Genomic DNA, 72,089 nt, shown 5'->3' with positions numbered 1-72,089 from the left:
TAATGATATGGCAAGGATATCAATTTAATCATACGTTATTTCGCTATTTAGGTTATCAGGGTTCTACAATCTACAGTACCAGGTCGTTTGGATAACACTAACTATATCATATTGATATCGTAAACATCAGACAGAGAACAAGCAAATACTCATATCATGTCAACTCATAAACAGTATTTTTTAATTTACGAGAGATGTGATAGACTGTGAAAAATTTAAACAAAGTAAAGAACAGGTCTAGAATGAGCAAACGTAAAAGAAGACGAGAGATAAAGAAAATGAATGTTGTGTTGAAGTGAGGATTTAGTGTGTAGGATAAAAGAAATACAAATGTATCAAAGTAGAAGTGTAGTGGTCGAAAGTTAGTCTGACAAGGACATGACCGTGATGGATGTGTGTTGTAGAAGAGGATTAATGCATCGGCGAGTGGAAGAAACTGCGCGTAGTGTCATTGTACCCTGCACTAATGCGTTATGATTGGAAGAATGATGGCGTCTGTGATGTTTTGTATGTCATAAATATCTTAAAAAAACAAATGCTGAGGTAATATTTTTAATAAAAGAACAAACTAATGGCAAGTTATGCATGGTTATTATTTACAGTCCCATGAGGTTTAATCCATTCAAATAGTGACATGCAGCATTTAGCTCACCTAGGCCTGTAAATGTATGCGGCGTCCGTTAACTGTCCGTCCATCCGTCAAAATTTACTTTTAAATAGTCATAGAGCTCTACATGGATTATAACCACAATTCACCATAAACATCCTTGGGGAAAGACAACAGAGATAGTATAAATTGTGGATCTGACCTCGAGTCGGCGCTCAATAGGGAAATTAAAGGTAAAAAAAAAAAATGGACCTGTATTCAGAAACTTACTTTGCATTACAAGCCAGATGACCTGGGGTTTTTGTTTGTTTTGTTTTTGCACTTGTTACCTGAATAATACAATCAAGATGACCCGTTTTGTGTCAGAGCTTTTAAAACTTGCGAAGTTTCCGACGGGTAGAATGGAGTTGGAAACTATCTGCCATATAATGCATATTAGCTATTCAACTTCAAAATTATTTCGTTCCCTCTAACATTTACGTTGCCATCTTCCTTTTAAGCGCATTCGCATTTACACATTTTCATATACGGGGAAAATGAAATAACATTAACATACGCCACACTCACTACTTGAATGACATTTCAGGCCAGATCTCGACAACTGATATAATTATGGGGATCACTTTTGTACAGTTTTGTACGAATGTTTCCCTGAAATACCGAGCATTTCATGTTTTTCTCCTTCCTCTAAATGGAAAATAAAGAATATATTTGCCATAAGATTCACACTGACAAAATTTCATGTGTTATTCAAAATCATAAATATCAACATTTAGATTTTTTTATGATGTATAGGTTTTGTTTTTACAAAATCAAATAAGAGACCTAAATAATAAATACACCCATGATGAAGCCAGGCAGTTGTCAACAACTTCGTTTCATATTTTATGTTGGTACAAGTAAGTGTAAAGTGACCTCATATCAATGACCCGTTTTAATATGCATGAAGTATAATATATTTCTTTATTTGGTTTTTTTAGACCCCATTATCAGTCAGTAATTTTAATCTGCAAAGGTGTTGAATTACAATTCCAAACATACGCAGCCAACCTGGATATTTGATAAATGGCAATACTTTGAAAAATATGAAATATACGGTAGTTCAACACCGATCATCTGAAGACGGTTGGACAAACACAATTAGGAAGTAGAAAAATTCTGACTTTTCACATACAAAATGTAGTTGAGTTACGAATTACACTCTTTCAAAAGGATACCGTGTAGCTGGTTCTCTTCACGGGTCAAAATTCGCGCGATTTTAGGTAAAAAACGGGAAAATTAAACTTTAGCTGCTTTCTTGATTTGTCTAAGATAAAAGAATATATTATTCACTAATGTCTCATTATTTCATAGATAAAGAAAATTCATAAATACACATTTTTATAAATAATCTGTTTAAGGGATTACACATAATTCAATGTCCGAGCGGTCATCCCATATCTGAGTAGCATGTTGTCTAGTCTATCTGTCGTGATGCCGAGGATGATTAACGTACAACGAACCTGGCTTTCAGTCACAGGGAGACTTGTCACACCACTTTCTGGTTGGATGAAAATATAACGATTTACTAGATAAGAAATTAACCCGTGATCTTCAAATGGTAATCGCACAGTATCAGGTAAATAAGAAAATCGAATCCATTTAATAATACAATAATAAAATCTTAATGAGAGTATGATAAATCTGTAAATCCGGTAGTTATTCCCAAAATGTTTCATTTAATTACCCAAATTACAAATTTACAGAGAAGTTCCATTAGAAATACTATAGGAAATACATCAGATATGTAATGTCTTATCAATTAAAGTAGCTGATAATTGTTTTATATTGACTGCCAATGTGTCAAATGAAATAAAATGAGAAAATATTTTTCCGAACAGTTTTCATCAACATTTGTGGTTTACATCGGTAGATTTGGAGTTGTCATAACTTGTTCGTTGCCTCCGTTGCATGGACTTAGTAAACGAAAACTTGAGCAGATGATTTCAATCAGGATGGGTGCATTTTTGAGGGATGGTTGTGATATTCCTTTAGGATAAAAATCCGCACGAAGTACAAACGAGGAGATTCCAGCTCATGGGTTCCTTTTCTCTAAGGCAGGGTTTGAGAACTGCGCTCTAATGCAACTCAAAAGCAGGTTCAGAGGGAGATTACACGACAACGACGGTGGGAACAGTCCCTATGATCAAACGTCTGCTAGGTGAATACCGTATTTAATCTTCTCAATAAACAACTGACAGTGATTTGCAGCTAATAGATATTTAGATAAAGATTATAAAAAGTACCTACCACGAACCTATTTGTTGGCATGTTCACATTCACAAAATTGCTAGTTGTTAGACAATGATGAATGTTTGTAGTCATCCGAAAATAATAAAGAAACTTAAATAATAAAGCAACTTCAAATAACTTTGCATACCAGGACAAAAATCAGGAACATGGAATGTACATAAATAAATACGAGGTGGCATATTAAATGTTATTATTCCTAGTATTCTAGTGAATTTAATGGCTTCTATCACAAAAATGGATTTGCTATCTCTCAAATTCCAGCTACAACTACCATATTTATGCTAAATATAACCACAACAATTATACCAACCACACATTTGCCAACGACATCTGCAATGTCATCAAGAACAACACTACAACTATTCCTCCTACAGCCATTAATAAGTATCTTTTTTTCAATATGAAAATGAAATAATAAAATAAATGTATTTTTCGTATTATTACAGAACAAAAATTAAGTTGATTGTTTTCATTTTGTTCTTGGTTGTTGACGTGTAGGAGCCTACACTGCACCTCCTCAGAGCAAATTCTGTTGATATGTTCTCAAGTTATCATCTGGAAACTAATATTTTGTGAAACAATCTATATCTAGTCGCAGTGACTTTTGTAGTTCTTTTCACCCCAAATTTAATTCCCAGCTATGTCACCCCATATGCTATCATTGTATGAAGTTTGAACAAATTCTGATGATGTGTACTCAAGTCATCGTCTGGAAACTCAAATTTGTGAAACAATCTATTTTTAGTAACAGTGACCTTTGTAGTTGACATTTTGACCCCAAATTCAATCCCAAGCTGTATCTGATCATAATTCGTCAATTCGTTCTCTGGAAACCAAATCTGGACAGACAGACAGACAGATGGGAACAAACACTACTATAGTTCCCTCCGGTTTCACCAACAGGGGACCAATATTCTTCCTTATATTAACAATAGTAATATTACCCCCTCCCCAGGGAAAAATCCTTGACCTAAGGACCATGAAATTCACCTTTTTTGTAAATGGCATAAGACCTTTTTGGCAATAGTTTTAAAATACTATTCCACACTAAAAATCGAATAAATTAACATATATTTCATATTAAATGAAACAAACTATGTTCCAAAATATGTTTCCCTATGTAAACTGTTGAAAATTTGACTCCCTCCTCAGGTCAAAATCTGAAACCTCAGGGCCATGAAATTCACAAGATTTTGTAGAGACGTTTCAAAATATGAAGAGTATATTTGATTCGACCACATCTGCGATTTGAGAATATTTTTGAGAATTTTTGGTCCCTCTCAAAGACCCCCATATAACATAGTGGGGTCATATGTTTGTGCAAAAATGTCATTGAAATTGCTTCAGTCGTTTTAGAGAAGTCAAGTTCCGTTTTATCATTGATTCTTATAGCTTTCCAGTTTCTTGGTTTGGTATGATGAATCCTGGATCATAATATTCTATAAATTTGACATTTATATTGTATTTATGACTAAATTTTCAAGGGGCATAAATTGATAATTTTCCAGTATGTTGGAAATAAAATACAAGTTAAAGTATTTTTTCTCAACAGCTTGTTAGTGGTATAATAACTAAGTTAACAACGAAAGCCAAAAATGAACAGACAGTGAGTATCAAGAGTTACATCTCTTACTACCTTGGTTGTAGACTGACAGAATTTCGATAATTCTATCAGTCTTCTTCATAAGTTTCAAACTTGGAGAGATAATTCACCTGATTTATTAGTATTGTGTTATATAGATTTGTGTTAATTTTAGCAAGCAATATTTTTTTTTAAATAAAGATAGAAAGGCTGAACTTAATAATGATGAATAGATAGAGGTATATACAACAGTGACAATGTAATGAATATCTGGCAATGGGAGGAGTTAAATACAATATATACCAGTAAACCATTTATATACACTGATAAAACAGTGGTCAGGGATTTATAAAATGTAAAGTTTGGGGTTTGGTTTCTTCACAGGAAATGAAGCGGTTTGGCTTGTTTCCCTCCCCAGAAGCTGAAAATAATGTCCTGCTGGAAAGTGATTTCATTCCTCTTCCGGATAGATATCCAGCAAATATAAACTTAATGGCAGTTTTATCCTCAAGGTTTGTAGTAACTGTGAATTTGTATGTAGCGGATTGCCAGAATCTTTAAAAACTAATGGAAAAGCTGAGTTTTTTCATACTGGCTAAGAGTAAATTAGACCTCTATAAGAAAAACAGGAAACGGTAACGTTGGTGCTCCATCTATCATCGTGCATTAATGTTTATAAGGCACCATACATTTATTTGTCTGTCCATATGAATAATTTCCGCATCTTAAGTAATCATAATGATGTTTCTATTACTGAAGAAAGATAACATGTCATAAATTTCCTATAAGTTTTGGTATAATTGGTTGCTTGACCATTTTGAAGATCATCAATCTTCCGAATACCATACACCTTCCGGTAGAGACTGAGACTGCAGAAGATTCAGTGATATAACCATGCTCCACGTCTATCGTACCGCCGTCGTAACTGTCGGGCTATAGCTCTACTGATTACCTGTTATTTGTGTTGTTTTTTACATAGGCCTCCGACAAAATAAGATGATTAACCATTGTAGACCGATAAATGGAGAAAACAATGCTAACTCACTTTCCTGTCAGTGGGCATCTTTGTAGAATTCAGAATGAGGTTTTAGACACATATATAATGAGTATTTACTATCCTATTTTACGGTTCAAGTTAACATCATATTAAACAAATTCGACTGTCATATTCAATTTATAGCATGCATGATTATATTTTCTTTACAAAAGGGACACGATTAATGTATGTTACTTTTTTTTAATTCACGGGTCAATTGTGTGAATTTTTATTTCCACTTTACATATCTCAGTGGCCAAATGACAGTTAACTATGGCAGGCCATCATAATATTTATTCAAGGTGCAATGCCTATCCTAAACTCCAATGCATTTACATAAGATATTTCATACAGTATAAGAGATATCTTATATAATGTATTAAGATTTATCTTATTATATGTAATATATCTTATATACTATATGAAATATCATATTTAATTTATTGATATAAGATATCTTATATGATAAAATTAAAATCGCTCTTGTTGTTATATAACATATCTTTAATAAGAACGAAATTTCATCAAAAGGCTAAAAGGTGTAAAATTCAACGAAATCTCATTCTATGTAAGACATCTAATATAAAAACGAAATTACAATTACACTTATGTATATAAGAAATCTTGTAGGATATCTTGCATACTATATAAGATATCACGTCACGCTATTGATTGTTATTGATTTGTTCTTTAAAAAAATAAACATTTGAAGAGCCATCAAGAAATGGTGAAAGTACTATGGGAAGATCGTCGAGTTTTATTTTTTATAAGATATTTTATATAGTTATATAGATATAAGATATATCATTTAGAAATAAGATATCTTCATTTTATATGAGATATCTTATATAATAAATCAAAAATATAAGATTTCTTATATATTTCGATTAAGTACGGGATAGACCTTGCTCCTTTAATAAATGTTAAATTGGCTTGCCATAGTTAACCATGATATATGTTCTTACGCCACAGATTCAGTAGACTATCTAGCTGACATAGTACTAATTTAAAGATGCTCCACCGCCAACAGAGCATAAATGATATTAATCATTTGAACAATAATTGGTGTTTAATCGTGTATATATATGTCCAATTAACACAAAAAATGATATAAAATAACTTATTTTGCCTTTTGTGCATGCGCAATCAGTACTTCATTCCATATAGGATATAGTGCAACGGAATATTTTCGGGATGCAATTAATTATTTTCGATATTTTAAACTTGAAGTAAAATTAGATGTTCAAACTTTTCAACGATTGTAATGGTGTTAAGTAAGCAACTTTTGTAACTGAAGAAAAATATTAAATCGTCTGGTGCTGTTTTTGATAGTGAAAAATACCGTTTGTCAGCGGTGGAGCATATTTAAACAAACGCCACAGCAAAAAAGCAAGGGATATGTAACACTTGTTTCCAGACCGAGTTGTAACTGTGATTGTTACAACATAGTTTTCAAACTAGTGAGAAATCATGTAGCACTGGTATTGAGCTGAGGCTGAGAAAGTAATATAATAAAAATAGGTCAGCCTGTTAATAAGGTCAATAATAAACAATAGCAATGCCTGCTGATTAATTGACCCGAATTAACGATAATGACCTCGGTCTTAACTGTACAGTATCAGTGCTCATCTCCCCTGGTTGTTGATATTTGCATTAGGTAAATATATCAGTATAGCATGTTATCTTCAATGTGCCAGTCATCTGATCATTGTGTTTGTTTACACTCTGTATCTGTATTATCCTCTTCCAGCTCATCCGGGTTGTAGAGAAATAATCGAATTTTACGGCGAATAATTAAAGTTTATATACATATTATGGTTATTGTGCTTTGTTCTATAGCTGTACAGTGAGAAATCTTATTTGAAAGCTACCTTCTATGACCTCATAATTTTATATTGCTATTTCACCTTGGACACCTCATAATGTTTTCTTTCTTAAGTATACTATTGAATATATTTTATGGACTATAGTGTATTGGACAGGGAACAATCTAAATGGGTTTTTTTAAAACGAGCGTTCTGCAGAGAACAACCAATTAAGATATTGCTAAAACATAACATGTAGTGCGCATGTCAAATATTTCAATGAATTGATGAAATGCATTGTAATTCGTATATTTAGATTCAGGGCATCTGTATGGATACTGACGAGCAAATTAATAGTAAATACTATCTCCGTGATATCCTTCTATATTTTCAATTTGAGATCATAGCGAAGCTAAGGTTTGATCAGGTTAAGAGACGCTTAAGATTTAGAAACACCTGCTCTTTATGATATACATACAGCCATTTTCTACTAAAGTTTGATGTTCATGGTTTTTATTTTGGCAGGTTTTATATTGGAATCATTTTAGATCGTCTGACCCGAATACCTGCTATTTGGCCTGCTGAGATCAACTTTTTAAAAGTTTGCAAAATAAATAAAACAAGAATGATCTTGATCATCATTGAAGGTCACATGAATCAAATAGGCTAAAATATCTTAAACCACTTTTTGACAATAACTAAGAGGTCTAGGGACAGTATATTGCATGCTGGGATGAAGGGTAACTAGGTTTGTAATTTATCCAATTCTTGTTTTTCGTTGTTGTGTACTTCTACTATATGTTATATTGTATTAATAGTACTAACAGCCAGATGACTGTTAACGCCCATTGGGCCTCTTGTTTATAATATCGTTTGGCTTAAACGACTTGAATTGGCGACGCGCTGTTAAACAAAGTTACAATAACAAATACCTACTGTGTAAAATTACATAGGTATCTCAGTGAATGGAGGATTACTTATCAAGATTAAGTCAAGCACAATTGATAATGTGATATATATCCATATACAGTATACAGTTTGTGGTGCAGTTAATTTTATTATTTAGTTTTAGTTCATTTTTCTTTAGCCTCAGAAGCAGGTATGAAGCAGGTATCTCCTGCCGAGGTTAACTGATTTTAAGGTCATCCAGTTGATGACCCCCAAACATTGACTTCTAAATTGAGATAAAATTTCCTATTTACATAAGTAACGTTAGATAAAAAGTACGAAACGTGAGTTAACCGTCACATCGATAACTGAAAGGAACGATACATAAATACATCAATGAAAACTAATATTAATACTCATGATAAAACACACGATTGAAACTGAGATATTACGTTCTGATAAGATGTAGATACTCCATCTAGTGTTTTTGCTACTACATATAATGTTGTTGTTACTCAGCTAGTGTTTTGTCACACTACAGCTAGTGTTTTGTCACACTACAGCTATGTTTTTGTCACACTACAGCTAGTGTTTTTGACACTACAGTATGTGTTTGTTACAGCTAGTGTTTGTCACTACAGTATTTTTGTCACTACAGTACAGTTAGTGTTTTTGTCACTACACTAATAGTTTTGCACTACAGCTAGTGTTTTTTCACTACAGTAAGTGTGTTTGTCACACTACAGTTAGTGTTTTGTCACTACAGTTAGTGTTTTGTCACTACAGTATAGTTGTGTTTTGTCACACTACAGCTAGTGTTTTTGTCACACTACAGTTAGTGTTTTGTCACACTACAGCTGTGTTTGTCATAAGTAGTGTTTTTGTCACACTACAGTGTGTTTTGTCACACTACAGCTAGTGTTTTTGTCACACTACAGCTAGTGTTTTTGTCACACTACAGCTAGTGTTTTGTCACTACAGTAGTGTTTTGTCACACTACAGTAGTGTTTTTGTCACACTACAGATTGTGTTTTTGTCACACTACAGCTAGTGTTTTTGTCACACTACAGTTAGTGTTTTTGTCACACTACAGTTTTTTTGTCACACTACAGCTAGTGTTTTTGTCACTACAGCTAGTGTTTTTGTCACACTACAGCTAGTGTGTTTGTCACACTACAGTTAGTGTTTTTGACACTACGTTAGTTTGTTTGTCACATCTACAGCTAGTGTTTTTGTCACACTACAGCTAGTGTGTTTTGTCACACTACAGCTAGTGTTTTTGTCACACTACAGCTAGTGTTTTTGTCACACTACAGCTAGTGTGTTTGTCACACTACAGCTAGTGTTTTTGTCACTACAGTAGTTTTTGTCACACAGCTAGTGTTTTTGTCACACTACAGTTGTTACACTACAGTCTAGTGTTTTTGTCACACTACAGTTAGTGTTTTGTCACACTAAGCAGTGTACAGTGAGTGTTTTTGTCACACTACAGTTAGTGTTTTTGTCACTACAGTTAGTGTTTTTGTCACACTACAGTAGTGTTTTTGTTTTTTGTCACACTACAGTTAGTGTTGTCACACTACAGTAGTGTTTTGTCACTACAGTAGTGTTTTTGTCACACTACAGTTAGTGTTTTGTGTCACTACAGCTAGTGTGTTTGTCACTACAGCTAGTGTGTTTTGTCACACTACAGTTAGTGTTTTTGTCACTACAGTTAGTGTTTTGTCACTACGTACAGTTAGTGTTTTGTCACTACAGTAAGTGTTTTTGTCACTACAGTTAGTTTTTTGTCACTACAGTTAGTGTTTTTTGTCACTACACAGCTAGTGTTTTTATCACCACAGCTAGTGTTTTTTGATACTACAGTAAGTGTGTTTTGTCACTACAGTTAGTGTTTTGATACTACAGTGTGTTTTGTCACTACAGTTAGTGTTTTGTCACTACAGTTAGTTTTTTGTCACTACAGTTAGTGTTTTTGTCACTACAGCTAGTGTTTTTGTCACCACAACTAGTGTTTTTGATACTACAGTAAGTGTGTTTTGTCACTACAGTTAGTGTTTTGATACTACAGTAAGTGTGTTTTGTCACTACAGTTAGTGTTTTGTCACTACAGTTAGTGTTTTTTCACTACAGCTAGTGTTTTTGTCACCACAGCTAGTGTTTTTTATACTACATTTTTCGTTGTTGTTATAACGGGTAGTGTTTTTGTTACTACAGTTAGTGTTTTTGTTGTTACATTTTTTGTTTTTGCTTCTAAATATATTCCATTTCAACTTGCATTTAACCTCGATTTGTATAGGAGATGTCGTAATGGAAACGGGATACGCTTATTTATTCCAAAACATTCAATTCCACTTCCATATTTGCGATCATCGCCTCCTTTTTGTGTCGCCTGCAACGCAAGTGCGACACATAGGTATCACTATGTCGGTGTTGTCGGCGTCGGCGTCGATGTCGGCGTTGTCGGCGTTGTCGGCGTCGGCGTTCGGAAAACGGTTTCCGTGCGATTGCCCGATTTCAACCACACTTAGTATATAGGAATCGTCAAAACATATAAATCCTTCGTTTTCGCTCGATAACTTTAATATTATTTGTCTGATTTCAATTAAATTTGGTACATTTCTTGATAACAACGAGATCTAGGATGTGTTTGATACTGGTCAAAATCGGTCAATATTTGCAATTATCAGAACAGACAATTTCTTGGTTACTGCTCATTAACTTTTGTATAAATTTATGATGCGATTTCAACCAAATTATTTATGTTGCTTTACATAAAAAAAATCTCAGATGGGTTTGATACTGGTCTAAATCCGTCAACATTTGCAAGAGTAACGGGACTTGATAACTTCACTTAGTTATTAACAATATTTTTGACTGTAAATAGCTATTTTTTGTGATGTTTAAACTACTGTGCAGGCGACACATCCACTTTCGTTGAATTCTTGTTGATATTTAATATTTATGATTCCGTTTCATTTGCAGTATTTTCTTTGCTGTGTGGATTTTCTTTGTAACGAGTTTTACTTTATTTTTAGTTCTTCCGTTGTCAATCTTTTGGGATAAATTACGCATTACGGTTACTGAAATAAAGATAACGTGTGAATTTCGTACTTGTCACAAAGCGACATGAAATTCATGAATAGATATACACACCAAGTATTATATAAACTTTTATGTAGAATGCAAAATCAATACCACAATAATGCGATATATATCGGCCAGTGATACAAATATGAAATCGATATTGAAATGAGTAGATATCACTTTATCTTGTATATACATGTCTATCTTTTGTTGATATAGACCTAACCTTCCTTGAATACTTACAAGTCCGATTAAATATGTATTACCAGTCACAGAAAAGATAACATATCAACGATGTCGTTACAAGTTCATGGCAAGTTTTGCTTAAGTTCACGAAGGTTATTTTCGTCAAAACCGCTAGTAAACACATATGATTGGTTGGTATTTCAATCGATGCAATCTGATTGGTCGAATTGCTCATACGAGAAAGAAGATCAAAGAGCGTAAACGAACGACTTATAGAGACTTCATAACACTTTACTAAATAAATGACAACATTCAAGTGAAGCAGGCACTACTATCTACAATATGATCATATATAGCTTAGTATTCATCGGCTTTTTTGGCATTGTATTTTGTAAGTATTTTTATTTATTTGAAATAAGCAGAGTATTTGTAATATACATGTATGTTAATATAATCAATACATTGTTGTTGTTTTTGTTTTTTGTTATCATCATTGGTATCAAAAGGTTTCTGGAATTAATGCATATAATTGTCAAAGTAATATAATATCAGAAACCTCGTCGATAAAAGTTTATAATAATAGTGACATTGTCTTCACTTCGGAGACAGACTAGATGCCGCTGGTGGTAACATTGGTATAATTATTGTTGGAAAATGATTTTTTAACTGTTGTTTTCTCTCTCTTATATCTCATAGTTTTCGTATCAAAGGAATTTAAATATTAGCAATGTATTTCTTCCATAGTTCATTTTCCTTTGATATGTTCTACACCACTGCATTTAAGTTGTTTTATACCAAATATTCTATACTGAATGTTCACAGGTCAAAGCAGCACCGATGTAAGCCATTGCCCAGCCTCAGTACCCCGGAACACCTATCTGAAGGTTTACGGCGGGAAATGTCTACAGTTCGTGCTAACTGAGCGTGGTTGGACCAACGCAAGGTCGGACTGTCAGAGGAGGGGAGGGGACCTGATGATGATTAAGGACTCTGCGAAGCAGTCTTACGTTTATACCACCCTGCACAGTCTTCACTGGCCGCATAAGGGTCTTTGGCTTGGAGGATCAGACAGACAAAAAGAGGGCACCTGGCTATGGGTTGATGGTAAGTCTTCAGTTACAGTCATACACAAATTTATGGAAGCCATTGGTTTCGCATGTAACGGAAGAAAACAATCCATTTGCCCAACCACATTTGCAGTCTTTGTCTTTTATTTAAAGGAAACATGTATTGAGGCCATTTGCTGCTATATGTGTCTTTTCATGTTAATTTACCTAGGTTCCCGGATGTCGTATGGTAACTGGGCTCGAGGACAAGGTCCTTCCACGCACCACGGGTTCTTCTTCTCCACATCCAGTTTTGAGGACTGTGCCTTACTGCGACTCAATGACAGAGGTAGATGGCACGACTATCCTTGCGGAGGACTACGATACTCCTACTCTTACGTCTGTGAATATGGTACGGATGGTTGTAACAGAACAACGCCTTAGTTATTATTTGATTTCCTGTTATTTTCATATCATAGCGGTTTAGAGTACTCCTCTTACATACAGCGCTTATTATCATATCATCAACACAAAAGGTTGCATCATACTTGTACCTTGAGTAACAATAACATTATGGTAGCATATGCGCTGAACTAATGTAACGAGTCCAACTGTAAACTTGAAAAGAGTTGTAGAGTAACTCTCGATATCATTCAAAAGGAAGAGAACCACGTGGTATGGAAGAGAAAGACTTCACATCCATACATAACAAATCTACATCCAATCCGTTCCCAGTTAAATTCTCGAATTAAAATGAGGTCACAAAAATGAGGCTCTTGGAAATTTCTTTTACCTTTTTTTTACATGTGGACTTTTCATTTCTAATTTGAAAACCTCTATAAGGTACTCAAATCTTAGATGTGTTTTTTTTTATACATTTGTAGTTCTGATGTTGTATGCTGCTAAACGATAAAAACTAGTAATCGGTATACACTTATGTGCTAAAACAAGCATTCTTTATCAAATAAATGGCTATCATGAAGTGACATCTATGCACTGAAAATATTCATTTGTGTTCATGTTATAAAGAATACGTTGACTTTTCCACCAATAGCTCTATCAGCTACTGTCCAAACAACACCAGCTCCCACCCACAGAACACCACAACCTGCTGTGAAGACAACACCTCGTCCTCGAACAACTCAACCCCCGACAGCAACTCCTAGACCACAGACGACGCCACGCCCACAGACCACCAACAGACCACAAACAACAGCTAGACCTAAAGCAAGCGTCACTCCCAGACCGACAGTTAAACGCCAGACTTCATCGCCAGCAACGGCCAGACCATCCAGTTCCAGACCCGTCATTAATCAAAAGTCCACTGCTCGTCCAGTCATGACACCAAGACAGACACCGAAACCCAGACCACAAACAACAAACAGACCCCGTTCTACACAGACGCCATATGTTTCTCCTTCAAAGCTGTCTCCCGTATATGTACGACCATCTGGTGTAAAGAGTACGTATCATAAGTTAAAAAGATGATTATGATGAAATCATTACGTTAATCAGAAGAAACCCAATGAATATGTTCTGGTACAACCTTACATTATTGAACTGCTTTTAGAATGGAAACCATTAAAATGAGTTAATGTTACTGTCAAATGTTCACATATGCAATAGTACATAATTGATCATTTTTTGAAAATCACAATATTGTTGTTTTCACCTTATTAATGCATGTATTCCTAACTTACTTTCAATTAATTTTTGAAGGAAATTCAATGCAATCTGCACAACAAGGAACTCAAACGACGAATACGACAAATGGAACAGGTAAAGTTATTCCTGGCAGTAAAATTATGGTTTTAGAGGAAAAGTATGTGTCCATGTGGAGTTAATAAATATATAGAAACAATAACTAGACAACAAACTTTAGGAGACAGCGAAATGATTTTGAAGTTTTTTTTCATGATATTCAGTATAAGGTAGCCACCAGTATCTACATGTTACACACTGAACGTTCTTTATTTTTACACAGGAGTTATTGTCGGTGTTAGTGTCGTCGGGTGTGTAATGGTCGCATTATTGGCAGTCATATTTGGTGTCCTTCTTCGCAGGTAATTCAATTTAGATTTAGAAATTTTTTTACATTTTTGTATAGATAAAGATATATGATCGTCCGAATTTGTTTGTAATTAAAAACTTTCAAATATATGATGGACATTGTATAGATGTTCTTAAATGTCGTTGTATCCTAATCAGTAATCCGTTTGTAAATCCTCTAATTAATATCCATTATACATATATAATTCAATTTTGCTTGAAAGGAGCGTTTTCATTGGCTTAAGCATTTACTTTATCCACCCATAAAGGAAAAAATGGCGTTGCCGTTTGTAACGTCGCTTCTGATTGGCTGAGATAAGGTTGTATTCAACTTAATTCTGAAAAATGATAGATCTTGTTTATCTATTGTGCAACTTATCTTTTATCTTAATTTTTCACCTATTTATTAAATGAATTTCTTTCTTCAGGAAACGTGCTGCTGCCGCAAACGCCATGATGTCTATAGACAATAAAGCTTATGGACTACCACAGGGCCCGACAGATCGTTATTGAAGGTCTTCAACAAAACACTTATAGTCTACCAGAACAGCTACTATCAGTGTATCATTAGCGTTTATGTACAAGAATTGTCATTGGCAAAAATATGCTATCGTCCCGTGACATTAGACAACGATGTATGCAACACGGTATTTGATTGCATTACAAGACCGCACAATTGGATTTTAGAAAACAGATATAATAATGCTCAATAAATTGTAAGTACAATAACGATACAGATACAGGCGGATTTTAAAACGGTTATGGAATCACAATACAAAAAATATATTTTCAATTAATAATGCCCACTTTTTACATTTCTCAATTAAAGTTAATCCTTAGCGATATGAAAATCTAAAAGAAAGGTAAACGTTTTGAGAAAATCTACAAGGCCATACTCTACAATTACCACTTATCACATGTACTCTGTCATTGTACACAACATACGGCTATAATGTATATATTGATAGACGAGGTAAATGAATGCCTGTGACTCTACAGGTTTTGTGGTAATATGATCTTCTCATAGTTATATCATGCCGTTAATAGAATGACTATACATTCAGGAAATGTGCAATATTGACAAGAAGTACAAATTACTCTAGGATTTGTTTTATAGATTTGATACTTTTAAAATACAAGTATATCTATAGTAAAGTTGAAAACCTTATACTGCAGTCTATTCAAATAATCGTTTTGTACTAACCACATTTTAATCTTGTCATTAGATAGGGTACTTTTAAAATAGTACAGTATGGTAATACGTACGCCAATACCTGCATTGATATAGGTATATGGAACGTATTTACCCATGTCAAGGTAAGATAACGTTCAGATATAAGTTGTATATATATGTATCACTTGTTACATTATGGACAGCTGATTTTACTGTCAAAACTTCCTGAATTTTCACCTCAATGTAGAAATTTACGGAAAGAAAACGATGACATTTCGAGTAAAATTATTTCACGGCATTTGTGGCAATGTCGATATCTCGAGAGTTCTCGAAATTATCATTAATTAAATATATGTATTAACATATCCATTTTCGGCCAAAATAACAAAGAAATAAAAATCCAAATATGTTTTACCGTGACGCATTTTATTTTCTCCGTTAAAAAGGTGTGGTGATTCAATAGTGCAAACACTTCAATTAGTCTTTCCTAAATTTTTATTTATTTTTTATTTCAACATTCCTTTTGGCTGTGTTGTCTACTACTGTCATCAAAACTTTTCGCTCTTTTTAAAGACAAACATCTATATATATCTAGTGCCGATTTCAATTTTGTCATAGTGTATTGAATTGTGTTGTATCAATACAATCTAACGAAATACATAATATAGTATAATATAGGATGGTTTGTGTCGTGGTTAAGAGCTTGCATTTGGTCGACAAATACAAACATTGGTCAAAATGGTCAGATTTTTCCTCCTTGATTCAATACAATTACGAATATAGTAGAAATATTTACTCAATGAACATTTTATGTAATACTGTACATCATTTCACAAGAAGCATATATTAGGTATATGTTTCTGATTTTACGTATAGACGGCATATTTATTTATGTTTCCACATTCTTATGTAAATACACTAATGGTAACGTGAGAATGAATGGCAGGGGCGGAGGAAAGTTTGAGTGTCAATCGTCATATTTTGTTTTTGTGTTTCACAAATATATTGTTTTACCTTGTTGTTCGTTTATGTAGTTTTCTAACGAAATGTCGCACATTGCATTTTGTTTGTCCTAAATAGCATAATACAATCATGTATATGAATAAAACCAATTGGTGTATTTAAAATAATGTATATTTTGTTTTGTTTGTGTCACTCTAGTTAACGTGCGGCCTATTAAAATGTTGAAACTGCAAACCCCAATGTTCGACATCCACATTGATAATTATTAATTGTATTTTATTTTTATTTAACCTAATACGATACAATTTCGTGATAACATGTAAGAACTTGTATCCAGTGGCGAGATAGTGTAATCGTTATCAGCTTATTCACAAAACGATATATTGTTTACATACAGTATTTATATACACATACATGTGTATTACATAAGATAATTTTATTTCTTATCTATAAAATAGAAACTTGCATTAAATCTTTTTTTATCTTCTGTGGTTCATTTGGATTTAATACTTTCATGTCGATGCGTTACAATCAGAGAATTCGAAAATAATAATACATAATACTGATATAATATGACCAGGTCGACTGTAAACTCGAAATCTATTCAAACAAATTATATTGGTAATATTTTTAACATTTCGATGATATGTCCGATGTGTACACTGTCATCTTCATCAGACACTTTCCTAATCATTTTTCTAATGAAATTGACAGTGTGCACATTGTACTAATCATCGAAAGGTCACGCATAAAATGGTCACTGTTTGTGCTGGCGATTCTTTTTTATTTTAAAGCTATTTACATTTAAGGAAATGGAAAAATATCAATGTAAGCCAGAGTATCCGTAGATAACCCGTCTGCCTACAATGAACATACATTAACTGGCAACGCAATTAAGTGAACAAGGTCAGTGGCTAAATATAAGATGTCAGAGATCCTATTACCTTTTTTGGAAACGAAGCTTCAGACTTGCTTATACGCAGTCCTTGGTAAAAACGTGTACATTTTTATCTAATACTTAGAAATATAACCAATATATAAATTAAAAATAAAACAAAATTCAAAATAAATAATAAACCTGTATCGAAGAATAGTTTATTGAACATGTAACACAAAATATACACATATTCAACTCGACTCTCGCAGTACAAAATCAAAATATTTAATAAACTTAAGAACCTTATATATAATATCGTTGTTTATAAATAAAGTGTTATAATTTCACATACATCAAAATTCTGTTTTAAATGTCTACAATCAATACGCTGTTCTCGCTTATTTAAGAAATATTAGAACTACATAATTGACTTTGTGTTATTCACTGTAGCACCAAAGGGGCATAACTATTACGCTGTGATATCAGATAAACGCAATATGAATTAGTTTTACATAACAAATACTAGCAGATATTGTTTAGCGAGGATAGAAATTTAAAGAAAAGAAAAAAATGTGTAATACATAGGAAGTTCTAAACAACATGTAATTAAAACTAAATGGAATAAATTTGTTCCCACTAACAAGCGCAAAGATTGATAAGAAACACGATGGCATGACATTTTGGTGGATGTTAATGTAAAACGAAGTGAAATAAAATTTGATATACAACAAAGGAGTTTGGTCTACTAGAGTAAGATATGTGCAAGTCGTGTATCTCTATTGTGAGCACTTCCGATGCTTGAATAACTATAGATCACTTAGTATTTATATTCTTTCAGCTTAATTAACAAAAACAATTATAACGTGATCAATATAACTACAACACTTTGATCAGTTATGGTCATTGCTAAGTCATTTTAGTGTTTACACTTATAATTAAAATCATCAACATTATCATTTTTACAAAACTTTTAACAGAAAAGTAAGCATTTTAGAGTAAAATTGTGTTTACTGGTGACAAAGGTGCTAATTACATTTTACGAAAATAATATTTAAAACAAAATACATTTTCAGTACATCAAGCAGTACAAAATTCAATTGTGCGCTAAACTTGAATGCGCCACAAATATATTTGTTGATGGTATGTGAGTTTGCTTTAAATCATCTTCATATTTCGACAAGACTTATTACACATTCACACTTTCTCACTTAGTACTTCCATAGACATCATATTAACATTGGAACATGCCAATATGGCATGGTTGTGACTTTCCCGGCCAAACGCATTCTTCTTATGTCACTAGCCAGTCAATCTCGAAACTGCAACAAAGGCGATGAAAATTAAACATAATAATTAATACACGTATAAAAATGATTGTTGGTTTGACTTAGACAAGTAGTATTACAAGGACGCTTACACTTGTAGAGTGTCAGGTCTCTGTCCTCTTCATAGACCAAAACTAGTGAAATATTCTGAACATAGAATACCAGCTTATTTTATACTTTATTTTGTTTAATTTAGCATCCCTTGTCCTCTATTTACAAAGTCATGCAGTGACTTTTATTATTAGTTTGGTCGAATAAGACACAAATATAGAGTACCAGTTTAATTAACTGTATCTGGTTTAGCGTCCTAACATCAATTGCATTGTACATGTATATGCATTGTCATTTTAGGTCCTCGCTGTAAGCGTTTTGTTTGTTTGTGAAATTTATAAATGATTAAAGAAAATACGGGATGACAGCTGGAATCATTATAAAGGACTAGATATGGTAATGGCTCTTTTTGGCCCCTAAATCTACCAAATTTCAAATTAAGTTTTTAGAAATTAATTTGCTGCGTTTGGAATATTGAATATGCCCCTGATAAAAACTTAATGATATTTTTTGTTGACAGAAAGTATGTTTTTGCTATATAACCATGGTAACTTTGCATAAATTATGCAAATTTGAAAATTTGGTCAATTTTGGCATATTTTTGATAGCTTTTCCTTTAAAATCAATAGAGCGCAACCTAGAACACACTTTATATTTTAAGTGAATTAGCAGACACGAAGAATACATCATTTTGAGATATATAAAGTTTGTTCTAGAATGCGCTCTATTTTAACTAGATGAAAAACTGCATAAAAAGGTCAATTTTGATGAAATTTTCACATTTTGCTTAATTTATGTACAATAAAAATGGTTGCCATGGCAACTAGAACTGCTATATTACCTAATAGCACTATCAAATATGTCAGGCATGTAGTTAATATTTGAAATGCAAGATTAACATTTTAAATAACAAATTTTGAAAAATAGCGGATTTGGGGGCCACATAATACCCTTACCATACCTAGTCCTTTGATATAGTATTACCATGGTATGATATAATCATAGTATTTAGTGTCTCGTCCGATCACAGAATAGTTGATTATATACCATGGTAATGATAGCATTAAGTCTCCGCCCAAAGAACTTTGTATATTGATCGATATTTTTGGCTACGACCAAATGTTATTAATGAATTTTTGATTTCTACTTGCATAAAAACACTGAAGAAATTGTGTACTTTTATTAGAATAATTAACAATATCATTTGTTCTCCTTAACTCATATTATTCATATAAACAACTACTGTATACTTTTTTCGAATACTAATGATTGTATATAATATTGTAAATATGTTTTCTCTGTGCATTCATAATGAAAAAGAGAAATAAAATGAATTTGAAATTTGATCACAGAATAGCTTATTTGTATACCATGGTATAGCATAATCATAGTATAATTTATAGTGTCTCGTCCAATCACAGAATAGCTGATATACAATTATCGACCTATTTTCAGGTGGATACGGTGAGTTATCAACCCGAGTAAGTGATATATCCCGAGGCCGAGGGTTATATAATTTACGAGGATGTTACGCTTTTTACTGAATACTGACCGCGTCTACCAGTCTTGTTCAGGTTAAAGAAACCAAATAATCCGCATAATACGGACTAATGCTTATATTTTGCTTTTAATTTGACGTAACAAGGTAAAAAAATTATCCTCGGAAATAAATTTTATAATTTACAAATGAACAAAATCATATTTTCTTACATCATTAGATTTCTCAGAAGAATTACCAACTTGTGGTACTTTGGAGTAGATCTGAACGCAATCGCATATACGGTGATCATATAGAAATAAAAGAAAAAACGTAATTACCAAATACACCTATCATCCTTGTTGAGGATACACAAGGCGCGCCTGGAAATGGCTTACATGAAAAGGCGACAAGAAACTCCGTTGTTTTAAAATAATAAAAGATGAAATGAAAATATACGTACAAAATGTTCAGGTATCACTTGAGGCGGAGAAACTCTAGCAAACAGCCATCCTCTAATGCGTCGTCAAACTGCTCAAAACACTGGAAAATAATAATTGTTATTTAAAACATTTCGTTTATTTACGTAGTACCTTATCAAATTGTCATCACGATTCTCCCCAAATTTTACAACCGCAAAAAGAAACGTTATATTTACGATTTTTATTATCATAAATAAAGGTTTTCCAAACCAAATCAAAAAAAGGTAACATGTAGCATTGTTGAAATGAGCAGTGTGCATAATTCGTTATAACTCATTTCTAAAAAAATAAATAAAAGTAGTATTCAATATGATATTGGGTTTAAGATTAATGTGTCACAATTCAGGAGACGCCTGGTGTACTCAAACCACGCTGAACTCACGAAACTCAGATAAGATATACTGTATAATGAAAAGTTATGGTACAAAGCATATAAAATGTTTTCTCTTATCATGTCAAGGATCAACATTTCTCAACGAATAAATAAAGGTTTGCTTTGACATAACACCCAATTTGTTTGTTCCATATTGGAAAAGATAGGTATATATATAACATTTGTAGTGAAGGATCCAATGAGATGGGTGGAGTATTTTGTAGTATTTAACTATTTTTTGTTCACTCCAAATCACTGTTAATTAACAATTAAAGGATTGCTAGATTGCATTTATTGGAGATATAGTTACATTTTGCCACAGTGACTCCCATTACTCTAATGATAATCGTGATCTGCATAATGAGCCAATAAATGCAGTCTAGACTTGGTGTAGTAATATCTACATAAATGGATGCGAGTCTTGTTTACTGACACCACGTTAGTCCGCGCGGGAAAATTGACATTGTAGCTGAATGAACCAGTTTGGTAATGGAACTTATAAAAAATAATTAAAATGTCTGGATAATAATTGAAAGTTAACTAATAGCTATTGAAAAACATTGAAATTTTGTTATCTTTTCAATTTTTATAGGGAATACTTTTTATCACATTGAACTTGTTTGTTGAGGTTAAATGGCTGAAGCGGGAAATTCAAATGTTCACTTGCAATTAAATTATGTTTTACTTTGAACTAGAAAGTAAAATGTAAATATAGTTATATAAAACCAAAACTTACTCCACAGTATGTATCTCCATTAAAAAGTTGAGGAGGTAAAATTTCTGGATTTCCACTTTTCTCCACCATTTCGTTTCGACAGTCTGGATTCTTGTACAAATCTATTTCCTCAAATGGAATCTTCTTACTGCCAAGGACTTGCTTAATTCTGTTTGTGTTCTGTGAAATCTGTGTAAAACAAATGTCAGCATTTTGACTTTTTCTATATTTTCTCGTCTAGATGGGTCAAATATTTATCAACGTCCGTCACTTAGAGTAAATTTTTATAACCGTACAACTCATCCTCGATACTCCAGGGGTTCCGATCATTACGATCTCTACACCCCTGGACTATCTCATAGCAAAACTGGAGGCAAAAGAACAGAACAGGTAATTTAGTCCTTTGATGTACATCAAAAGAGCCGTATAACGGTACACTGTGGTTGACTGTGTGTCTTTGAAGTTGGACGTCGCTCTCTCTGTAGTCTTCAAAGGAAATCTTTGCTAGTCTGTGATTGGTCAAATGTTTTCTGCTGAACTGCCTTCAAATTCACTATGAGATAGTCCAGGGGTGTAGAGTTCGAAAGTGATCGGAACCCCTAGAGTATCGAGGATGCGTACAACTAGGATTCATAACTTTTTATCTAATTAATGCTGAATTGGTAATAATATATGTCGTCTAATGTGTTGAGCAATTCACATTTACGTAACCGTTGACTTTGGGGTCAATGTGTGTCATGTAAATGTAACCACTACAAATCGTTGCAAGTATACTGCAAATTTCGTCAAGATATCGTCAGTGCTTAAAGCCATAATTAAAAACGAGACACTTACTGGACCAAAATGTTGTATTTCTGTTCTTATGATTACTTCATAGTGCAAAGTAGAGGACCAATAATACATGTATATCAATGTTAAATAATTTGAAAATTGTGTTCAGCAGGGCGTCGTTTTGAGCCCTATCTTGTATGTTGATCGTGATACGAGTAACACAAAAAACGCCAGTCAGAGTATCAGATGAGATGATATTTTACTTTAGCTTTCGTGTTGTTAGATAACTCAAAACTGGCCTCCAGGAAACTTTAACGCAATCCTCACTTGTCTAATTGGAATTGCGATACACTTCAAGGAGCTGTGCCGATGGCATCCTCGATACTCCAGGGGTTCCGATCACTTACGATCTCTACACCCCTGGACTATCTCATAGCAAAACTGGAGGCAAAAGAACAGAACAGGTAATTTAGTCCTTTGATGTACATCAAAAGAGCCGTATAACGGTACATTATGGTTGACTGTGTGTCTTTGAAGTTGGACGTCGCTCTCTCTGTAGTCTTCAAGGAAATCTTTGCTGGTCTGTGATTGGTCAAATGTTTTCTGCTGAACTGCCTTCAATTTCACTATGAGATAGTCCAGGGGTGTAGAGTTCGAAAGTGATCGGAACCCCTGGAGTATCGAGGATGTTCCGATGGATGTGCATACACAAACAATTAGTTCAAATAAAAGTACAAAATGTCTATGGATATGCATAGTGATCGAATCCATAGATATTTGTCTTTCAAATGTAATGGTCTACATATATGTAACCCTCCCCCCCCCTATTCACCTCATGTCAACGTCCTTTGGACTTCATTGTTACGTAACGGCACGCTATGTGAACCAGAAATCCAGAAGACCCTTTTATGTACACAGGAAGCTTGGTTTATATTATTATAACATGCACGTGTATTTGCGTGCGTTTTACGTTTTATAATGAATATTTCATAACCTTAGAAAGCCAGTCATAACTGTACTTTCAATTTTGAAAAAAAATGTCTATAGAATTGATCAAAAACAAATGATATGTAAAATTGTGGTATTTAAAGTCAATAATAGATTATCAATAGGCATGACATTAATTGATATAAATTAACAACACCTCAACATAGATATTACCTGTTAAGCTAACCATGAGTGCAGTGTGTGTTGGCCATGAACAGCTGTGTGTGTGTATCATCGGTTGGTGGGTAGGTATGATTCACACAAAGAACACGTTTTCTTTTAACACACAAGTTTTATCTTCTGCCAAAAAAAACTGACTAATAAGTTCGATATTTCGTACTCGCTAAAAATACCATTTTGCGAATGGTTGATAACCTTCATAATCATCTATGGTGATTTTTTTTTTTTTTTTTTTTTGCAAAATTTTGACTACTTTATTTTTTCGCTGAAGAAAGTTTTATTAAACCTCCGCATTTCAGCACGGGCAATGATTATCATCCATGTATTTCATCATAGTTGTGCATTAATTTAAGCAGTGTGGCAATAAAATAATAATACAAAATAAAAGATCAGAAACTGCATGGACACAGTATATTTACATGTTTCGCGGGCTTATTACATTTCTTCATGTGTATAGATCTTAGTCATGCTGGGCCTGAAGACTCCCTCCCTGTGGCCACACCCGGTCACTACAGATCTCACTTCGGCCAGTATCAGATTTCACTAACGTATGGTCAACCGCTTCTATTATCTAGCTGTGTATCATTCGTGAAAGTTTTATGAAATACAATTATCTACACCTGTGTACATGTATATGCACGTGAATGCGTTTCACACTATGAAAACTGTTTTCTTCTGCTATCTCATCATGACTGGTCCAGAATATACCGGAAGTGTTTACAGACATAAACTTAACTGTATATGTATTAACAAAAGTTTCATTTCTTTCTTTTCACATCAGCGCACGTACGCTCGTACAACACAAAACAAAGTGATAATAACCCACTCACCTTTCTGTTGGGCGAAACCGACGTCATGTACAGTTTAACAGACATCTTAGAAATACAAAATTATCCGAAGGAGTGAAAAAAATGTCTGCACTGGTGTCTTGCAAACTTCGTACCAGTCAGCAGCAGAATCAACTCTAGTAATAAGATATGTCTGTTGCCATGGTAGCACCATGTAGCTACCCCCAGACAGGCTAATGGAATCGCCCGTCTGTCGGGAAATCCATCCGTGAACATCACATGTTAACAGACAGCGGGGGAGTAGTATGTATGAGTACCCTCGGTGAATCACTTTATAACAAGATCAGATGCGTAGATTTGTACAAAGACGTCCAGATTTATTTTGCAAATAAGATATCTAGTAAACTTGCGCCCTGTCTAAAGACTATTGAAATAATAAAAGGAATATGGCTCTCCATTAGCGTGATAATTCTGCCCCCACACAAAAGGAATTCGTGGGCTTAAAAAACAATGGATGTATTTTGTATATACATTGTAGTATAAAACATTTAATTAAATTTTCCTTATTGGAATAAAAAATATGTATTCAATGAAGATTTACCCATTTTGACATGGCACATACACCTCACAAGCGCACGAATATCTATATCTGTTTCGAAACGTATTTAGCATGCGTTACTCTAAAAATGTAATATTTTCTGCTTATGTTTCATGTTTAGCGTTTCACAGGTTGAAATTTTACCTTTTATTGTACATGTATTTAATTGAAGAGGTGTTTATTTCCTAAATGCAGAGGATAAATTCTGTCATCGTTGTTTAAAGTCCTTCATCCTCTTCCTTTGTGTGGATCGCCTCACTTGTACATCAGGTTTTAATTCCTCTTTGACGATATTAACCAAACAAAATCAGCCTGCACGTGTCTTTTACACATGTTAAAGATGCTCCACCGCTGACAAATGGTATGTTTTCACTATCAAAAACAGGAGCAGACGATTTAGTATTTTTCTTCAGTTACAAAAGTTACTTACTTTACACCATTACCACCATTGAAAAGTTTGAGCTTCTAATTTTACTTCAAGTTAAAAATATGAAAAATAATTAATTGCATCCCGAAAAAAATCCGTGTCACTATATCCTATATGGAATATGTACTGATTGCGCATGCACCAAAGACTAAATAAATTATGTTATATTATTTTTTGTGTTAATTAGACATAGCTCCACCGCCGACAGAGCATATATGGCATTCATCATTTGAACAATAATTGGTGTTTAATCTTGCATATATATGTCTAATTAACACAGAAAATGATATAAAATAATTTATTTTGCCTTTGGTGCATGCGCAATCAGTACTTCATTTCATATAGGATATAGTGCCACGGATTTTTTTCGGGATGCAATATAATTATTTTTCATATGTTTAACTTGAAGTAAAATTAGAAGCTCGACCTTTTCAATGGTGATAATGATGTAAAGTAAGTATTTTTTGTAACCGAAGAAAATTACTAAATCGTCTGCTCCTGTTTTAGATAGTGAAAAAACACCATTTGTCAGCGGTGGAGCATCTTTAATTAGACATATATATATATACACGATTTAACACCAATTATTGTTCAAATGATGAATATCATTTATGCTCTCTCGGCGGTGGAGCATCTTTAACCTAATACAATTTCTCGTTCAACGTTCGACTTCAAAATTTTATAGAATATGTACATACACTGCGACAATATTTTCCATGTCACTTTTAAAATTCTTTCACGATATTCTAGATTTGAACGATAAAAAACCAATTTGAATGACTATCATTTCGTGTTAAACTACCGTGATGTCAACTGGTAAAACTAGATATTTCTTTTACTGAATTTTGTAGACCTAGAAATACATATCTGAATTAGATAACTATACAAATACATTATAAGATACTGCCCTAGGAATATTATATACTTTTTTTTATTTCAAAACAAGGACGTATATGAGAAGGATAAGTCACACTGGGTTTTGGGGGAGTACAAAAGGAGCTTTTGTGTTTGTGCACTGACCAAGACCGTGGGCGACGGATGATTTTCCTTTGATAATCCGCCGGCGCAGCCTTTTGGTAGCATTTGCTTTCCTTATGCCGGCGCGAACCGTCTTACTTTCTGAAGCGGGCCGTCATTTCATGAGCTGTCGTAATTTTTAACGAAAATTTAAGACATATCCTCTAAATCTTCTGTCCTTAAATCAAGTTATAAACGTTGTGATATTTAATAAACTTTACATTGGTGTTTCGTTTGACTCGATAAGACAAGTATTTGTTGAGAAAAACGGTTTTTATTCCCGGTTCATAGGCGTCTCGCGTCGTGTTTAGTAATGTAAAGAGACAGTCACGAATCCTTCTCGCTTATAAATCCTTGTTCAAAATTAACAGAAACTCTGCAACATTATCAAATAATTTACCAGTCCACGGAAAGTGTCGAAGCTTCCCGATAGCAGACGCCACCGTCAAATCACGTGTACATCGCTCCGTACATTGCGACCTCCTAAGGTGAAGGTCACCAATCCAAGATGTCGGCCTCCAGTGGAAAGTCACCTCCACAGCAAATCCCCAAAGCCCTCAAATTCGTTTTTGGGGGCTCGGCTGGGTAAGACAGTTCAATTATGTACAAACGCACTGTTAATGATCATTCAAGTTATTTATACCGTAACTGTATTGCATTATGTGTTACGGAACGTTGTAATGTCATGCTCAGCATCGCATGATCGTGATTCGTGAACCGCCGTACGCGTGTACACCGGTGTTTGAATGATAAAAAACATGCCTTAGTTTTAGACTACATACGCTTATTTATCACTGCTTTCATAAATGTTTGCACTGTTTAAAACATTTTATTTTTACTGTTCCATGAAATGTTTGTCAAATCACCTTTTGATAACATCACTGGCCTATTTTAAAATGTAGAACGAAATTAAACAGGTTCTTACCTCTGTAATGTACAGTAACGTGCCAAAAGTCTTCGTAATTTTTAATTTTTATTTTTCCTCTATATATTCTATGTATTTTTACATCTTTCTTTGATTTTTCCTGATCTCATCTATTGGCGGATTTTACTCAATTTTGGCATACTTGTAGAGAATTATTCTACTCTTTCAGCTCATAATATTTGAATAATTTTCCGATATTTTGTTTTCAAAATATATATTTTTTGTGCACCACTTAAACTTATGACGTCATTTCCTTCTTTGTTCTTACCAAAATGGCAACGAAAAAGTTTTGCCTGGTAATGAAATACGGTTTTCTCAAAAGTGCATAAGGAAAATTATGTTAATATTATGAGCTGAAAGTTTAGATAATTTTCTACAAGTATACCAAATTTGATTAAAATCCGTGACTAGATGAGATCAGGAAAAATCTAAGAAAATATATAGGGAAAAATAAAATATATAGGGAAAAATAAAAATAACGAAGACTTTTTGCACACGATTGTATATGTAAAAGTGTACGGCTATGTGCTTCCTACTAGAAACCGTTAGAACCGTTTAACATATGATATTATGCAAAGCAAGTGCAAATGATGACTAGGCTTTGTAGGCTAATATTTTTTTTTCGTATTTTGTACTCCAGGATGGCTGCCACCTTGTTTGTACAGCCACTGGATCTGGTAAAAAACCGAATGCAGTTGAGTGGTAAGTGTGATTAAATAAAGACAATTATGGAACAACAATTTGGTTGAATTAAAAGTAAATTAGATTTCAAATGAATTGCTAAATAATAGTTTTTTCCTCATTTCTTGAATTGTGTGTTAATAATCAATGTAACAATGTAAAATAATGTTTTGAAATATGTATCATCAATTGAACTTTGTGCTTACAAAGTGTTATCGCTTAACTTGTGATTGTGTCAATGAAACCGTAACAGGAGCGAAGAAAATGTAGTGGCCACACCGGGATTCAAACCCAGAACCTCCGAACACTAGCCAAATGCTCTACCGTTGAGCTACTGTATTGAACCAAATAAGCACCCAGGGCGCTTGAAAAATTGAAAGCAACTCAGGGGCCACTTAAGAAAAACAATTTTGGACTTGCATTTCATAAAATCATTCTACAAAGTAAGCCATAAATCAATTTGCCAAAGAAATCAGTGAGAAAAGTTTTCATATTTTCAGTCTGCATTTGATTATAAATGAAGTTGAAGCCTTAAAAAAGCAGGAGGTGCGTTGATAGGGATAGGGGTTCTTATTGGGTCAAATACAGTACTTGGTCACCAAAGATTGATCCAAACCAAACCTGCTACACTCTTCCCTCCTTTTTCAAAGTCTTCCCTCTCGTAGTTATACAAGGCCCTGATACCATAACCGTGAGTATTTAAGTTAGGTGCTAATTTTGTAACAGGTAAGAAGAAAATGTAGCGGCAGAGACTGTGATTCAAACCCAGGACCTCCAAACATTAGCCGAATGCTCTACCGCAGAGCTACCCAGTCACTGATGATCTACCCAGTCCAGTCCCACTAGAGAAACAATTAAGAGGCCAGGGAATGCTCTTGAATTTACTTTAAGCTTGCAATTGTCCAGCTTCATTGATATTTAGGCAAGCTATAAAGAATCTTCCTATTATATTATTATTATTATTAAGAAGTTTTATTTGACAGTGTCATGGTTTTGAAGTCTTTTTTAGAGCCAATTTTTCTTGGTTTACAAATCAACACTCTCTTTCCTCAGTGCTTCAAGGTCTGGTTTGTATTTCTTTGAAGGTGAGGGGGGGCCAAGGACCAGAGGTGCTGAGGCGGCAAGGCCAAGCCAGGGAACATAAAAAAACAGTCTACAAGCCCTTCGTAGTATTTTTAAGAATGAAGGTGTAACAGGCATCTACACAGGGTAAGTCAAGTGACCGATCATGATAGAGGTTCATCATACTTTCACCTGAACAATTTAAAACAATCAAAATAAGATATGTTTAAAACATAATATAATGTGAAAAATGTATCCCATGGAAAACCTAAATGGAAAAAAAAGATCGTGAAAGACTGAGTAACAAAACTGTAAAGTTAAAGTATGCATTGGCATTTTTAGTTGTTTTTTCGCCTATAAAACTGTTCAAAATAACTCTGATTTGAAAACTTTATTTTGTTTCAGGATATAAGAAATAAATGTGTGATATGGATGCCTTGTTTTATTCAGGTTATCAGCCGGCCTCCTGCGACAAGCCACCTACACTACAACACGATTGGGAATATATACAACATTATTCGGATACTTTTCAAAGTAAGTGGGGGCAAACTTAAAGTTATGTTATACAAATAGAAATAAGAGACTTAGCAACCACCGTGACAGAAATGAGAGACTAAACTGCAACCATGACCACTCCCAAATATCAAAATCAAATAAAGCCCCACTATCTTTCCGAAATGGCTTTTAATTTTTAAAATAGGAATGTGAAACGAGATCGATAATTTTGAGGAGTCTCAAAAGTTATTAACTAACCATTAATACTACATGTATCGCCACCTGAACAATTTCATTAAAATAAATAAAATGTTAATTTTCATAACACAGGTCGTCTTATGTTTCTCTCTGTCATCCTAAACCACTCGGTAGTTGACTAGCGCCAGATGGGAAAAACAGGGAAATGACCTTCCACTGTTATCATATTCTGTCTTTGCATATTACAGAGTTAGCTCCCTTTAGGGTAGATATCGATTGTTACGTCATTATTTTGTGAGCGCAATTCATGTCGTTTTTCTCCGAAACGTATGATGTTACGCTCCCAAACACATGAAGTCACAATCGATACCTCCCTGCAAGTGCAGATAACTCTGTAATATGCAAATTCTGAATATTACGGAGCAAAATCTTGAATATGTTTGGTATTGTAAGCTCATCTTAGGCCATCGGTATATATTTTCTGATGTTTTTAATGTTTTTAAGAAATCTTTATGTGTTACCCCGGAAAGGTAGTAGATAAAGAAATAATAAAAAGTAATAAATTATCAATTCTTCCCTTTTCATCTAAAATTAAAAATCTGATTACTTCTATTACTATTACTAATTGGGTATAAAATTTTGAATTCTATATTTCATGGTACCTTAATCACAGTAAATTCTAATGTGAGATCCTGGTTGTTATCTTTTTATTGAAGACAAAAATTTTACTTTGGATTTAACTTATCTGCAAATATTTCACGAATGAAAAATAGATAAATCATCTCACTTTCTGGAGTAGATTGATGGTAGATACACAGTATTGTTTCCTAATTACACCTTGTCTTTAATGATAATGTAAATTAACTTTGTAATTTGAACATGTTATTTTACAGAGATGGCCAGAACCCATCCTTTTTTATGAAGGCAGGGATTGGTATTACTGCCGGTGGCATTGGTGCCTTTGTGGGGACACCTGCTGAAATTTCTCTCATCAGAATGACGGCCGACGGCAGGTATGAATTTATCATGATAAAGCTGTACGTTTCACAATGGACTGTTGACCTTTAATAAGAGGAGTTCCAATGGGTCTTAAGGGGTGCATACATTGAAATGATAATTATTGCTATTAAATTTCATTGATTTAGATTTAGTAGAAGAGAATGTGCTTGAGGAAGATGTGTAATTTCAATTTATGAAGCGTTTTTATTGGGATTTTCATCTGTTTTCAGGTTACCCGTAGACCAGCGAAGAGGATACTCGAGTGTATTCAATGCCTTGTATCGTATCTCTACTGAGGAGGGCGTCTTAACTATGTGGAGGGTAAGAGTTGTATTGTTCACCACACAAAAGTCATTAATGCACATTGATGCTTTTCAAAATGTAGAGTTATCACAGAGGGAGGACGAATATATTACTTTGTAATTTTCTCAGAAATTATTGAAGTTCTAGTTTCAAGCATAGTCAGTCACTAACTGGTACAAGAAAAGAGAACTCTGTTCAACATAAAACTTAATTTTTTACTCCAACATAATCTAAAGGGCTCCAAAAGTTTCAAAAAGATATTTAATATTTTCTCTTAAAGCATTAACTTTACAAATAGATTTGGTTTGCTTTTATTGGTAAAAAGATGTTCCCACTCTGACTATTTCATTTAATACTAAATATTTATAAAAAGAAACCGTTTACATGTAAGGAAATGTTTTCAGGGTTGTATGCCAACAGTTGGTCGTGCTATGGTAGTGAACGCTGTACAGCTGGCTGTATACTCACAAACCAAGGAGATTCTGCTCAACTCAGGTCTGTACAATTCATAGTTTTCATTTCTCTCGCGAAAACATGTACAGACAGTTTTAAATCTAATGCTAGGACAGTTCATTATGAAATTAAGGGGAATGATTGAGTTTGATTTCAATAACATCATAGATACATGATTCAGAGGATTTCAATTATGTTGATTATTTCAAGCTTATCTCTTGACTTTGATAAAGAGAACACAATTCAAGAGATGAAATTGGGGACATCTTGTGTTCTGATTGGGAAGGAATGCATGTTTTGAACATATAATTTGAACATCTATATATAATAGTCTACTATTCTGAAGTGCTAGATTTACAGCAGTTAACAAAAAGTATATTTTCATTGGTGCTCATGGCCAGATATTTCAAATATAATTGCTAAAACATGTAAATTTACTTATGAATATAATGTCTACATGGATCATGCCTCCTAGATTTTGATACATGGTGTGAGAGGTATTCCTGGAAACTGAAATTAAAATAAAGTTCTTGATTTCTATGATTAAGATACTAGCTACTATTGAGGAAATAATGTTAAATAAGGTCTCTGTTGTTTTGAGGAAAGGATATGCTGGATTTTCAAAACAGTCGCTCATTTTGTTGTCATGGTTTCAAATAGGGGTGGTTTTAATTAGCCATTATCTTAAAGCTCTTGTTCAATAACAAAGCATTTAATTTAGTATAGTAACTATTCAAGTCCAGTTATATATATGTTGAGTATTTTATTATAGTTTTAGCAGAAACATATATACACAGAGATTGGCAACTCCTCCATTTTTTACGATCGGCAAATGTACCTCTGTATGTGCTTAGGGGTTTTTAACTCTTAAATAGTTGAATATATAAGAATAACTTTGATACGTTGTAAAAGTTCAGTAATTTTCAGATGGTTTGAGTACGATTTTGGATAGAAAAATAATATTTCAAGTTATTTATTAATAAAACAAAACGCACTTCCGGTTTTGAATGCCTGATTTTCGAAAAACCAGGTAAAATTGCTTATTTTCTTGCTTTCAAAAATAATATTAAATAACATCAATCGGGAAAACTGATCACATCAGACCATGATATAATGTTTAAACTTTGTGTTGATGCAAAAATATCATGTTTAAAAGAAATACACTTAAAAGTTGTTAGCCAAGGCAAAATGCCTATAAACAGGGGGTCCCTCTGACTGTCAACAAAGACAAAGAAGGAGTTTCCAATCTCTATGTATATATGTTTCTGGTTTTAGTATCATTTGAATTTTTTTTCAGGATATTTCGGAGATAATTTATTCCTGCATTTCACCGCTAGTATGATCAGTGGGTTAGCGACGACTACCGCCTCCATGCCTGTCGACATAGCAAAGACCAGGTAAATAGCAGCTGAAATTTTCATGAGAATGTTTCTGCGATAAATAAAAAATATCTAAATATTTTTTTTCTAGAATCATTTCCATTTAGGATTATAATTCTTCATTTTCATTGTCAGTATCACATGTGCTCTCAATACCTATTAGTCAATTCTACAATATATCGAAAATAGTTAAATGCGAGTCAGAAATCATTTTGATGATGATTTGTTTAAACATACCTTATCAAAATTGTAAGGCTAACCTCGTACTTCCAACTCAAAATATCTTAAGGAATACATGTAGATGAATTGAAAAAAAAAACAAAAACATGCAAGGAAAACCTATCACAAAATTTTGTTTATTTTAACAAGAATCTTCTGGGGTGGAGCAACATTAAGGCATATTGAAGAAAAACATCATACAAGCCTCATCATCAAATCATTCTCAAAGTTTTAAGGGTACCATTAGAATGTTATGTAACAAACTCACAGGGATAAAAATTCAGCTATGGTTAAAAGTTAACGAAAATCCTGAGAAAAAAAGTTGAAAAAATTTGCCTGATGAGAACATAATTAATGTTTGCCAGGTATATCTTTGTACTAAATAACGTTGATATTGTTATTTCATACAGAATTCAAAACATGAAGACCATTGATGGAAAACCAGAATACAAGGGTGCATTTGTAAGTACATAATGATTTTGTTATTGTGTCACCTGCAACGCAAGTGCGACACATAGGTATCACTATGTCGGTGTCTGCGGCAGTGTCAGGGGCGGCGACCGGAAAGCGGTTTCTGTGCAATAACTTAAGTACTTATTTTCAGATTTTAACTAAACATCGTTTATTACTTTATATCAATGAGATCCTGAATGAGTTCAGTTAAAATCCATTAAAATTTCCAAGAGTTATGGGACTTTGAAATCGTCAAAATAGATAAATCTATGGTTTTAGCTTGATAACTTCAGTATGTATTGTCTGATTGCAACTAAATTTGGTTTATTGCTTTATATTAATGAGATCTGGGATGGGATTAATACTAGTCAAAATCCATCAATACTAACAAAAGTTACGGGACTTTAAACTTGTCAAAACAGATAATTCCATGGTTTCCGCTTGATATTATTTAATAGTATTTATTGTCCAATTCCAACAAAATTTGGTATATTGCTTTACATCAATGACATCTCGGATTGGTTTGATACTGGTAAAAATCCATTAATATTTACAAGAGTTAAGGGACTTTGAATTAATTAAAACAGACAATGTTGTGGTTTCCATGCGATATCTTTTGTATTTATTATCCGATTTTAACCAAATGTTGTATATTGCTTTATATCAATGAGATCTCAGATGAGTTTGATACTGGTCAAAATCCATCAATATTTACAAGAGTTACGTAACTTGATAACTTCACTTAGTTATTAACAATATTTTCAACTGTAAATAACTATATATTTTTTATGTTAAAACTGCTCTGCAGGCAACACGTCCACCTACGTGGAATTCTTGTCTTTGACTAAAGATCTTTAGTCGAAGATAATTTCCAACAGATTTTTTCCTTGCCATCTGTTGATTATCAATAATTAGAAGTTTATCAAAATGATATAATTTCTTCGTGTTACTGTATAGTTCTTGAATATAAGGACAATTTTGTGATTATAGTGATTATTTTTAAAGGTTTATTTTCACAAATCATCTTAGTAACCTTTGAAAATATTATCCACGTCACAGGGTATGATAAAAAAAACCTGTGACTTTTGAACTTTAATGCAAGGCAAATAATTTTGAGAATTTGGGAGAATCTGCGAATCAAGTGAAATTAACAGCCCCCTACCTCCCTCTCACCCCACCCCTGCGAATATTATGTACTATACAGTACTCCCCCCACCCCTGTGAATATCATGTACTATACAGTACTCACCCCACCCCTGTGAATATTATGTACTATACAGTACTCACCCCACCCCTGTGAATATTATGTACTATACAGTACTCACCCCACCCCTGTGAATATTATGTACTATACAGTATACATCAGTGAATGCATTTTAACCTGTATTGCATTTCATATTTGATTTTGATAGTTGATACTACATGTAGTTCTACTTTAAATATAGATGAGAAACAGGTTATTATACTTGTTCAGTGAAATAAATAGTTGATACTACATGTAGTTCTATTTTAGATATAGGTGAGAAACAGGTTGCTATACTTGTTCTGTGAAATCAATAGTTGATACTAAATATAGTTCTACTTTAAATATAGGTGAGAAACAGGTTGCTATACTTGTTCAGTGAAATCAATCCTTTGTATAATCTCTGTTTATAGGACGTATGGGCCAAGACAATCCGACAGGAAGGATTCTTCAGTCTTTGGAAAGGATTCACTCCTTACTATTTCCGTCTCGGACCACATACAGTGCTGACTTTCATCTTCCTTGAACAAATGAACAAAATGTATGCAAAATATGTGATGGGGGACTCATCAGCAGGGGGAGGACTATAATGTGTGATTTGTATTTATAGATAGAACTGATTGAATCATATTTTATCAAAGATCTGTTGTTTTTTATAGAATTTCTGTGCCATTCTCTGTACTAGTTTTCCTTTTGTTTTCAAAACTGCCATCATATTGAATACAAAAATTACATACACTTTCATGATATTCCTTATCTTAAGTTTACATCCATTCCTCATGTCAATGGAATTTGAAATTGTTTTATAATTGGAGATGAATTCATTTCCATCTTGTGGAAAAAGGAAAAAGGGCCTATATCAATCACAGTTATTGACCTGTTTGCCTGTAAATCATATGTATGGTTTTTTTCCACATGCGATATAGAAAGCTGTGTATCCCATTGTTTTACCCTGACATATATTCAGTTTGCAAAGAGAGAGAAAGAGAGAGGGAGATAAAGAAAGATCGAATGTGAACCTTTGACTTACAGGATTGTTATTAGGCCTAATTACACACAAACCAGTTGATAAGCAGTTTTAAGGATGTTTTACATGTAAAAGAGGGCATTCTGTAATTGTTATAATGGCAAAGATACCTATTGAGAGCATTCTTTGTGGCTGTCTGAAAATATCATGATTTTTTTATGGAGTATGATGAACTGATATACTCATGAATGTAAGTTACACTCCACAAGTCTACCAGACTACCTTTGTCCGGGGCCTTTATCTTAATACTCAGTATGTACAGGTGTGAATTACTCCCAAAGCTAACAATACCGCATGCAACATTGATTTCTCCATAAGCTTTAAGTTAAGTTCTATTATTTATCCCAAATGTTTGTCTCTAGATGTTATAAAACTTTTAATTTGTTAAATTTGTTATTTTCCTAATTTCACAGACAGAAGTTTCTCTGAGAAATGCATTGCATTGTTTAAATGTTACTGTTAATTTTAATTTAATAGAATATTTAATTGTCTGTTTAAGTTATCTCACTCAGACTTTTATATATATATAGCATGGTACATGACAATTAATTATAGAAAAACTTGGATATAAGATGTATTACAGTCTGGTTTTACATATGAACTAGCTTGTTTTGGTGATGAAGTAACAGAGAGTTGAAGAGACACATAATTAATGTATAGTTCTTTTAAGAGTTGTGAATATTATCTGCTAAGGGACATATCATGAATACCATTTGTGCTCAATTTTTTTTATACAAGTGCTCTATATGGTGTACTTCTTACAGAAATTGAAGTCTGAACAGTTCTCCTTATATGTGTTGTTATGAAAAATATCATTATATAAAATCATGAGAAATGAAAAAACCTACACATATTTGATTGTATGCCATTCAACAGTACCATAAAAAGAAATTAGTTCGAGTATATATAATGGAGTGTACGGTCAAGTGAATTGAGTTGTCGAGATCATGATTTATTTGAATAAGAATTTCTGTTTATAAATATTTCCTTATCAGAAAAAAAAGACATAAGCAGATATATGTACTTTAGAATACTTATATAGCCATAATTATAAGTTCAATCATGCAAAAGTGTGACATTGTAAATGAGTTTTATAGATATTTTATATCTATAACTAGAATGTTTAATCTTTAAAAAGGATTGCTCATTTATAGTGATTGAATGGTTTATTCATTGACACATTTAAATAATTATTTGTTATTATTTTATCAAACATGAGTGGTAATTCCTAATTATTGATTCTCGAGTGACACGAAACTGGGTTGTAAATGCCCATATTTAGTTAACAGAGAAATTTTGATTTTGTTTCTTTACCAGCAGACAACAGTATTTACTGTTATTTGTTTTGTTTACAGTTACCGGTATTACACAATAGGGATAGTATGGTATTGTGTTTTTATACATACATTAGGAGTGTTCTAAACATGAGATTTAATAGCTACATAGAACTGTTGGTTCGAAGAATGGAATTTGTTTTGATCAAAACTGAAAATTGTACATATTATAATGTGATAATAAAAGTGCTAACTGAAATATGTATCTCTTATAAGATGATTTGATGTGTGAAATAGAAATAACACAGAAACTCTGGCATTAGCAGGCCAGAGTGTATAAGGTTATAGTGTATAACAGTGTCTATGATATTGTTAGAACGGGTCACGTGTAGGTCAAATCATCCTCGATACTCTAGGGGTTCCGATCACATACAATCTGTACACCTCTAGTAAAACTGGAGGCAACAGAACAGAAAAAAAACAGGTAATTTAGTCATTTGATGTACATGATTGGCTAATAACTGCTATATTAAGAGCAAACATACGTAGCTTAGTCAAGGCAATTCTATGTTGTTTGTACGATTTAGCTGGTAAGTGATATTGTGTGTAGATGTAACATTAACACAATTATCTGCAATGATCAGCGCCATAAATACGTCAATTGATGAAAAAAAACCTCCCATTATGCCCAAACCACTGGTACATTTGTAGCTTATTGACGCAGGATCTATGTAATTTTTGTGTGCATAAAAACTTTGCCGGATAGGCAGATTTTAACCAATATATTGAAATAATGAACCAGAGTAAGTATAGAATAGGATATATGATCACATGAAAGCGTTATGCCTAGACACTAAAAAACATAGGTAATAAAACGTGTTCGCTATTGCTTGAAATTGAGTCATGTTTGTAAGTGAAATTGAGTTAAAGCATTGTTACAAGACTGTAGAGACAACTGCTATTTCAACAGAATGTTTTACATATTGAAATACACTGTTCATGTAACTTGTAGAACGCTTTAACTTTGTTCCAGAAACGTAATGGGCCTTTAATTTATTCCATAGTTGAAAATGAGTGACAAACAAATATGTAAAGTATGCTGCTGTTATTAGTAAACAGATATATCAGTTTGACATTATGTGTAACTTTACTGGGATGTCACCTTGGTAATATACATGGCAACTAAAGGAAATACCTTCTAAGCAAGTTGTCTGGTAGTATTCAGTAATTCCGATTAACAATTCTTAGTGTGTGAAGTATACAGAAATGTAAGCATGCCTCTTGTCGGTAAAATGTGACCTTGTGCTTGATGCAATGTATAGTAGGTCATAGTTTCCAGTAGCACAATGACCGTCAATGAGACAAACTTTACCATACCACAGTCCCCCAAAACACAACCACCACCACAGGCATGCATTAGGCATATAGAGAACATCATACAAAGGGTGGAATAAAACCGTTATAGGTCGAGATTACGTTGACACGTAGACCCCCCAATAATGTTATGATTGTGAATAATGTTTGTTCAGATAATGATATCAAGTACCCATGTATCTGATCATGGGTTCATTATCGCAAGAATATATCAATGTTGCTTAATATCATTAACGTTGCTAAAGATACTTCTTTTGTTAAATATCTATATTAGATATTCTCTGATTTTGCGCAACTCTCGTTGGCTGATACACTGTCACGTTGAGGGCGATATCTGCACATCGACTCGGTATTTTCCATTTTTAGAAAGCATATTGACTCGATGTTTTCCATTTATAGAAAGCATATTGACTCGATGTTTTCCATTTATAGAAATCATATTGACTCGATGTTTTCCATTTATAGAAAGCATATTGACTCGATATTTTCCAATTTTAGAAACACCGAGTCAATATTATACAATTATCAACCTATTTTCAGGCGGATACGGCGAGTTATTAAACCGAGCAAGTGATATATCCCGAGGCCGGAGGCCGAGGGTAATTTTATTTTCGAGGGTTGATAACTCACCATATTTATTTTTATATGACTCTTATATGATATTAACCCGACTCTTCAAAAAGACTTAACTATAAAAAACTGGATGATATTTGCAAACTTTCTGTTTACAAAAGTAGTTACATGTAGTATATGGTAAATATCCAAATGCTTCTTCCTTGCGGTGTTGACTGGTAGAACCGGAATACTGTACCAACTGCAGCCCGTCTGGCATTCTTGAACGTTTTCCATAAATTGAAGTTTGTAGTTGTCACCGTTGTTCGCAGTAAACTTGCTGCCTTCCGCCATATATGTTACCGACTTTAATAATAACGTCACAATAGATTACCCCGACGTCATTGAATGAGGGAAACTCCTGTTTCGCTATATTTGGGTACGACTCGACGTTAAAAGTGATAGTGACGTCACATCTCAAGGGAGTTTTCCTCGATCTATTTTTTGACACAGGTTATTGGACTCGCAAGAGGTATCTGGACTGAGTCCTCGTGCTTTTCGCCGTCGATTTCGGGGTTGATATCGCAGTTGATGAATACTTCTGAGAAACGTATTGGCCAATCAAAATACAGCAAAAGCACCAGTCATATTGTGACTTCACGCCCTAGTCGATATTCCTATTGTGATGTCACTCGTAAGTCGGTATTGCGATTATGACGTCACAATACCCCGATGTCGAGTTCTTTGGGAAGATATAGCCGAGCCATTCTCCATGTTGTGCTATATTACTTAGCACGAAGCAAACATTTAAAATAATTATCATATCTAATATAAAAATTATGGACCTTTGTTTCGGTCCAAACGGTGTTATATCGCCTTGTAGATTTTCAAATTAATGACCTCGGGCTACGCCCTTGGTCATTATTTATTCTACTCGGGCAATATAACACCTTATTGACATCAGCAAAGGTCCAAAATGGATATTAATTTCCCATTGTTTCTTTACATTTCTTCATTTCATTGTTCCTCGAAATATTTTAAAACTACAATTTGTAAAGATAATGTAGCTCGTTATGTTGTAACCTTTCATCCACACATAATTACATAAATAGTATGTATTAATAACTTATGATAAATATGTAAATATGATATACCATTGAATAGAAGTAAACGTAAAACGTGTTAACTCATAGTACGGAATGTTGTACCTTAGATATTTAACATCTATGAAAAAAGTGTAGCTAGTGGAAATGTTTTGTTTTGCGTTTTACCATTCGTCAGTGAGAGCAAGTTTCTTCTCGATATCAATTCAGAGCACGAGTGTCTTGACAATTCACAACACACAAAGAGACGTGTATAATGTTTTATTCATCGTTCTTACAATTACATCATTATATGAATACCAGTTATCATGGTTTCCTCGTGTATTGGGCTGGATCAGAGCACCCTCAGAATGAAACAGTTCCAAATGGTAATGATTGAAAATAATAAAGATTCACGGAAATTCCTTATTAGGCAGAATATTTCATAGAGACGTTAATGCTTCCGAGTATACTGGATGGGCAATGAGTCAAAAAATTTATAAAGTTTAATAATACATGTACATATAAAATTTACAAAAATATTCTAAAATTGTTTGCAGCTCATCAAGATGATAAATGATTACTGGAAATCCCCTATGAACCTGGACAGCAGCAAACGTCTATTAAAATCATTAGTTTATACGGTCTCTGTACTTTGTATTTTCATGAACGTGCTTGAAGTCATTTTAGTTTTCTTATTATTATCAGCCTACTCGTTCAAGATTGTTCCATTATATTTTGACCTTTACTCCATTAGTTTAGGGTTGTTTTCTGCGTGACGGTTTAAGATTCAGGGATCTGCCATTTGGCTTTCCACGGTCCACTGTCTATATTCACATCGAACTCGTCCTTAGGTTCATCTTCCTGTAAAACACACACAACTATTGTTATACGGAGTGACGAAATCATACGTCTTTATATTGTAGCTTATTATATTTAAAGTTATATTTCACGCTATTTTCACTGTAACGATATTCATGTGCGCTTATGTTAGTTACAGGTCGTGTCGACGTCAGTCACGTGATACCATTCGGAATTCCGAGAAAACTCGAAGGTACTGAACATGGCGATGATTGAAGGCGCTTCAAAACCAAGAATATATGATCCCTAGATTTCGGCTCAGTATATAGGTCTACATATCCTTTTGGGGAGCTAAATCATTAAGTTAATAATATATGTCTATGTTCAAATATCAAATTTTTAATTTTTGCTCGCAAAATCTTCTTAGAACTATTTAATAAAATCTCACACAATGTATGGAATGGACACTCATTTAAGATCTATATATTTGCAATCATACCGAGTCGGCCTATTACGCAGAGATGAAGTCATACCAATAGGGTATGACTGGGTGACAGACACTAATCAAGCTGAATGAAATAATGGAATATAGTTGGTATGACTCTTACGTTTCTAAGTCTGCCAATCACTCCAATACTACAGGTGACTTTGCATTTTACTCTTTCAATGATCGATAGGCATGGAAGTGCAGGCGTGCTAATACATGTATAATATATATTCATATCGACTTGCAATAAGGCACTTTACTTGGGTATACATCTGCGGATAATGGGGTGTTAGGAGATTCAACACAAGGTATATAGACTTTTTTATGCCTATAATAATGCCATGTGATATAGGATGGAATTACTGTGATGTCAATCGAACTGTAGAATATCTTATAATAATGAAATTAATAATGAGGATAAATGAGAGTAATGAAGATCATTTAGGTAATAGGATAAATAACTGTATGGTCTCCTAAAATTAGGAAATCCAGGGACTCTTAAGAGTTGCAACTAGTAAAAGAGATAATGGCCTTTATCTACAACCAATTACAGAATATCAGTAAGGAGACACCAAAGAAGTATAGCTAAGTCTTCTTTGAAATGATAGAAATATAGCTGTAAATGGCAATAAGCTTAAATCTATCGTACTTTTAAATCTGATTAGCAAACGTGTCACTATGTCAAGGCAAAATACAACACAAAATTTATTTTAGTACTAGGATTTCTATTCTTTCACTTCAATGGTGTCCTGGGTCACATATGATGTGTTCTGTTAAGAGTTTTGATGTGATGAACAAAATATTTCGATTGAATCTTTGTGCTACACCAACTCTGCAACATGCACTTTACCTCGCACTGTTTTTCAAGATGAAACCGATCAGCTTTGTCATACTCGTCCCAGTCAGGCTTCATGTCTGGATCTGCTTCTGATCTTAATGGCATCCCTTTCTTCAGTCCGAAATATCCCCAGGGCTTCCCACTATCCTGCCATCGAAAGTCAATGCTCCAGCGGATTGAATCGGTCATGTTTGGAATGCTTTTGGTAGAAAAAGTTATACAGTAAGTAAATATTTATTACTTTAAAGACAAAGATACACATTAAGCTGTAACCTCATTTAAATTATTTTCGACATAGTGCTTGCAGTAACATTAATGCACTAATTGCATGAAAACATGTCGTTAATATAATTGTTGAATATTTGCGACATTATACTTCACTAATGTCTTTAAATTAGGTCTAAATTTTCATCCTGTTAAAATTAGCATATTCATATTTATTACAAGACATGTGGTACCTTCTATGTGGGATGATGTTGCTAAACAGAACAATACTTCCCAATGGTGCCTCGACTATCACATTCTTAGACATGTCTAGGCCTGAAACGAATAAAACACAACGCTTCGTCGTTAGACCATTTTTACCGTGTATATATATGTTTGAAAATATAAAAGGATGAGGACTGTTTCACCACTAACAAATGGTATATTTTTTCTCAATCAAAATCAGGAGCAGGTGAATAAGTATTTTTTTAGTTAAAATTACTTACTTTACACCATTACCATCATTAAAAGGTTTGAGCTTCTTATTTTACTAAAGATAAATATATCGAAACAATCCAAAAATATGATTAATTTTGTTTGGAAAAAATTCCATGGCCTATATGGAATGAGGTACTGATTGCGCATGTATTAAACGCAAAATAAATTATTTTATGTTATATAATTTTTTCACAGTACAAATATGTTATAACCCCCAGCTGTTTATGATGTGTATATATGTTTGTGGCATTGCATCAAATATATATATATATACACATCAGTGTTTTGGTGAGAGCTGCCAGGGTTGGGGTGCCCTGGGGTCAACTCTCCGAACAATATTGTCATCGCACAGGAGGGCTCTCGCACAGCATGCAACAAATTAAATAATAAATGCAATTTATCTATAGCCATTGTAGTTAAAGGGACATAACTTTATGAAATTTTGAAAAAAAAAAAAATTTGTAAAGAAAATTGCATGTGTATTGTTTTTTGTATGATATAATATTGCATTCTCCTGTTAATTAGACACATATATTCACAATTAAACATCAGCTATTGTTTAAATGAGAATTATCGTTTATGCTATATCGCTGCGGATCATTTTTAAGATTGATATTTTCGTAGAATGTCAGCGTTGGTTATTTTCTGGAAACTTTGAAAACTGGTGAATTCAAAGTTATTTACGTCAAAATAGGAATATGAACATATTTGAGCAAAATACCTAGCATCAAACTGAAACTTTGACTTCATGATATAGATTTGTATGGGAATGAATACTCTTGTTTTAGACTGTGGGTCAAAATTATTGAAATATTTTTTTTTGTATTTATTTTATTTTTCCAAATTTTTATCAGACAGTTATACAACATATAAACAAGATACAACTTTCATTCCTAACACATATTATGCATGTAATTTGTTTAACATTGAGACATATAAATTTGAAATTAACTATATTACCAAAAAAGGAATTTTGTATTCATGAAACGTAGCTAAAACTTTTTTTCGTTTTTTTGTTTTTTTACAAAGATTATGAAAATAAACAATAACTATACCAAGTCGTGTTACCAGCTCCTTCTCGTCCAGTGTTATATAGAAATTTTCAGTCAATTTGTGGACCGCAGTTAGACCTTTCTTATGCCCTCCTGGCGTAAACTGATCAAATAAACATTCATGTTGCACAAACCAACTGACGAAGAAATATATAGTTCATCTAAGATCTTAACATTTAAAAAAATGGCAGTGATTTATAGACTTTGGTTTCATGAATGCTTCGTGTGCATAATGCTATTTATTTTCAAAAGTGTAATTTAAATAGTTATTCATTCTGATATGCACTTCGTCAGTGCACTCATTGTAAATTTCTTTATTTATATTTTTACCGATATTGTAATATAATGTTTGTCACCACATTAAATTAACTTTATCAAATGTATAGATTTTAAATAAGTGACACTGTTGAATTTGGGTTCATTGATTACAATAATTATTAGATATTGGTAAAACTACCTCCAAGCAACCGTTTTCTTTTGTTGCATTCACAAACGGAATCCAGGCTGTGACGATGTGCGTACTGTAAGTATCCGAGTCAAAATAGCCCGAATCTACAAGGAAAAGGAATCAGCATTATACCATCATACAGAGCAAAGAATTTGAATAATCATTGGCTGAACAATCTAAACATAACCCTAAATTAATGTGGAAATATATTAACTCAAGATCAAAATCTAAACAAGAAATAATAGTGTTATATGAAAATTCTGAAGATAACAAATCTAGAAAGGTCTTATTGGATAAAGAAAAAGCGGACATTCTACAAAAATTCTTCCAAAGTGTAGAAGGGAGAAAACAGCATGTAACAATGAATGCTAAAAAATCTGATTAGAAAGATCGGGTATCCATCAAGGATCAGTCCTGGGACCATTATTATTTGCAATATTTGTAAATGATCTACCAGTCAATGTACAATCTGATATGTATCTTTTGTGGATGATAGAATTATTTTAGAATAATTAAAAAAGAAGACAAAATTATATTTCAGGATGATCTGAATAGGATTGTACCATGGGAAATTGGAGAGAAAAATGGTTATTGAAGATGCACCCAGAGAAATGTGAATATATGTCCATTGGTCGAAACACAAAACAAGGCAGCATATCATCTACTTGGAAATGAATTACAACTCACAAAAAAGGGAAAAGATAAACTTTTGAAAGCGAAAAAATAAGCAGAGCAAATCATATTTTTGGACTTTAAAGGAAAACATTTCATTTCATGAACTATAAAACTTTACTTCCATTATATAAAAGCCTAGTAAGAACACATCTTGATTATGCAAGCTCTATGTGGGCATTATTACACAAAATAAAGGATATAGCCAAAATTGAATCTGTATAGAGAAGAGCCACAAAAAATCTACCAGCCATGAAAGAACTAACATACCAAGTAGGACGAACGAAGCTGAAACTACCTACTTTAACATATAGGAGGATTCGAGAAGACATGCTAGATCTGTTTAAAATCACAAACAGCCGCTATGACAAGGATTCATGCAATTTTTTGAAACTTTGGAAATATTTTGGATGCAGACAGGGCGGTCGAGGTCGCACCAAAATAACCTTCCCAAATCACTATGACCAACAGAAGAGGAAACAGCTTTACAATACGAACTGTCAAATAATGTGGAATAGCTTAGATAACATTGTATCTGCTCCAAACATTTAACTACAGACTTGGTAAATTCTTGTGTAGATATATTTTGTACGAGGGGTGTTCCAAAATTATTGTTACTTTGGTGATTTCTCTTTGATATAAGTAATTCTAATCATTTTACTTTGCCCTGTCCCTCGAAGTACCCCCCCCCTCTGTATTTATGCATCGTTTCAACCGATCGATCCACTTTTGGAAACAGTTTTCGCACTCTTTAATTGGTATACTCATAAGATACTGGTAAATGGCAGAGCCAAGGGCCTTTCTTGATTTTTTGTTCCAGATAGGTGAAATTTTAGTTTGGGGAACAAGAAAAAGTCACAGGGGGCCAAGTCTGGTGAATATGGAGGGTGGGGGAGGACAGTGACCCCTTTTCTGCCTTCTGCGTTACAATGCGCGCTTTGTGTGCTGGCGCATTATCATGTAAGAGCCTGAGGTACTTCAAACCTGTCTGTGGGCGGCGGCGTTTGTAGACTTTCTTAAGTTTTCGAAGTACAACGTCTCTATAATACTTCGCTGTGACAGTTTTGCCTTTTGGAACAGGGATTTGAATGATTGGACCCTTGTTATCAAAGAATATGACATACAAAACCTTCCTCACGGTGCGTATTCTTTTAGCAATGCTAGGGCGCCTGGCGTTTTTGTTTGCCCAGATTCGATTAGAACATTTTCTTTTGGGTTCGAAAAAATACACCCATGTTTCATCACCTGTGACCAAATTTTCAAAAGCCTTTTTGCTGTATTTTGGGTATTTCTTCAATAAGCATTTGGCCTTGTCAACCCGGGACCTCTTTTGGTTGTCAGTTAGTACATGGGGTATCCACCTGGCATTGATCTTGCTGTTTCTTTAAAATGCAATGAATACGTGCTAAAGACAAGCCTGTCATTTTAGCTAACTGCCGGACAGTGTACCTTGCATCTTTTTCAAGGATTTGCCGAATCAGTTATATGTTATGCTTTGTTGTTGTTGTTGCAGGGCGACCTGTGTGGGCAGCATCTTTAAGTTGCTGGTGTCCCGACTTAAATCGAGCAACCCACCTACAAATAGTCATATATGACATTTGACCCTTCACATATATATCACACACCTCATGATGAATATCCACCGGCTTTAAGCCAAGTAGAGACCTACCTTTGATATAGGCCCTAATTTCAATTACGTTTTCAACTCTCTTGCCAACCATATTTGTATAGAGTGTAACGAGTGCGCTACAAAACAATGTACACAGCACCAAGGTCAGTGTAATTGTGAGCGAGATATTTACCTATATCACGCTTCAGATATCACGCTTTCACCACGAGGTAGTTTTAAGCCCATTTAGCACGATTTCCACGAGATATTGCGCAAGTAACACTAATTTCGGAACATCCCTCGTATAAGAAAACTGTCGGACACAACATAAGTGCCCTTTAGATATCCATCATAAATTGGTGCGTCTTCGGTACATATAGTATGCACCATTAGAAACATTTCTTTTTACTGATAAAATTGATATATCATCTTCAACGGGTGAAATAGTAGTTTTCAACAACCTATGCAGGCATTGCAATACAAAGTAATATAAAAATTGTATACCTTGATGCCATGGAACCAGAGTTTCCGCGTGTCCGGGAGCTTTTGGGCGCAATGTCCAAACAGCATGAGCAGATACTTCGGGTCCCACGAGTTGTTCAACAACGTTCAGCAGGCGTTCATGTGACCAGAGATCCCGGAAAGCCTGTAGTAATATACGACGTCAATTTTACAAAACTTTTTGGTAAACTTGTATATCTGATGACATTGTAGGACATAGAAGGATACCCTGGTACCGTACCAAGTACAGGTGATGGTGTATGACATAAAAGGATACCCTGGTACCATACCTAGTACAAGTGATACCGATTACACATCAGGATTCAACTTTACAATTAAAACCATTAATGGATGATCAAGTACAAATGGAAACGGTGAACCGGTTTTTCATTATATGAAGGAAAGGTGTTACAGTTAGGTTGTTTAATATATAAAGAATGAAGTGATCTTAACTGTTCCTACGTTTAGGATATTTTTCATGCGTTGACATTAATCTATGACATTTGTTTTACCTGTGGTAATTTCCCTTGTTTCAGTAGAAGCATTACAGCCCCGGGCCATGCCTTTTCGAGTTCAATCAGTCGTTTCTCGAAACCGAAGTCTTCGTACAGACCTGCAATATTCAGCAAAAAACAATCGCCCCTAATGTTGATTTATTAACAGGTTACGAAAAAACACAAAAGACAAATGATTACCCTGGGATAAATTTTAATTGTGAATTTGATGGGTCTCAGGTTTTCCTCCGGGGGCCAATTTGACTATACATGTATTTCATTATTAGTATCTGATAGCAGTTGAACTTAATGGACAGAACAGCTCTGACACTTCAAATTAAGGAACCTGAGGAGCGGCGCAGATAAGGGTTAAAATGACAAAGAAAATATTTAAAAATCTTCTTTTTGACTCCCAGAAATGGCGCAGAATCAATAATTATAGCTGGAAGGGTCTAAAGGTTCTTTAAAAACACAATGTGAATTTCATGACCCATGGATCTTGTGTTCTCCTGGGAGGAGTCAATTTTACAATCGTTTATAAACCCCCCACATTTTTGTTCATTATTCAATAACTCCTATAGAAAACGGGGTAAGCTTGGTAAGAACTATTAGTATAAGGTAGCAGTGTATTAGTACGGACAATTTGACCCCGGCTGACCTCCAGAGTACTTTAAGGTAAGAAGCTGGAGACATTTGGATCTGTGTAACTGTTTGGTATTGATACCATGTATATATTGGTCCTTACTAACATTCAGGGGACATAAAAAAAACCAACAGGTGACCTCTAGGCCTCTCGGTTTTCTTATTTCTAAAACAGTTGACGTGGTCGGTACCAACATCGAGGGAATACAATTTTTATTCTAATAAGGCGCAGAATAACTGTCGCAATCAAAAGGTTTATATCTCCTTAGAATTAAACTGGTATTGTTTGATATTGACCCAAAAATTAATGTTTAATTTCAAATAGCAGATTCCATAACAATAACCTATCCAGATGGCTTCCTTCTTTTTTTATAATGTTGGACTATTCAAAAGGCCCCATCCACAAGTTATATTTAATCTTTATTTGTCGGCTAGTTTTATTACATTATCAAAAGCACTGTAAGTAGTCTTGTATTGTCTTCGTTGAAATTAAATATGCAAAAATGTATATTAAACAAACTGTTTCTATCGTATTTTGATGGAAAAAGTGATATGAAATCCGAAAAGCGACGGGGTTTTTTTTTTGGTGACGTCTCAAAAAGACGTCGATGTTTTATCCGTTTAAGAAGTCTCAGAAAAAAGTAAGATATGCAAATTATCTCCCTTGGCTGAATATTTTACATATACTGCAAACCAAATTAGTTTCGCGTACGATTGAATTTCGCGAGCGATTCAATATAGCAAACAATTTTCGTCGTGAAATTGTTTGTTCATTCATTTAATTTCAAAATATTTTGTCGTCAGATCTTAAAAACAATGACATGAAATTTTGGCAATATGCCGATACACGCAATCTCCAAAAAGTATATATCCTATTTTATATAATATATGAAAAATGATTTTACAATATTTTCAATGAAGTTCAACGTAATTTATTACGTATGTATCCCTAACAAAGCACTGAACTTTTATATTATATATTGAATATATCTTAATTGATATTAATATAGTGTCTTTAACAACCATGTAAAATGTATTGTCAGTAGTATATCATTACTAAGTTCCAAAATGGAATTAAAAAGGAGCCGTCTTAGGTTGACGTAAAAGGACTGTATAAAAAAGGTGTTCACAGCCCACGTTTTGTTCTGAAATTAAAACACATTGAAGAAGCGTTACGCATGAAAACGCAAAATTTATTCACCTGGAAAATAGGTCTCATTTGACCCCTTTAGAGAACTCTTGCCTCTGTCATAGTTTCTGACGATATGAAATGAGAAATAGGTGCAGTATCACGATCTTCCAGAATAACTAAATGTGGACGATGTACAGCGTACGGTTATGAAGTTAAAAAACGTTTAAAATTCGTTCGAAAATTGTTTGTGTGGTTTTTTTTTAAAATCTGTGACCATGACCTTGAATGTTATCATAGTCGCGTTCGTTTCTCGGATTGTAACATTCGCTATCGCCATACTCAGAAGGTCTTTATTACTATGGTGTCTTTATCTCCTTTGAAATTAAGCGTTATGACGCCTTCGCAGAGTTAAGTTCTTTTTGCGGATTTGAACTAAAAAATGCGGAACAACATCAATACACTATTTCTAAGCTCTTATAGCGACATTAGTTGCCATAGAGCTCAATAATAAATAATAACAGTATTCTTTTACAGTTGAGACAGGAAATATAATGAATTTCAGCAATAAATGTTTATTTTCTTGATTTTGATTCCCAATTCTAAATTAAAAAATGACCCCAAATTTTAAATGCCCAGTGACGTTACTCTTTAGCAGGCGTGAATATAACGTCATTTAGACCCGCTAAAAAGAGACGTCAAGTTCACCGAAATAACGTCATGTCTTTTTCCTGGCTCGCGGCAAAGGTATTATTCTAAATTTTTCATTATTTCCTTATCGTTTCAGTGATATTACACACTGAACAGAATTCCTGGAATTGTTTATGAATATGTTTATACATTATCCATTCGGTTTCGTGAATGAATCTTTTCTTGTTCATCAAATATGCATTTTATTTAAATAAAAATAAATAATTCATTATGAAATATCGATTAGATTGCAATAACAATAAGAAGAAGATAAAAAAAAACCAGAGCAAAAACAATAGGAATTTCCATCCGAAGTGAACATCCCAAATTATTCAGATATCTATCTTTATATCTATAAGAAGTTATGACCCGGAACTGGTTGAAAAAAACAACAAAAAAAAAAAAAACAAAAAAAAAAAAGCACAAACTCTGTTCCATAAAGTCTGTTTATGGGCTCAGATATATTTTTGTTGATTGCTTGTGTTACAAGCCAGAAATAATAATCATGTATTACAGTGGGTAATATTTGACATACTAACTTGATATTTTGCCGGCTTTGTAAAGCTTTGAAGCCACGTCGCTCACCAAATCATTGATCGCCGCTCTACTAGGCTCAAGTTCAGCAGAGTCGAAAAAGTTTTCTACCAACAGAAATCCCTGAAACATTTCCAGATCAACATAAATCAAGTTACTTTCGTTTTCAAGTTTAAGTTCTTTTATCGAAAACCATATAGGTCTATTTCAAAACATTTCTTTTTGTAAGCTTACTCGTATAATGAATTTATAAGGGAAGATTTACATTTTAATTGCAGTCCAATAATGCAACTTTACGAAGCGCAGTTGGCATTCATTAGTCTATGAACTGCCATCCGCTTACAATGACAGCATTATCATTGTGACGTCACAATCGTCGAACCAGCGATAACGGAAGCTGGCTGTTCAATTACTGTTCCATTTTTGATGATAACGAATCCTTTAGTCATTACAAAAAAATTCAGTTAGCATTCATAATAAATATGAATGCCAAGCAGATAGACCAGGTTTACCTCTGTCCAGTTGGCATTCATATTGGCTATGAATGCCAACTAAAACATGTTCAATGCTGCAATAAATTCATGCTCCTTTAACTCAGGTATTAAATTGATTATTTTTAAATGTGATGAAATCAAACATAGCATGTGTGATGACATCTGCAATCATAATCTCGATGCCAAGATGATATTCATGCTTTTGTACAGCTAAATCTGGTCTAACAAATGTTAAGAGTACCTGGAATATAAACTAGTTTATTTAGTACTAAATGGTAGGAGTACCTGGAATATAAACTAGTTTATTTAGTACTAAATGGTAGGAGTACCTGGAATATAAACTAGTTTATTTAGTACTAAATGGTAGGAGTACCTGGAATATAAACTAGTTTATTTAGTACTAAATGGTAGGAGTACCTGGAATATAAACTAGTTTATTTGGTAAATGGTAGGAGTACCTGGAATATAAACTAGTTTATTTAGTACTAAATGGTAGGAGTACCTGGAATATAAACTAGTTTATTTAGTACTAAATGGTAGGAGTACCTGGAATATAAACTAGTTTATTTGGTACTAAATGGTAGGAGTACCTGGAATATAAACTAGTTTATTTAGTACTAAATGGTAGGAGTACCTGGAATATAAACTAGTTTATTTGGTATTAAATGGTAGGAGTACCTGGAATATAAACTAGTTATATTTCGTACTAAATGGTAGGAGTACCTGGAATATAAACTAGTTTATTTGGTAAATGGTAGGAGTACCTGGAATATAAACTAGTTCATTTAGTACTAATGGTAGGATACCTGGAATATAAACTAGTTTATTTAGTACTAAATGGTAGGAGTACCTGGAATATAAAACTAGTTTATTTAGTACTAAATGGAGGAGTACCTGGATATATTATAAAAGTTTTTTTTTACTTTCATACTTCAATGACGTTTATTGCAACTAATATAACCCGCCATTTTTGTACTAAATTCGAAGAAATCCATGGAATATAAGAGTAAATTTTTACTAAATGCATGGAAAATTACGTGATATTTTTCAACAAAAAATCCGTTGTTTGCATCTTTTATAGTAAAACCAGTCAAGTTTGTGAAAAAAAAAAGTTAAAATTTTACCGAGGAAATAGAAATTTTTTTGACAGCGTGACGTCACGAGGCTTTATTGCATGGGTAGCCATGCAATACAGCCTCAGGCGGCATGAGTATATTGCCCTAGACCAGGCAGTATTACACCCATAGGTATGAAAGAAAATTATTTTATTTAGTTAATGATAGGAGTAACTGGGATACATTTTTGTTTACTTAATTAATTTTGATACGCATAAGATGCAATATGTCTCCTGAAGCATATTTGTATCGTACATCCGAGTAACACAATACATGGCCTGTTATCAGTAAGGAATTAAGTAAAATATGATGCGTACTTGATCCTATGTATTAGAGTAGTAATTTATTAGCATAAAAAATAGAACAAAGTAAACTTTGATGCATACCTGATCCTCTGTATTAGAGTAGTAATTTATTAGCATACAAAATAGAACAAAGTAAACTTTGATGCGTACCTGATCCTCTGTATTAGAGTAGTAATTTATTAGCATACAAAATGGAACAAAGTAAACTTTGATGCATACCTGATCCTCTGTATTAGAATAGTAATTTATTAGCATACACAAAATAGAACAAAGTAAACTTTGATGCATACCTGATCCTCTGTATTAGAGTAGTAATTTATTAGCATACAAAATAGAACAAAGTAAACATTGATGCATACCTGATCCTCTGTACAAAATAGAACAAAGTAAACTTTGATACCTGATCCTCTGTATTACATACAAAATGAACAAAGTCTTTGATGCATACCTGATCCTCTGTATTAGAGTAGTAATTTATTAGCATACAAAATAGAACAAAGTAAACTTTGATGCATACCTGATCCTCTGTATTAGAGTAGTAATTTATTAGCATACAAAATAGAACAAAGTAAACTTTGATGCATACCTGATCCTCTGTATTAGAGTAGTAATTTATTAGCATACAAAATAGAACAAAGTAAACTTTGATGCATACCTGATCCTCTGTATTAGAGTAGTAATTTATTAGCATACAAAATAGAACAAAGTAAACTTTGATGCATACCTGATCCTCTGTATTAGAGTAGTAATTTATTAGCATACAAAATAGAACAAAGTAAACTTTGATGCATACCTGATCCACTGTGTTAGAGTAGTAATTTGTTAGCATACAAAATAGAAAAAAGTAAACTTTGATGCGTACCTGATCCTCTGTATTAGAGTAGTAATTTATCAGCATACAAAATAGAACAAAGTAAACTTTGATGCATACCTGATCCTCTGTATTAGAGTAGTAATTTATTAGCATACAAAATAGAACAAAGTAAACTTTGATGCATACCTGATCCTCTGTATTAGAGTAGTAATTTATTAGCATACAAAATAGAACAAAGTAAACTTTGATGCATACCTGATCCTCTGTATTAGAGTAGTAATTAATTAGCATACAAAATAGAACAAAGTAAATTTTGATGCGTACTTGATCCTCCGTATTAGAGTTGTTATTTATTAGCATGCAAAATATTAATAGACTAGTATACTGTACATGAACCTTGTCCTAGTGATAAAAACGGCACATAAGTTGTTGATACTTTCAAACATGGTTTTAAAAACGTCCTTAATACCTTATCAAAGTATTCATCTATCTGTGCTTTCGTTAGTTGGCCCGCCTTTTTTACTTTCGGTTGTTCTGGTGGTTTTGTGAACACCTCGGGAAACGCCTCTCCGGTGAATCCGGGTGGTAGTACGTCTGTAGTCATGGCTGGATCGTATAGTAGTCAGAGTATTGGTGTGTAGCTTGATAGTTATAAAGAATGACATTTTAACCACCGGTTATCTGTAAAATTCAAATCATATCTCAACATATATCAGATAATATTTGTTGTAGTCTGTTAATGTCACCTCTGTGTCTATAATTCGGTAGAGTCCACTTAATGTTTGTTTTAGGGTAGTCTAAGCCTGTTAATGTCATCTCTGTATCTATAATTCGGTACAGTCCACTTAAAGCTAACAATTGAGGTCAAGTTCACATGAAAAAAATGTCATGCCAACTCGAAGTGAATTGCAGACCATATCAACTCAAAGTATAGCTATTTCAAAGAAGCATGTATTACTAGATGTCTTCAAAATTGTATCACAAAACTTTCTAATACAGGTCAATCAAGTACAGATATACGTGTATCAGACGATTCATTTCCAACCTTTTTTTGTTTTTGTTTTAAACTACATTTGTAACTATGTTTAAACAGTTAAAGGCATTTATGTATGATACAAACTATCTGAATGTTGTTTATAGATGTATTTTGCCACTGAACTTTTTGTCTCCGTTTGTATACTAACACCAATCTATCGAACATTCTCGATAATGACTTACAGTTTATCATACTTTCATTTTCTACTTTACACACATTACAGGCAAAACAATATCTTACTCCACTTGTATCAAAAATAACAAAAGTGGATTGGAAATGATTTTTAAAAAGTTTATGAGGCACAACAAAAAATGTATTCAGATTTGTTGGATACTAAAGAGATCTAGAAAAATGTCACAGAATAGAGAATGGATGGCTGCATAACAAGATCAAGAGCCAAATTGATTGAAGAATGTCGGAAAACAATAGGAGTTCAGGTATTTGTGACTTTACAGCTGTATTTTTGAATGTGTATATAAACTATTAAATAAGGCTTAAAACGTGAACAGTTCGTTCCCCAACAGTTTGGTGTATTAGAGTTACTTCCCTTTGTTTCATTCCGTCAATACTGATGGAGTGAAAGGAAGGAATTGTGGTAAAATAACATAGTTTCTGATCAACGTCATGAAAGTTGTACACCAAAGGAAGACAAACCTAGGAATATTATTTTATTGGAAAAGGAAACTAAGCCCACTTCTTACTGATGTATCTCGAACCATTACCTTTTTATTTAATTTCTTGAAATTCCATCGAAGAGGACTCATTGGATTTGGATTTGATATACCCTGTGCAAAAATTGTGGCTATGAATTTGCAAAACAGTAAAAGTCTTAAAGTTATTGTTATGTAGTGAAAAATAATTGTCCAGTCCTACCGTCATAATACGTGGACAATTTGTGTTTAGTGTATCGTATCTGATAATGGCTTCATAATAACAAGGTTATAAAAATAATTCAGTTGTTTAATATCATTGTTTGTTTATATTTCTTTGTTTCCTTATTCTTCAAATTTTCGTAAAAAATCGTAAAGATAATGTAGCTCGTAACGTTGTAATCTTCATCCACACATAATTATATACCCAGTATGTATGTATAACTTTTTTTTTTAATTTAAAATGACTATTGAATAGAATTGAATTTAAAAAAGGGGTTTATTCAATAACTCATAGTACTACGGAATGTTATACTGTACCTTTAATACTTAACATCTATGAAGAAAAGTGTAGCAAGTAATGATGGAAATATTTTGCTTTTCGTTTTACCATTCGTCAGGGAGAGCGAGTTTCACCTTCCAAATCTTATCAGGTCCCGATTTCTCGAAACAAACTTAAGTCAAAAACGAATGGAAGTCTAAAAGTATTAACATAGATTACATAGTAGAAATAGCTTAAGTTTTGACTGTTAAAAGTCGTGACTTTTTTTTCGAGAAATCGAGATCTGGAGTATAAGAATTAAAAATCATATACCAGCGTTGCGACAATTCAAAACACAAAGAGACATTAATATTCTTATTCAACTTTCTTACAAATACATTATTATATGAATAGCAGTTGTTAGTATTTTCCCTCATGTATTGAGCTTGTCCAGTGCACAAGTAGAATGAAACAGATCCATATGCTTATGATTCTGCAGTCTCTATATACATGTAATTTGTATTTTTATAAACCTGCGATTCGTAAGGAATTTTAGCTTTCATTTCATCATTTATGCTTAATTTTCTCATTAAAAAACTAATCAGATTGATCTTTTTTGATGTCACATTCATATGTCATATACATTTTAGATTACAATAAAAAGAAAGAGCTTTATCTATAAAGAGAGAGCGTATTTGTACACAAGAAGTCTACATCATCTACATGACATAGCAGTGTAAGTGATTTTGGTTAAAAAACAAACACGGACTTATTTAGCAATATGGTTAAAGGAGAACACTTATATATACGGTAATTTATTGACACTATTTGCTAAGTGAATCTAAAATGTGAAAAAAATGACAAAAAATGTTATATACTGTAGTACCAAAGTTTTTAATGTAATTCCATCCATGCATAACTAGCTATAATATATTGTAATATTGGAGTTTAATAGAAAAACAATGAAGAACAACTTTATTTCAATGTCATTGCCTTATCAGCTATGACATCATAGACTAATGCCAAATTCATTACTTTAATAATTGTTCTAAAAGTCTATCGACTTAGAATTTAAAAATTCTTGAATTACAATATGTTTTATCTTTTTAAGAAGTCACAGAAAATATAGAGATCCCTATTATCTCCCTTGGCTGAACATTTTATATGTACTGTAAACTGAGTAAGTTTCGTGGGCGATATCGTCGTGGAATTGTTTGGTCAAAGGTATCAAGTAGAAGCAAAGGACTTTAAACCACAAAATTAACTCGGATGGAAAATGCGTTACGCATGAAAACGTAAAATTAAGTCACCAAGAAATTAAGTCATTTTATTATATGTTTTCATAGTTTTCCCCATGTGTTGCATATAACACATTTACGAACTTATGGATTGCTTATAATCGACAGTGACACAAAAATAAATACATAAAAAATATAACATACCATAGCATAATGCATAGTTCTATTCTAGTAAGGCTGGAGAGGTGTCTGTGCTCAGATATGATATTTTTGGATGATTGGTTGTGCTAAAAGCCAGAAATAATAATAATGTTTTACAGTAGGTAATATTTGACATACTAACTTGATATTTTGCCGGCTTTGTAAAGCCTTGAAGCCACCTCGCTCACCAAATCATTGATCGACGCTCTACTAGGCTCAAGTTCAGCAGGGTCGAAAAAGTTTTCTACCAAAATAAACCCCTGAAACATTTCTTGTTTTAGTCATTTGTCTATGAAATCAGAAAAGATATGATAAGTAGCCGGGGTTACATAATTCACACGTGCTCCATTATCATTATACCCTCATAACATCAACAAAATAAAAATCTTGTCCTTATATTTACATTTTTGCGCGTAAATGAATATCATTTATTCTCGCGACAGTTGCATATTTTTTATTAAAATACCCATATTTGTTTCTCTCCCGTCATCGTCAACAAATTCGATTGAACAGCTGATTGGAATCGAGACATTATGTTCCAACAAGACTATATGTTCCCACCAAAAGTGAGGTCATGACCCCACGTTGCTACGCCAGCGACTATGCCCGTAACAATAGAATCGACGCACGTGTTGAACTAGCATTATACACTGATAATGATAATACTAGAAAGCATGGTTATTGAGTCCATGTCAGTGCAAACTGTAAATATAACGAAAGAATTCATGCTTTTTTAAAAACTTAACTTGTATTGAATTATCTTCATGCAGTAATAGTACATTCTATGTTAGTTCACTCATCATATGTACGTATATGAGAAGGATAAGTCACACTGGGTTTTGGGGAAGTCCGAGGCAGGCGCTTTTGTGTTTGTGCACTGACCGTGACGTTGGGCGACGACTGATTTTCCTTTGATATCCGCCGGCGCAGCCTTTGATGTAGCTTGCGGGTGCGAGGGTTACCGTCTTACTTTCTGAAGCGGTGCTGTCATTTCATGAGCTGTCAATTTTTTAACGAAAATTTAAGACATATCCCCTAAATATTCCGTCTTTAAAGCAAGTAATAAAACGTTGTGAAATTTAATAAACTTTACATCGGTGTTTCGTTTGACTCGATAAGACGAGTATTTGTTGAGAAAAAACGGTTTTTATTCCCGGTTCATAGGCGTCTCGCGTGGTGTTTAGTAATGTAAAGAGACAGACACGAATCCTTCTCACTTATAAATCCTTGGTTCACTCATCATATGTACATCATGTGATGGACATGTACATACATAATGGACATCAAACAAAGCAGGTGTGATAACGTCTACAGCTGTTATCTCAATGCCAAAAGGACAGCCGTACTTTTACACAGCTGGTCTAACAAATGTAGGAGTACCTGGAATATATGCTACTTTATTTGGTATTAAGTGTGCGATATGTTGGGGTATTTTTTAAAGTTAGAATGTATGAAACGGTTTTGTCTCCCTTCTGACTATCTTATACTGTATAAAAGGTGTCTCCCTTGATATAATACATTTGTTGAAATTACTATATTGATTCAGATTATATAATTATTTTAATGGATACAAATGATTAACATGAATGCAAGAGCAAATTTATATACTTCTGTAGTAAAGTAAGAGGGGTGTAAGTTTTGTGAATTTAAAGGGGAATTTAACAAAAAGATTTGTGATGTCTATGATATGCAATATTTCTTCTGAAGCATACTTTTTTCGTGAAGGCAGGAACAAAGTAAACTATGATGTATAGTAACACACTACGGTACGTTTAATCATCTGTATCAGAGTAGTAATTCATCAGCATGCAAAATATTAATAGACTATACTGTACATGAACCTTACCAAAGTCCTAGTGATAAAAGCGGCACATACACTTATCTTGTTAATACCAGTACGTCCAAACATAATATTAGAAAACGTCATTAATATCTTCTCGAAGTATTCATCTATCTGTGCTTTCGTTAGTTGTCCTGCCTTCTTTACTTTCGGTTGTACTGGTGGTTTTGTGAACACCTCGGGGAACGCCTCTCCGGTGAATCCGGGTGGTAGTATACCGGTCAGAGAATGTTATATCGCTAAGTACCAAGAAAGACTCGTTGACCACAGGTTATCGAATCGTATGTAACCAATCAGATCTGTATATAGTTAGCCATATAATACATTGTGTTCAATTATATGGCTAGCATAAATACATAAAATACATCAACTGAAACCCAACCACTAAATTTCGTGATTTCAATTTCAAACAAATTCGCGAAATCAAAAAAAAAAAAAACTCGCGAAAAACAGTTGTGCCAGCTGTATAAGGTTAGATAATAATTTCTGTCAAAACCACAGTATTGTGTCAGCTATATAAGGTAAGATATAATTTATATCAATACCACAGTATTGTGTCAGCTGTATAAGGTTAGATATAATTTCTGTCAATACCACAGTATTGTGTCAGCTGTATAAGGTAAGATATAATTTCTGTCATTACCACAGTATTGTGTCAGCTGTATAAGGTAAGATATATTTTTGTCAATATCACACGTTGTGTCAGCTGTATAAGGTTAGATATAATTTCAGTCAATACCACAGTATTGTGTCAGCTGTATAAGGTTAGATATAATTTCTGTCAATACCACAGTATTGTGTCAGCTGTATAAGGTAAGATATAATTTCAGTCAAAACCACAGTATTGTTTCAGCTGTATAAGGTAAGGTATAATTTCAATCAAAACCACAGTATTGTGTCAGCTGTATAAGGTGAGATACAATTTCAGTCAAAACCACAGTATTGTGTCAGCTGTATAAGGTAAGATATAATTTCTGTCAATACCACAGTATTGTGTCAGCTGTATAAAGTAAGATATGTTTTTGTCAATATCACACGTTGTGTCAGCTGTATAAGGTTAGATATAATTTCAGTCAATACCACAGTATTGTGTCAGCTGTATAAGGTTAGATATAATTTCTGTCAATACCACAGTATTGTGTCAGCTGTATAAGGTTAGATATAATTTCTGTCAATACCACAGTATTGTGTCAGCTGTATAAAGTAAGATATGTTTTGTCAATATCACACGTTGTGTCAGCTGTATAAGGTAAGATATAATTTCAGTCAATACCACAGTATTGTGTCAGCTGTATAAGGTAAGATATAATTTCAGTCAAAACCACAGTATTGTGTCAGCTGTATAAGGTAAGATATAATTTCAGTCAAAACCACAGTATTGTGTCAGCTGTATAAGGTAAGATATAATTTCAGTCAAAACCACAGTATTGTGTCAGCTGTATAAGGTAAGATATAATTTCAGTCAAAACCACAGTATTGTGTCAGCTGTATAAGGTAAGATATAATTTCAGTCAAAACCACAGTATTGTGTCAGCTGTATAAGGTAAGATATAATGTCTTTCTTTCATCACTACTTTAAAAGCATTTCCTCCCTTTTTGTAAATATCAGCGGAGAAGTACAACATTTGCTAGAAAGCCTTTGAATTTTATTATATTTTCTTTTTATTCCATTTGCTTTCAATAAGCAACATCCTTTGTATTTGATTTGGTATCTAAAAATATGGAAACCTCCTAAAACTGACAATGGAATTATTTTCGTTACAAAAAATATCAGTGCATTAGAAATATGGATTGAATAAGCAAAGCTGCACTGCAAGTACAATGTGATAAAGGTGAAATAACAACAATTGATTAAAAGAATATGAAAGCTCTGTCCTGTATATGCTTTCCAAGTCTCCTGGTGTTGTTGTTCCTACAGATGTATCTTTTAGTTTTTATATGACAGTCCCATACCTCTTGGTCCTTTTCTTTCCTCTTTCAAGCTTACCATCATATAATACCTTCCCAAAGTCTCTTTCTTTTTAAACCCGCCCCTACACACCATTTTTCTTCTCTGACATGCACAAAAAAATGAAAATTATCATTTCTGAAAGTAGAGTTACAAATCACCTCTTAAAGTGGGAAGAGGAAAGCACTAGGTTACAATGTAGTTTAACAATGTCGTGATTTAAGAATAGGCCTTGGATTACATTGTAACTAAGTCAAATGATGTCATATGTGAACTGTCTGGGCCTTAGTAATACATAATAGATTTTAGTAAATAGATTATGAAAATGTTGTCATGTCGAATGAATCCCCTCAGATTATCGTAGTTTGAAAAGGGGTAGATGACTGCGAAAGGACTAGGTATGGTAAGGTTTTTTGTGGCCCCTAAATCCGCTATTTTTTTTAACTACATACCTGACATATTTGATAGTGCTATTGGGTAATATAGCAGTTCTAGTTGCCATGGCAACCATTTTTACTCTACATTAATTATGCAAAATGTGAAATATTCATCAAAATTGGTCTTTTTTACACAGTTTTTCACCTAGTTAACATAGAGCGCATTCTAGAACAAACTTTATATTTCTCAAAATGACGTATTCTTCGTTACTTCTAATTCCGTTAAAATATAAAGTTTTTTTCTAGGTTGTGCTCTTTTGCTTTTAAAAGAAAAACAAACTATAAAAAATATGCCAAAATTGACCGAATTTTGAAATTTGCATAATTTATGCAAAGCTACCATAATTATATAGCAAAAACATACTTTCTGGTAATAAAAATATCATTAAAATTTTATCGGGAGCGTATTCAATATTTCAAACGGGAGCGTATTCAATATTTCAAACGCAGCAACTTAATTTCTAAACACTTAATTTGAAATTTGGTAGACTTAGGGGCCAAAAAGAGTCATTACCATATTTAGTCCTTTGTATTTATTGTACATCTGCAGTTTAGTATTGTGGGGGCAAACTGTTCGACGGTATATGAAATAAAACACTATACAATTAAATTCATTTCCTGGGGCCCAAATTAATTGCAGTGATATATTGGCTATCCAAATGATTGTATAATGATAGTCCATCGATGGTTTCTTATCATAAGAATACGAATGTGGCTAGTTTTCTTTTGGAGTTTCCCAGGGGGTGGTGCTGAGACCAACATTGTTCGCAGTACATGTATTTTGCATTGAATAATGCAAATTGAAAACTTGATACAAAAGTAAATATATTGAATATTACGATGTAAAATAGAAAATATAACAAAAATCCTACTATTTTTATACAAATGTAAACTAAACAAAAATGAATGATTATATAATATATATGTACATAGTGCCGTGAAATAAAAATATAGCACAATAGTTGTGAAATAGTTATAGACAGGAAGTGAGAGGGAATCTGGGTAATAAAAATGTCAAGGCAGCATGTATATTTATAAATAATGTAAACAAATAAATATCAAGTGATTGAATAAACATTAGCAGTACTCTCAGGGCGTAATCCAATTAGTGCCCCACTGTTTGTATCTCCATGAAAAGAGAGTTCCATGAGAAAATTAGCCAGTGGCTAATTAAGCGTATCGTATATCAGATCCAACAAGTTAGGGATACATGGTAAAGTGGGTTTATTGCGGACTGTGGGCGATAGTAGACACGATTTATGATCATCAAAACCTGGACATGAGAATAAAACATCGCATCATTCACGACTAAATGGATTTTCTCATCTTCCGTGCACACATTATTTTTTATTCATAAAAATGTTAATACAAATCAATTATCTTATTTCAAAAAGGACCCCCAAAACAAAATCTCTCGCCTTCGGTGCTCGCAAATTCATCAAAATTCTAATTCGCATACTTTTTTCCCTTACTCGCCAATACAGTCAATAGCTTCTCGTGACTCATAAAGATCACAAAAACATCAAAGTGTTTTTGTATAAGTCTATAACCATTAAACTTACATCTTAACTAAAACAGTTGTTAAGCAAAACGTATCAGCTTATTATTAATGCTTCACGTATGATCACTTCATTTACATTCAGATAAAAATAAATCTAATATTCTAATACGCTTCCATGCGTCGTACGTGTCTTTATTACCGTGCAATGCTAACAACAAAATGAACCTTTTGTTTGTAAGCTTATTGTTGCCACTGATAAGCCCAAAGTAATAAAAGAATTAAAAAAAGAAAGATTATTTACATCATTAGGAAATAATGTATTAGCTTGGTTTTATATCTTCATCTTAGTCCACGAATATAGGTGTTCTAACATTGTAATCTTATTAGTATACAATGTACTTTAGGTTTTTGTTTCGGAAACGTACTAGACTTCAAAGTAATTTCTATATTCGACGAAGACACCCTGATTGTTTTGCTATCATACATGCAACCGTGAATATTATTACATTACATGTATTTCTTGCATCATTAACATATTTGTGACACGTTTAATTATGAAGCATTTTCTGTGTTTAATGGTATACGCTCCCTCTGTATATTAGAATAAAATCATAACCTCTTTGTTTCTGCATGTATCAAACTTATGTATATCATGATCAAGGATTTATAAGTCTCATATACGTCCTTGATCATGATCAATAAACATTAGGTCTATCATATATAGCTACTTGAATCGTCAAGCTTTCTTATCAACTGACCACCACAGTGACCCATGCTGACACTAATTGGTACCCCATGGTGGTCAATTTCACTGGCTAGTTATACCATTCGGGCGCTAATTGACGTAAACTATCGGTGTGGTTTACTCAAACCGGTATAGAAAATGAATGAGTGGTGATTCTAATATGTCAATTTTATTGGTTTATAAAGAGGATTTATTACAGTGTTGACAACACGTGCTTGTGGTTTTCGAACCAATATCAATGTGTTTAGTGTCAGAACGGATAGTGGTACAAACATCTATAAATTTAATTCGTACGATATACAACGTACAAACTTTAAGCACATGTACATGGTCCATGTGAAACGTCAATCGTCAGTAAGCGTAGATACGATTAATATTTTTATATAAAGGTGAAATTATAATGTATGTATAGCTGGAACTGAATTCCTGGTGTAGTTTCCAATTACATGTATATTCACTTTAGTTGGATCATAAGGCTATGAAACAAGCTGTTTTATAAAAATGTTTTCATCAAAGTTTGGGGTTTATTGTTCTGGAATTTCCTAATAACAATACTGTTTTATCTTTTAATTAAACAAATTATTACAAAAATCAATGTAAAATTTGCGACTGAAGAATGTGCCTATTTTATCCACCTCTTTATATAATATATTCTACAAGTATTAAAGCGGGATTTATTTATCCATTATGCGTTACCTTGAAAGTTATTGTGCGAAAGCTAGACTGTTTAATTCAAATACAGAGGGTAAATGCATTTGAATTTACGTAAATTTACGTAAAATTATGCTATCAATATTTTTAACGCATTTTCATCGAAAATTTAAACAAAAAGAACCGAACACATAAAATAAATTAAAATGGCACCCTTTATTATTATCACAGTCAAGCACATTGAGAATGAAGCAATCTGCAACCAGATCTTCAATCATTAGTTCATTGAAAAATATGTTGAATTCACTCAACTTCGTATTATCATTTTCATCATTTTACACAAAAGTTCAAGAAAAGTCTCTTTGCATTTTCGTCACCATGGACGCCAAACAGCCTCGTTATTGTTGAGCTGATCCAAATTATCGTTTCCTATCGGTGATCTTCGATGAAGAAAACCGTTCATATGTCTCGGATGATGCTGTTGTTGCTGACCGGAAATGACGTTCAAGTCTTGTTGCGATTGTCTTACTGGTGAAACGTTCATGGTTGAATTGTCTAAAGCGATCTGATACTTTGACGTATCATGAGTCCTATGTCGACTTGTGTACATGGTCTGCTGATATTGATACGACATAGTTGCATTCACGTTTTGGGTTTTCAGCAAATAAACGCCATTACTGTTTTGATTCGGAACTGATCCAAAATTCGATCCAGACACCGGAATGTCAATGGATAAACCATCTCCGTATGTCCGGGAGGAAAAGTCATTACCGTCAGGTCGTGATTCAGCAAGGCGACTGTTCATCACTCGAACGCACCTGGTCAAGTGATCACTTAGCCTCGTTTTGACATCAGGTGTAACTCTTTCGTCGTTTCCAAGGTAACGCATCACCTCGGTGGCGCACTCGTTGAAGCCCGTTCTGTATTTGTTCCTCCTCATATCGGTGGACGAGTCGACACATTGTTGTTGCTGTTGTTGTGTGTTTCGTAAATAATTCACGGTCATTTCCAAGATGTCCGCCTTCTCTAGTTTAGAAACTTGTGCGCTCTGAAAATAGAATTTAAATTCATTAGTTTGCACACATTACTGTCAACATTTTCTTGTTTTATATGATAAAAAAATATTCCATTCGTCTTTTACGATAATGGGAATATTGAGGTGATGCTTTTCGGTACCATTGTATTATATTTTGACCCCTGAATTACATGATAACGAATGTCCACAAACTGATTTAAAAGTAAAAAGCTAAAGTTCTATAGAAACCACATGGCATAATAAATTGTCAGGGATAGCTGTGGATCGTACTGGGATAGGATAATCCAGAGAAACATGTCAAACAAAAATAATGTAATTCTATATAATCTATGTACTTATGACTACTTACATCACGTTTCATTGCCTCCAACACGAGACTCTTGAGTTGCGTGAGACACTGGTTAATCCTGGCCCTTCTCTTTTTCTCCATCATTGGTTTGTTTATCTAAAAAAATCACAGTAATGTTCAAAGATACATCCACTTATAAAACTAAACAAATCAATTTCAAAGTTTTTAGCTGAAAAGCTCTCCTAACAGAGATTCATACACGACTCGTGACATGCAGAAAACAGCCTTTTCAGAGTCACTTTTTCTTATTCGATATACATTGTATTCATAAATATGAAGCATTAAACGAATTTCACGGTACAAAATTTGTCGTGCAATATAAAGCTGTGGCTTACATAAAGACATCGATATTAGATAAATTATTGTTAAACAAATGTGTAAGGGAAATGATACTTTGTAACACAAAGAAATTTAAATGAAAAAACAAGTGCAATGGAAATCATAAGGAAGAGCGCCCTGTGTTTTTTTTAAATACTAAATCATACAAAATCGATATCTCCTTTATTTAATATACTGTAAATAATCTATATTTTTCACCTCAGAGTCTTGGTTAGTTCAGAAACATCAAGTAACACAAACAGATATACGTAAGATTGGAAACACCTTTTTAGTCGACCTCTGTTATATAGCCATTTGTCTTTCTCTTACTACTTTAAATTATTATTTTTAGATAAATATAAATTGTGGCAATATGTTTCTGATGGTAGTGTAACTATACTTCCATCAGTGGAAAACTAGGATTTTTAGATGGTTTGTTTTTATAATCAATATCATGGATTTCATCTAAGTCCCTGTCACTATCAATGTAAATTATGAAAAAGTTTGTTGATAAGACTAACGAAGACCTGTACATAACTTAGCGCTGTTCTTGAAAATTGCTTGAAATTTAAAACTATCTGTCAATATCTAATCATGTGATGACTGTCACAGACATAACTGTGTCCCTGACTCAAAAAATGCATAATTACCTTTCGAAGAGAGTCATCCTTCTTCGGAGTATACATTTCAGAATCTGACGACATATTTCAAAACTCTCCAAAGATGAAATTAAATTCCAATATGTGTATGTTCCAGGGTAAAGACACAACGTGTTCTGATCACAACATTGAATCACCCGCAATAAATAAGCCAGGAATCGGCAGAGCATTCCCACACAACCGACCAATCAGGAGCGAGCTTACATAGCCCACCTGTGGCGGAGTATTGTTACCTCATTGGTCGAACAAAGGGAATCCCCGTGACGAGCGTGTAGAATGTTTTCCCAGAGTTTACGCTGTCAAAGCCACGCGACCGATGTCAACAGTTAACCCCGCCCCCTTTGATTACTTACGACGGGTAGCCTTGAAATTACACTCGCAAGACCTCTACATTGAATTGTGACGTTTACCACACAATCAAAATGCCATCACACGTAATTAATCGCAAGATTAGCACCCAGCGAGCGGCCCCATCAAACGGGGGTTTTATAGAGCACGCGAATAGGACCTACCGTGTACGATGTCTCTTAAAATAACACTATGTATCTAACTAAAGGGTAACAATTAGCGCTGAATTAAATTATTAAAATCGAAAATCTTCCATTTGTAATTTGCTTATATTTCTTGTTGAATGTAAAAGTAAAATTGCCTTCGTGACCACAAAATCATTTTATGCCTGGACTGCGTGCAATTTGTGAAAAAAACTCAACTAATCTTCCAAAACAAAACTGTGATAAATTTAAAAAAATCCTTCTAAACCAGTCTGAAATATTTCATGTGTGGCGTGAACGTATATTACTATGTTTGTATAACATAAGTATTTGAAATACATTGAGGAATCATGTGTTATTTTTGAAAGAATTTAATTCCAACGAAGAAAAATTAGAGAATTTAATAACAAAAATATAAGCCAAAACGTCACTTTAACATAAAAAAAAATGAAGAAAAAAACCCACTTCATGTTAAAATGTTCCTCGTGTATACGTTTGTTACATAATATTTTAAATAAAAGAACATTTTAAGGACGGACAGTGTTTTTTCAGACTTTCTTTGTAAAAGCTACATAAATGTACAAAGCAGAAAATTGACACCGGCCTAATATGTTCCCGTTATCTAATAACTATAAAAAGTTAAAAATGGAAATAGGTTTAAACAAGGATTAAAATGTCCTTGCTTAAAATCATGAATTTTGTTAAAAGAATTACGATTAGATGGATTTTAATTTGAAATAAGGTACATAAAAACAACAAATAAAGTTGATCATTATACAGGGAGTTGTACAGGGAGTTAATACAGTTTTGCTACATCTAGGTCAAAACAAAGTGCCATGGTATCCAATTACGAATTAATACAATTAGCCGTGGCAAATTTCCTCGTGTCTGTGTCCAGTTATCGTTCATAATTTATGTATATATTTACATGTTTACAACTTGTCAAAGTCAAGTGCATGTTAATTCATAATTATCTTCCCCGTTACTAAGCAACTCACGTGAAAGATTTCCGTTTGCATGTACACGCGCCCATATTATGTTACACGTGGAATAATTGCACGTGCTACATTATGCTAATAACACTCGTCAGTGTCCAGTTTTGACCACTGCTGACGGCGGCCTGACAGTAAACAGATGCTAATTAACGGTTGTCTATGTCCGAATGTCCAGCCTCCACGATCAAGATACGGCGGCCAGACGTTGTCAAACACTGGTCTGAGCCTCACTGACCGGTGTCATACACCAGTTGTGAATATACAGACCCAGAAATCTGTCCAAATGACACTTGATGATAACAATATACTATTAGACATTTGAACAATTCAAGACAATTGTTTACATCGTAAGAAATTAAAACTATTATAATTTTTAACATTTCAGACTCTTCAGCGCCATTTTTCCTTTTTCGATACAGTATGTTTATTTATGGACATGAATCTACAAATGAAATTCATTACACAAACGTTGCAATGGTTCATCTTGAACTATGTTTTTTCTCGAGAAAAAAAAACGGACATAGGAACTACATTTGTATATAATTATTAATTGTAAAAATCGAGAAAATATCTGCTAATAATGGAAGATTAAACTATGTATAATAAAGTGTAATCTACATTACTCACGAATAGCTGTAAATGGTTACCATGCATCAAAGAAATATATCAAGCTCTGGCTTAACGGCATGCATGTATTGTATAATAATAATAAATGTTACAAGATCAACATATTCAAAAATGGTTTTATGGAATATATCATTCCTCTAGAGGTAAAAAGAAAAAAAAAGTTTCTAGATTCATATCTGATAATCTAATAATAATCAAAATATGCATGAATATTCTTCCGAAAAAAAAAGATCGAGATTGCAACACTTGATTTTATGTAACTAACATCTCTCCTTTTCCAGTGAACTAGAATAGATTCTCACTTATAAATCCTTGATTGACATATTATGCAAAATTCAGGACCAATACTCTCTTGTTTCATTGCATATGTACGTGATATATAACTTTATGTGTGCGCACATGTAAAATTTATCTGTATTAATAATATGTTTATAACAGTTTCCGTAAGGTATTTGTACTGTTGTTGGCCGAAACGTACATTGTTTTGATAGGAATTTGTCGCCACACCATACAGGCACACTTCAAAATAGCCATACTAAGATTCCGGTAAATTGTTCGTTGCAAAAGCTGAGAAAAGTCAACAAACTTAGAAAACAATTCAATTGGCGCGTGCTTCAATAACGTCTTAACATCTAAAAGATACAGGAAATAGCCGACAAAGGCAATCCTAGATACGCCGTACCCATAAATAACCCATATTGTATAGCGGCGATTACATGTGGATAAGTAAATAGATGCTTATCAGCGATTGGCGTTCCGCCCCTCTTCTTCCTCACATGAACAAGAAAACACGTGGGTAATAGGTCAATATTTATCTTAGACTTATCAGGAGTGTTAATCACAAAAATATTGCTCCAATTTTCTAGAAAATCCACTTTTTACAAGTGATTAACACGTGTGTCCAAGGCGATCAATAAATCGATAATATCACAGGTAAGTCTGGCGGCCCTTTTTGATCCCTTTGTCACACCTGATCGGGCGTACAGGTAGATTTCGTAAGTAGGGGTTTCAGAAAACAATTAGCCTCTACCTATTATCGCTACAGTGTCCTCTTTACGTGGCCGCGGTCCCTTTGAGGGCTTGCTACAAGTGCCGTTATAGATAAGCCGTTAACACGTCCGCGTGAAGGAGGTGTGAGGACCCCGGACGGATCCTTTGGGATCCGCTGGCCATTGTCACGTGTATAATACCTATAGTTGACGGCTCGTTTAACTACCAAGATACAATAGGGAATCGGATCTGTGGGAAAACTCTACTACTGCACGTACATGTTACACCCCTGAATGGTTGTTTGTTGTCATGGGTGTGTAAACAGGATTTTTACAATTTGTGATGTACATGTATGTACAGTATACACATTTGTGATGTTGTTCGCTCAGTTTCATTGCCTTTATATCACAAAGGTTCCCGTACACACATTTTTGATCAATCATATATATACTGATTTCCGAGACTTTACCAGGAGGTGCTTATAAACACTATAACCATATGCATCTACTCATTTTATCGAATAATGAAATAGAAGGAAAGAACCCCGAAAAATATATAAATAATTCATGTCAGCTTTATGAAGCGATTTTCATTTCAGGAACATAGTTATTATCGAGGGGAAGCCTTTTATTCCAAAAGCCCAATAGTCCTCTCCATTTGTCTTGTTGTGTTGAAAATGAATAAAAAATAAATTATGAAAAATAGTCTTGGTGTGATATGATAGGAAAGTGAATGGGGACTTCAGTATTTTTGAAAAACTGACGAAATCCTTTGTTTAATAATCCGTTTGGTGATTGTGTAATGTGTTCTTATACAGGTAAGTAGATAACGCTTATAAATCCTTGCCTTATATATTAGATAAATCAAAGAGCTGTTCAATTATCCTGCGATACCGCGAATAATTGTCCAAATCGTTACTAATCGCAAGAAAATCCCACATCAAGTTATAAAACGACATGTTGAATGCAAAACTCAAACCGCTTGTTGAAAGTACGTAGATTAATGTGATAGCAATATTATTATATACATGTATATATGTAATTCTCTTGTCTTCTTCAACAAATAACTTTCTCAAAAATAACATCATACTGAGAAGAATCATGTATTACCTACTATTACATAACATTTTACAGAGTTCCTTTGATTATGTTACATAGAACTATATATACACTGTCTCCTTTACCTAGATTATTGTACGTTTAGTTAATAGTTATGGTACATGTTTTGTATCTAAAATAATCACTTCAATTTGGAGGTAAAAAGGTAATGATATATGTATACCATACGGTAATTTATTTAACGAAAAAGGTACTTGACATTTTACATTATATATTTCCCCAGAAAGAACCGAAAGAGAATAACAAAGTAGTTTTGAAATTTTAATGTTATAAATAGATAAGGTCGAAAACAGCACCCTGTTGAACTCAGTGATATTTCAAATACTTCTTAATTTGAAACTTGTGTTCTGACTCCTGATTTGTTTGTTTGTTTGTCAATAATGATAACCTGGTAAACAACGTTCAATTTATCAATAATCTCTATTCTCTAAAAGACTCTTTTATATGTATATAAAAGATAGGGATATTCTACCCGAGGTCATAAAATGTTGTAAAACTCGACGCTTACTTCACATATAGACGTTTTATTGCAATTTTACTACCACGATTTTCCGCCATTTTAATAATAATAATAAAAAAAAAAAATACAAAAAAAATGAAAAAACAGCGAGTGCAAGTCAATTCTCCATATATGAAAATTGCGCGATATTTTCAACTCAAATCCCGTTGTTTGTATCTTTTAAGTAAACCCAGTTTAGTTTCTGAAAAAATGTACCTAGAAAATAGCGATTTTATTGACGCTGAGGCTTTATTGCATGGTTTTTCTCAGGCGACAGGAGTGTATTTGCCATTTTCGAAATTAACTAATGAAAAACGTTAAATAATTTTGTTATTTGATTGAATGTGGTGACTGTATATTTGACTTGTCAATATTTGCTGCCTGAAATCACGTTACTTCTCATTATGACAAGCATAAAGGAAAAATGGCGTCGCCGTAACATCGCTTCTG

General features: G+C 33.5%; 5 protein-coding genes and 1 long non-coding RNA gene across 6 annotated transcripts in view; 3 read left to right on the top strand and 3 right to left on the bottom strand.

The window, feature by feature from the left end:
* LOC138314912 (uncharacterized) overlaps positions 1 to 578 on the top strand; it is a 1,479-nt gene extending 901 nt beyond the window's left edge. Inside the window, exon 2 of the long non-coding RNA XR_011207436.1 lies at positions 1 to 578. This exon is cut by the window's left edge and continues 222 nt beyond it. This is a non-coding gene — a long non-coding RNA (uncharacterized lncRNA).
* Positions 579 to 11,727: 11,149 nt separating this feature from the next.
* On the top strand, positions 11,728 to 16,886 carry LOC138314900 (brevican core protein-like). Its single transcript, XM_069255520.1, has 7 exons — positions 11,728 to 11,874; positions 12,306 to 12,587; positions 12,762 to 12,941; positions 13,584 to 13,991; positions 14,249 to 14,308; positions 14,514 to 14,592; positions 15,007 to 16,886. The coding sequence occupies exons 1-7, from the start codon at positions 11,826 to 11,828 to the stop codon at positions 15,089 to 15,091; spliced, it is 1,143 nt and encodes a 380-aa protein (XP_069111621.1). The 5' UTR covers positions 11,728 to 11,825; the 3' UTR covers positions 15,092 to 16,886.
* An 895-nt stretch (positions 16,887 to 17,781) lies between these two features.
* On the bottom strand, positions 17,782 to 24,942 carry LOC138314905 (SH3 domain-binding glutamic acid-rich-like protein 3). The gene is made up of 4 exons (XM_069255531.1): positions 24,784 to 24,942; positions 22,037 to 22,204; positions 20,909 to 20,988; positions 17,782 to 18,911 (listed from the first exon to the last, which is right to left on the bottom strand). Exons 1-3 carry the CDS (start codon positions 24,826 to 24,828, stop codon positions 20,923 to 20,925), a joined length of 279 nt encoding a protein of 92 aa, XP_069111632.1. The 5' UTR covers positions 24,829 to 24,942; the 3' UTR covers positions 17,782 to 18,911; positions 20,909 to 20,922.
* Positions 24,943 to 27,276: 2,334 nt separating this feature from the next.
* On the top strand, positions 27,277 to 35,919 carry LOC138314890 (mitochondrial 2-oxoglutarate/malate carrier protein-like). Its single transcript, XM_069255507.1, is given in 10 exon segments — positions 27,277 to 27,368; positions 28,349 to 28,410; positions 29,475 to 29,598; positions 29,902 to 29,985; positions 31,038 to 31,157; positions 31,374 to 31,464; positions 31,851 to 31,941; positions 33,197 to 33,296; positions 33,908 to 33,959; positions 35,607 to 35,919. Coding segments are annotated over 10 exon segments (978 nt in total). The 5' UTR covers positions 27,277 to 27,291; the 3' UTR covers positions 35,784 to 35,919.
* A 4,850-nt stretch (positions 35,920 to 40,769) lies between these two features.
* Positions 40,770 to 54,471, bottom strand: LOC138314884 (phytanoyl-CoA dioxygenase domain-containing protein 1 homolog). Its single transcript, XM_069255494.1, has 9 exons — positions 54,299 to 54,471; positions 51,107 to 51,224; positions 48,125 to 48,225; positions 47,616 to 47,757; positions 44,840 to 44,934; positions 44,386 to 44,485; positions 43,087 to 43,168; positions 42,641 to 42,827; positions 40,770 to 41,366 (listed from the first exon to the last, which is right to left on the bottom strand). The coding sequence occupies exons 1-9, from the start codon at positions 54,431 to 54,433 to the stop codon at positions 41,286 to 41,288; spliced, it is 1,041 nt and encodes a 346-aa protein (XP_069111595.1). The 5' UTR covers positions 54,434 to 54,471; the 3' UTR covers positions 40,770 to 41,285.
* Positions 54,472 to 64,754: 10,283 nt separating this feature from the next.
* Positions 64,755 to 67,047, bottom strand: LOC138309323 (transcription factor HES-4-A-like). The gene is made up of 3 exons (XM_069250502.1): positions 66,911 to 67,047; positions 65,943 to 66,038; positions 64,755 to 65,605 (listed from the first exon to the last, which is right to left on the bottom strand). The coding sequence occupies exons 1-3, from the start codon at positions 66,962 to 66,964 to the stop codon at positions 64,931 to 64,933; spliced, it is 825 nt and encodes a 274-aa protein (XP_069106603.1). The 5' UTR covers positions 66,965 to 67,047; the 3' UTR covers positions 64,755 to 64,930.
* Between the last annotated feature and the right edge of the window lie 5,042 nt (positions 67,048 to 72,089).

This window comes from Argopecten irradians, chromosome 1 (assembly GCF_041381155.1).
Source record: "Argopecten irradians isolate NY chromosome 1, Ai_NY, whole genome shotgun sequence".
NCBI lineage: Eukaryota > Metazoa > Mollusca > Bivalvia > Pectinida > Pectinidae > Argopecten > Argopecten irradians.
This window is presented reverse-complemented; position numbering and strand designations above follow the sequence as displayed.

Bases quoted from the DNA above. Each gene is read 5' to 3' on its own strand.
- LOC138314900 (XM_069255520.1), top strand. From the start codon at position 11,826: ATGATCATATATAGCTTAGTATTCATCGGCTTTTTTGGCATTGTATTT. The intron at 12,942-13,583 runs GTACGGATGGTT...TTCCACCAATAG, and splicing joins CTCTTACGTCTGTGAATATG to CTCTATCAGCTACTGTCCAA. The intron at 13,992-14,248 runs GTACGTATCATA...TAATTTTTGAAG, and splicing joins ACGACCATCTGGTGTAAAGA to GAAATTCAATGCAATCTGCA.
- LOC138314905 (XM_069255531.1), bottom strand. From the start codon at position 24,828: ATGTCTGTTAAACTGTACATGACGTCGGTTTCGCCCAACAGAAAG. The intron at 22,205-24,783 runs GTGAGTGGGTTA...TGTTTTACACAG, and splicing joins CGGTTTCGCCCAACAGAAAG to ATTTCACAGAACACAAACAG. The intron at 20,989-22,036 runs GTAAGTTTTGGT...ATTATTTTCCAG, and splicing joins ATGGAGATACATACTGTGGA to TGTTTTGAGCAGTTTGACGA.
- LOC138314884 (XM_069255494.1), bottom strand. From the start codon at position 54,433: ATGACTACAGACGTACTACCACCCGGATTCACCGGAGAGGCGTTTCCC. The intron at 44,935-47,615 runs GTATACAATTTT...TTTTCCTTGTAG, and splicing joins TCTGGTTCCATGGCATCAAG to ATTCGGGCTATTTTGACTCG. The intron at 41,367-42,640 runs GTAAAGTGCATG...TGTGTTTTACAG, and splicing joins ATCTTGAAAAACAGTGCGAG to GAAGATGAACCTAAGGACGA.
- LOC138309323 (XM_069250502.1), bottom strand. From the start codon at position 66,964: ATGTCGTCAGATTCTGAAATGTATACTCCGAAGAAGGATGACTCTCTT. The intron at 66,039-66,910 runs GTAATTATGCAT...TGATTTTTTTAG, and splicing joins AGGATGACTCTCTTCGAAAG to ATAAACAAACCAATGATGGA. The intron at 65,606-65,942 runs GTAAGTAGTCAT...TTCTATTTTCAG, and splicing joins TGGAGGCAATGAAACGTGAT to AGCGCACAAGTTTCTAAACT.